Source organism: Rhipicephalus microplus, chromosome 6, assembly GCF_043290135.1.
Source record: "Rhipicephalus microplus isolate Deutch F79 chromosome 6, USDA_Rmic, whole genome shotgun sequence".
Taxonomy (NCBI): domain Eukaryota; kingdom Metazoa; phylum Arthropoda; class Arachnida; order Ixodida; family Ixodidae; genus Rhipicephalus; species Rhipicephalus microplus.
The window spans coordinates 38,476,755-38,543,270 of record NC_134705.1 but is presented as its reverse complement, the minus strand read 5'-3'; the positions used below and the strand labels follow the sequence as shown (position 1 = coordinate 38,543,270).

Genomic DNA, 66,516 nt, shown 5'->3' with positions numbered 1-66,516 from the left:
CGCTTCCATCATTTCACGAGCCAGAGCATCTGGGCTTTTGGCGAGGACACAAACGCTAGAAAACCCCGCCTCACAAGAACAGCAACGGCAATGCGCAGTTGCCGTGTGCTGGGCATATCATCCACGTTCGCACAAAGAGTTTTTACCTTTTGATGCAGCTCATTCTAAACTTGTAAAAAGAGCCATTGCAACCATGTGTCTCGAGGGAGTGCTAGTGAAATCTTGCCATCACAGGATGCAAAATAGCTACTCTAATCAGGTTAGGCGGCTGCATTCAGCTGGCTATCCTAACTCTGTCATTGTATGTGTTTCGGAAACCCTCCTTCAAAATTCAAGGGCAAACGAAAATACAGGTAGCCGAGGGATAAACAATCTATGGTTGTTCCATACGTTCATAAGGTAGCGCACAACCTTAAGAACGTAGCGAGCAGGCACAATGTGTCCGTTATTTTTCTGCGCCACGAAAGCTGGCTGACTTATGCCCAAGTATTTCTAAAACACCGAGCGTCTCCACCTGTTGAAAAATACACGCTTCGATGTATGTGGTTTGCGTAGTGAGTGTGGTGTACCTAATCCCACTTAGTTGTGGCCGGATTTACATCGGCCAAACTGGGTGGTGTTCGAACATGAGAATTAGGGAACATGAGCTTTCATTTCGAAATAATTCCGGAGCACATTTGCCTGCGCATTGCCGTTCCTGTTCTTGTGAGGCGAGCTTTTCAAGCGTTTCTGTCCTCGCCAAAAGCCCAGACGCTCTGGCCCGTGAAATGATGGAAGCGTTCTGGATAAAGAAAAAAGGTGACGTGTGTATAAGTGACACGTCACTCGTCTTGCGCAAGTCTGAGTTTAATTTTTGCACATCGTTGCTTGATTAGATATGCCAGTTGAAGGTCTTTAGTTTATGTCTGTGGTCATGTGACTAGGTGAAGTATTGTGCTCTGCGCATACGTGTGGGGCTATATATTTCCTGCGTTGTTCCTGCAAATAAATCAGTTGCGAGTTGACGCTCTTTCTCTGTGATTATTTCTTCCTGAGGTGCTTTGGGTGACTAGAATTACTCCTCAGTATGACTAACCAACTAGCCCAACAACAAAAACGTCTAAGTTACATTTCTTCTATAGTGGGCCCTGCTTTCTGTTCTAATCTTTCTAACATGGAGCCGCTACTACTAATCGCACATATTGCCTCTGCTACGTGTCACGCAAGATATTTGGCTTTCTGCATCAACAGTAGAATAGTTTCTCTTGAAGTGCAAGCCTTGTTCGGAACAGTCAAGCCTGCAATGGGCCATTCGAAGAGGGTAGGCCGGATCTGGAAATCTGAAGTTTGGAGGCAAATCAGGTTTCTGCAAGACTGTCTACGAGCAAAGTGCTTCGAGGTGGACACGGGCTGGTACGCTCATCATAAGTTAAACAAGATATCATCGAGTAATCGCCCAGGCAACGGAGTTTTGGTGGCGATGCACCCTAAACTTTTTGCCGAAGAAACCCAGGAGGGTACCTGCCGATCCAGCTGAGCTTCATTTGCCAGACAACGTGGAGCTACCTGAACGAATTTCTAGCCTGTTGAAGAAAGAAACGAAGTTCTCGGTACCACCGAACCCCCGGGTTGACGAACTACTGGCTACTAATAGCAGGATAGCCAAGTGTGCGCCCGGAGAGGACGGAGAAAGGTGCCTACTGGATGGGGTGGACGTTCTTGTGAAGAACGTTCAGCGAACGCATCTTCATCCTAAAGACCATACTAAGGCTGTTGTCACGCACTTTCGGAGGAACAATCTACAGCTCATGCAAGCCGACAAGAAAGGTGGTTTCGTGGTACTGACAGCCAGTGCCTTTGGTGAAAAGGCTATTGAAGCTCTACAGAAGAACTTCGTACCAATGAAGTCACAAGCAAGCAAGGTGAAGGCTAAGGCTATTCTGCTATGTAAACATCTTGAACTTTTAAAAATTTTAACGGCTATTAGCACAACCAGGCAAGCAATCCTGTCAGTGTTCTTCAGTGTAAAAACACACAAGGTTGACATGCCTTTCAGGTGCATTATGAGTGAACGTGAGTCGTGGCGGTTGCATGTCAGTAAATTTTTACTCGAGCACCTTAGCACGGTTGAAGTCAGAGACCTGTTTGCAGTGAAGAACTCGACTGACGTTACGCAGACTCTGCACTGCCTCCAGGGTGGTGCGTATGGCTTTTCAGTCGATGTTTAACACCTTTTCTATTCTGTGCCGCACTCGGAGCTATTCAAAATTGTTAGAACCTGTATTGAAACGAACGGAGTTCTAGCGTTTGAGAGGGCCGCAGGCGTATCTTTAGATAACTTTATGACGTTGGTGGAATTTTATCTTACCTGAACCTTTGTATCACATGATGGCAATCTTTACGTTCAGTGACAAGGAATCTGCATTGGCTCTTGTGTCACTCCAGTGCTGTGTAACATGTTCTTATCAACCTTAGACGCTGCTTTAGCTCAAGCAATTGACGATGCAAAGATGCGAAAATCTTTCGGTACGTGGACGCCTTTTTAGTCATTTTAAACGCTAACCCTCAGAAGACCACCACTAGTTCAGTGGATATTTTAGCACTTTTAAGCAACATGCTAACGACCTTTCGTTTACGCATGAGCTTCCCACTGACAATAAATTGGAGTTTTTAGACTTGAGCGTCATGTTCTCGGAGCGACACGTGTGCTGAGCGTATCATCCACGTTCGCGCAAAGAGATTTTCCCTTTTGATGCAGCTCATTGTAAACTTGTAAAAAGAGCCATTGCAACCATGTGTCTCGAGGGAGCGCTAGTGAAATCTTGCCATCACAGGATGCAGAATAGCTACTTGAATCAGGTTAGGCGGCTGCGTTCAGCTGGCTATCCTAACTCTGTCATTGTATCCGTTTCGGAAATCCTGCTTGAAAAGTTCAAGGGCAAACGAAAATGCAGGCAGCCGAGGAATAAACGACCTATGGTTGTTCCATATGTTCATAAGGTAGCGCAAAACCTTAAGAACGTAGCGAGCAGGTACAATGTGTCTGTTGCTTTTTCTGCGCCACGAAAGCTGGCTGGCCTATGCCCACGTATTTCTAAAACACCCAGCGCCTCCACCTGTGGAAAAATACACGCTTCGATGTATGTGGTTTGCGTAGTGGGTGTGGTGTACTTAATCCCACTTAGTTGTGGCCGGGTTTACATCGGCCAAACTGGACGGTGTTTGAACGTGAGAATTAGGAAACATGAGTTTTCATTCCGAAATAATTCCGAAGCATATTTGCCTGTGCATCGCTGTTCCTGTTCTTGTGAGGCAAAGTTTTCACGCGTTTCTGTCCTCGCCAAAAGCCCAGGTGCTCTGGCCCGTGAAATGAGTGACACGTCAGTCGTCTTGCGCAAGTCTGAGTTTGATTTTTGCGCTTTGTTGCTTGGTTAGATATGCCGGTTGAACGTCCTCAGTTTATGTCTGTGGTCATGTGGCTAAGTGAAGTAGTGTGCTCTGCACATGCGTGTGCGGCTATATATTTCCTGCGTTTCTCCTGCAAATAAATCAGTTGCGAGTTCTCCCTCTTTCTCTGTGATTATTTCTTCCTGTGGTGCTTTAGGCGTCTAGAATTACCCCTCAATATATATATATATATACATACATATATATATATATATATATATATATATATATATATATAAGTGGAGAGAAGTGTTTACCTAAGGGCTCGTTTTTTCGTGTTTTTGACACAATATTATTGAGACCTAACAGACAGTAATGCGAAGGAATGTATAGGAAAAGTTATTAGAACAAGTCGAATGTATATAAGAAGAAAGAAAAGTGGGTAAAAAATTAGTCTTTCACCCACTTTTCTTTTTTCTTATTTACATTCCACTTGTTCTAATAACTTCCCCTATACATTCCTTGGCATTACTGCCTGTTAGATCTCATATATATATATATATATATATGTATAAATATATATATATATATATATACATATATATATATATATATATATATATATATAAATATATATATATATATATATATATATATATATATATATATATATATATATATATATATATATATTACCGTACACGTCGATAATCACGTCGTCACTGCCCTCGTCGACACGGGCGCCGATTATTCGGTTATGAGCAGCGCCCTAGCATCCCAACTGAGGAAGGTAACTACTACCCCTTGGCAAGGACCACCGTTGCGCACGGCAGGGGGCCACCTCGTCACGCCAACTGGAATGTGCACAGCCCGTGTTCGAGTCCGTGCTTCAATGTTCACAGGGTCTTTCCTCGTATTACCTGTGTGCTCCCGTCCACTTATCCTTGGGCTGGACTTTCTTCGCGAACACGGCGCAATTATTGACTTGCGAGACTTGCAGGTGTCGTTCGAGGACCCGTTTCATCCCGAACCGGAAAACTCCCGCTCATCGAAGGCTGCCCTACGTGTATCCTCCGAATCTGTTACTCTGCTTCCTCGCAGCAGCCTTTTTATCAACGTTGAATGTGACCAAGACGTCCCCGATGCTGTTTTGCAGAAGGAAATTTGTCTCTACTTTTTGCACAACAAATCTGCGTTGCCCGAGGTATTGTTCAGCCCAGTAGAAAGCAGGCTTGCCTATTAGTCACGAATTTCAGCGAGGAGTATCGCCATCTTACCAAACACACTGCGATTGCATACCTTGAGGATATTGCCGACGTCCCTGGTCCCTCAACATTATCTGCTCTTTCGTCGTGCAACTATTCCGCCATAACATTTGCAAGCACTCTCGACGTAAACCAGGGTCTACCGTCTGCACAACGGGAACGTCTTTTGAAGCTACTTGGCTCATTTCGAGACTGCTTCGCTACGACTTCGAAAGAACCAAACACCGCTTGCCAAGCATCGTATCATCACCGAGTCTACCGAGATACCCATTCGACAGCATGCCTACAGAGTCTCGCAAAAAGAACAAGACGTTATACGCCAACAGGTCCAGCAGATGCTCAAGGACGATGTCATCCAGCCATCGACCAGTCCCTGGGCGTCCCCTGTTGTGTTAGTAAAGAAAAAAGATGGTACTCTCCGATTTTGCGTCGACTACTGAAAGTTGAATAACATCACGAAGAAAGACGTGTATCCTTTACCACGAATAGACGACTCACTGGACCGTATTCGCAATGCTCGTTACTTTTCTTCCATGGATCTACGCAGCGGCTATTGGCAAATATCTGTTGATGAGCGCGACCGCGAAAAGACCGCCTTCATTACTCCTGACGGACTCTACGAGTTCAAGGTCCTTCCATTCGGCTTATGCTCGGCACCAGCTACTTTTGAAAGAATGATGGACACGGTTCTTTCTGGGCTAAAATGGCAATCGTGTCTTGTCTACCTTGACGATGTGGTCGTCTTCTCGGACACGTTTGAGCAGCACGTTCAGCGCTTACAGACAGTTCTTCAGGCAATTCGAACAGCTGGACTTTCTCTCAAACCTGAGAAATGCCACTTTGCATTCGAGAAACTGAAATTGCTTGGTCACGTCGTCAGCCACGCCGGCATATACCCAACACCTCCACCAGTGCCGCGAACGTAATAACAGGCAGCGACGAAACGACGTCTTGCTTGCCCTCAGACCAGGACGCAAAAGCCCTATTCTTTCTTCACTTCGAAGGGATTCCACCTACAGTTGATGACTCATACCCATTACCTGTGACTATATATATATATATATATATATATATATATATATATATATATATATATATATATAGCCACGAACGAGTTCACGTATTAACACTTGTTATTATTGAAGAAGCGTCAGCCGCAACAAGCTGGTTCAGACAGGAACCCGGCAAGCACGATCTACACGGATGTCAAGAGAGAGAGAGAGATTGAATTTAATTCAACATATCCTGAGGAAGCTGAGAATGGGTCATTCCGACCCTTAATTCAACCTGGATGCTCCGCCCAGGATGGCGCTGGCAGCCGAAGGCTTGTAGCGATGTCCCGGGCTTTCTGGACAGCCTGTAGTTGCTCTTGAGGGCTTCCTGCCAAGCCTCTTAGGTATTCAGTTGTGCGGCGCTGAGGGCAGGCCACAGCCCAAACATGTGTTCGAAATTGCAATGGGGATGGTTGCAAAGGGACCATGTGGGTGGTGTGTTGGGGTCGACTTTTTGTAAGGTTGATGGTGTTATGTACGTACGTGTTTGCAATCTTCTTAGAGTTAGAGCTTGTGCTTTGTTAAGTTTTGGGTGCGGTGCTGGGAAGGCACGTCTTTGTCCCCGGTAACGTGAAGTGGTCTCGTGGTATGTGAGTGCTTTGTCTTGGCTGCAGAGATTCTCGTACCGCTCACTCGTTGAGGGGTCGTTGTCCGCGGCGTGGCGTGTGAGCTCACGTGCCAGGCGGTTGAGCTCTTCGTTGGCATTGCAGTGGTCGAGTACCGGTAACTGTCCCATGCGGGCTGGGAACCAGGATACGTGGATTTCAGCTTTCTCTTCTTTATTAAGGGTTTCTTTGCTCTCGCAGTCTCTTATTGCGCTGACGGTGAGTTTTCCAGTGCTTCTAGCTACTAGGCCAGCTGCGAACGTTCGTGCCGCCGTCTTAGAGTCTGTGTATATTGTGGAGTAGGCTTGGCCGCTCTGAAATGCTAGCGCGATCAACATTTCCTCTACTTTGTGGATATGGCTTGTTTGGAGGGTCGCCGCATTTATAATTTTTTCGTCTATATTATTACAGGAAGGAGACTGACTCTGAGGGGTAGTCATCGATCACCGATGTATTTACAGCCGGTTAGGCGAGCAGCGCCAGCCACACAGATTAGCTCGTGCCAGTCTATCTGCTTCGTCTTCTTCAGCTCCATGCACTGGCACGTAGCATGACCCCCGGCGGCGGAGGGACCATCCCGGTGCTTTAAAGGTCGTTATCTGACGCATTATAAGCAGGGCTAGATCCGCGAGACGTGTACGATATCACTGGGCCGCATAGTAGATGATGATGGACAGATGGGGCTGATCTCGTAGGTGACAGGTGTTACTTGACGCAATATACGGTAGGGTCCCGCGTAATGAGACAGAAGTTTTTCGGATAGGCCCAGCCGACGATGAGGGGACCAGAGTAAAGCGAGGGTACCGGGAGCGAAATGTACGTCTCTATGTTCCGCATCGTACCGACGGCATTGGTTGGTTTGCGACGCCATCAGCCGAGCGCGAGCGAGCTGACGGGCATGATCGGCTCGCGCAATCGCATCGCGGGCATACTCGCTGGTGGACGAGGTGTGAGCTGAGATGACTGTGTCCAGTGGTAAAGCCGGGTCTCCTCCGAACAATAAGTAGAACGGCGAAAAGCCCGCTGTGTCGTGACGGGATGAATTATACGCGAAAGTTGCGTAGGGTAAGGCAAGGTCCCAGTCTCGGTGGTCGGGCGACACGTACATAGCGAGCATATTTATTAAAGTGCGGTTAAATCGTTCCGTGAGGCCGTTTGTTTGAGGGTGGTAAGCGGTTGTCAGTGTGTGTTGCGTGGAACAAGAACGCAGAATGTCGGCGATGACTTGGGATAGAAATGTACGGCCACGGTCTGTGAGAAGCTGTCTCGGCGCACCGTGAATCAATATAACGTCCCGTAACAAGAAGTCAGCGACGTCGGTTGCACAGCTGGTCGGTAGAGCTCGCGTAATAGCGTAGCGTGTAGCGTAGTCTGTGATAACGGCTATCCATTTTTTTTCCAATGTTGATGTGGGAAAAGGACCAAGCAGGTCTAACCCAACACGGTAAAATGGTTCCGCGGGTATGTCAATTGGTTGAAGATGGCCAGCGGGTAGCAGTGACGGTGTATTACGACGTTGGCATAGGTCACATGTGGCGACGTATCGGCGTACCGAACGAGCAAGGCCTGGCCAGAAAAAACGGCGCCGGACGCGCTTGTACGTGCGGGATACGCCAAGGTGTCCAGCCGTGGGAGCGTCGTGATGTTCGGTGAGAACACAGCGGCGCAAATGCTTAGGCACAACAATGACAAGGTCGGGCCCGTCTTGTCGGAAATTGCGACGGTATAGCACACCCTTTTGAATGACAAAGTAGCGGACGGAAGCATCATTTGTGGAGAATTCCATACGGCTGATGATGTCAAGCAGCTCTGGATCACGCTTCTGTTCTTCCCCAATATTAAGGAAGTCGGACACTGACAAGATAGAGTTCTCCGTGGGCTCGTCAGTGTCCTCAGGATCGGCGACAGGGTACCGGGAGAGGCAATCGGCATCACGGTGTCGGTGGCCAGATTTGTAGACCACCGAATAGGAAAACTCTTGCAGGCGCAAAGCCCAGTGACCAAGGCGGCCTGATGGATCTTTCAGGGAGTTCTGCCAGCAGAGTGCGTGGTTGTCGGTAACTACCGAAAATGGGCGTCCGTATAGATAAGGTCGAAATTTCGCCACCGCCCATACAAGAGCCAAGCACTCACGCTCTGTTATCGAATAGTTACGTTCAGGGGCGGATAGGAGGCGGCTGGCATATGCAATAACGCAATCATGTCCATGTTGTTTCTGAGCCAGCACTGCACCAATGCAATGCCCACTTGCGTCTGTACGGATTTCCGTAAGGGCACCAGGGTTGAAGTGTGCCAGAATCGGAGTGGTAGTGAGAAGAGTGACGAGAGTCGAGAACGCAAAAGCCTCTTCGGAGCCCCATGAAAACGGGACATCTTTCTTGAGGAGCTGCGTAAGCGGCCTAGCTATGTGCGCAAAATTTTTCACGAAGCGTCGGAAGTAGGAGCATAGTCCGATAAAGCTGCGTACATCCTTCGCAGATCGTGGTACAGGAAAGTTTTGGACGGCGCTGATTTTTGCCGGGTCTGGTTGTACACCGTTGGCGTCTACTAAATGGCCAAGCACTGTGATTTGATGGCATCCAAAGTGTCATTTGGACAAGTTGAGCTGCAGGCCAGCGCGACGGAAGATTCTCAGGATGGCTGAGAGGCGCTCTATGGGAGTTTCAAATGTTGGTGAAAAGACGATGACGTCGTCCAAGCAGCACAAACAGGTGGCTCATTTGAATCCTCTGAGCAGGGAGTCCATCATTCGTTCGAAGGTGGCTGGAGCATTACAAAGGCCAAAGGGCATGACCTTGAACTGATATAGGCCATCGGGGGTGATGAATGCCGTCTTTTCACGGTCCATTTCATCTACCTCTATCTGCCAGTAGCCGGAACGAAGGTCTATGCAGGAAAAATAGTGGGACCCATAGAGGCAATCAAGCGCATCATCTATTCGTGGCAGAGGGTAGCCGTCTTTTTTGGTAATTTTGTTTAGGTGTCGATAATCCTCACAGAAACGCCATGCACCGTCTTTCTTGCAGACTACAGGAGAAGCCCAAGGACTGCAAGATGGCTCAATGATGTCCTTGGCGAGCATTTTGTCGACCTCACTTTGGATGATGTGACGCTCGGCCGCCGACACCCGATATGGACGCCTATGAATAGGATGCTCATTACCAGTGTTTATCGGTGGCTCATACCGGTAGCTTTCCCCAACGGACAGCCGCTGATGTCAAAAACGTCGATGTAGGACAGCAGAACCCGGTGGAGCTCATCAGCCTGCTGCGGTGTTAAGTTGGAAGCGATCATCGAAGTATTAGCGCTGTCGGTTCAAGTGGCAGACTGATGTTGAGCGTTGGGGTCAGAAGGGGCGGCCATCGCGAAAACATCTACCGCATTGTCTTCTAAGGTGCAGAGCAACGCCAAAGAGATCCCTTGTGGCAAAACTTGTGGTGTCAAGCTGAATTTGACAACTGGGAGGCACGTAGAATTTTCTGCGACGGACAGAATGGTGTGCGGTAATGTAATGCCACGGCTTATGAGAACATCGGTGATAGGGGTCAGAACATAGTCACCGTAGGAAACTGGTGGTATTGAGGCGAGCTCTATGTAGGTCAGTGTCTGTGGAGGGAGGCGCGCGTGTCCCGTTGTGCAGAGGCGACTCGGCCGTTGTGTAAGAGGTTCTGTTGCGGGCAAGTGTAGACGGAGCGTACTGGTCGAACAGTCTATGAGGGAAGAATACGCGGATAGGAAGTCGAGGCCTAAGATTACGTCGTGGGGGCATTTATCAAGGACGGCGAAGAGAACAACTGTGTGTCGATCCGCAATGCTCACACGAGCGGAGCACATTCCAACGATAGATGCTATTCCACCATCCGCAACACGGACGAACTGAGTGGTCGCAGGTGTGAGAACGTTCTTGAGCTTGCAGCAAAAATCACTCGTCATCACGGAAAGTTGGACGCCGGTGTCGACAAGAGCAGTGACATATACGCCGTCTACTTGTACGTCTATGAGGTTCCGTTATGTCGGTATTTCCAAAGAGGATTTTCGGTCAGTCCGAGCGATCCTGCCCTCAGGGGGCTGCAACGCTTAGTTTTCCGTCGGAGAACCCCGTGGGAAGGCGGGGGAAGGTGGTCGGCGGGGCTGTGGAGAACGAGACTGGCGACGTTGGGGGGATGGAGAGCGGGAGTAGCGGTGTTCACAAGCAGGTTCCTGGGCAAAATGTTCGCGGCTGGTCTCATGGCGATAGGCAGGACGTGCATAGAAAGGACGAGAGGACGGTTGTGCAGGAGGACCCCAGCGACTTCTGCAAAGGCGAGAAATGTGCCCGATTCTTTGACACGAGAAGCATATCGGCTTGTCATCGTGTGTTCGCCATGCGGACGGATTACGGAACGTTGAGGGAGAGCCGGTCGGGAAGGGACGTGCAGGCGTGTATCGGGGCTAGTAGTCGGTGCGGGGAGGCGGTGAGATAGAGTGAATTCCCAAGCTGGCGATTTCCTGCCGGACGACTGCTTGAATGAGAGGCAACGTAATTGGTGGAGAGGGGTCAGGGGACGTTGTTCCCACCTTAGCTGGAGCAGCCGCTTCAAGCTCCCGCCTGACAATTCGCGTCAAGTTGTCACAGGTGTCTGGTGGATGATATGTGTCGAGACACGATGACGTCGCAGTGGTGTTCGGGAGGCGCTGGAACTGATGGGAGATGCGTCTGTTTTTAGCTTGTTGGAACCAGTGGCATTCTTGAATGATCGCATCAACAGATGACACATTGTTGAATACCAACAAGTTGAACGCATCGTCGGCGATACCCTTTAGGATATGGGCAACTTTTTCAGGTTCAGACATATTTTGTCAGCTTGGCGGCATAGTGAAAGGACAGCTTGAATATAACCGATGTAGGGCTCCGTGGAAGATTGTGCGCGAGTCGACAACTCAATTTTCGCAGCTTCACGACGACCAGAGATGTTGCCAAAAAGCTCACGGATCTTTGCCTTGAAGCTGTCCCAGCTTGTTATGTCATGCTCGTGGTTATCAAACTAAACACGAGGGGTTCCGTCGAGATAAAAGATGACGTTTGCGAGCGTAAGATTGGATCCCACCTGTAAGTGGCACTGACACGTTCGTAGAGGCGTAGCCACTGGTCGACGTCGGAACCCTCGCTGCCCGAGAACACGCCTGGGTCTTTGAGTGCGGGAAGCGTCCCGAAAGTTGTTGCGGGCGCTGGGTTGACAAGTCGGGCAGAAGGGGGAGCGACCGGAGAGGATGTAGCCGAGTCTTGAGTGGTCATGTTGTTAGCCGCGAGGGATCGTCCGCTTCGGAGTTTTCTGGGACGGGGATCGCACAACTCCACCAAATATGTTACGGGAAGGAGACTGACTCAGAGGGGTAGTCACCGATCACCGATGTATTTACAGCCGGTTAGGCGAGCAGCGCCAGCCACACAGATTAGCTCGTGCAGTCTATCTGCTTCGTCTTTTTCAGCTCCATGCACTGGCACGTAGCAATATGATGACCGCTATGGCAAAAGCCTCCCTGCTGTAGTAGCGGGCGGCATCTACGAATAGAGCGTGCGTGTTGTTTTTTGCCTTGTTTATGAGTGCCCTCGCTCTGTCCTTCCTTCGCCCTTTGTTGAACGTTGGGTGAGCATTGCGGGGGATTGGCTCTACCCTAATGTGTTTTCACGCGTCATTACCAAGTTGGGTTCTTTTCTCTGGTTGAAAAATTGGGCCAATGCCTGCGTCTCGTAGGATGAGATGGCCTGCCTGCGTCAATGACAGGCGTGTGATCTGTGCCACTCTCTCAGCCTGTTGTGCAGACCGAGTTGCTCGAGTTTCTCGTTGCTCGTGCTATTGGGCAAGCCAAGTGCCGTTTTCACTCCCTTGCGGACCACGGAGTCAACCTTTTTCATTTCAGCCTTCGTAAGTTTCAGGAAAGGGAACGCGTATGCTACGTGACTTACGAGAAAGGCGTGATACGCCTTCATGATGTTGCCTTCTAGGAGGCCTGCTCTCTTCTTGGTGATTTTAGCAATGCCTCTTGCAAAATTGTTCGTGCTTTTTTCAAGGCGCTTGAGTGCTTCCTTGTTGTGGCCCTCCTTGGCGCTTAACGTTAGCCCTAGTGCCTTAATCGTATATACTTGCGGTATCTTTTGGTAGTTCTCAGCTTTGAGCAATACTTGCTGCTCTTAGTCGTCTGAATTTCGTCGAGGGTGAAAGAGCGTTAGAGTAGATTTAGTGGGGGAGAGTGCCCCTCCAGTTGGCTTAATGAAGAAATTCTTAGGTTGTAGTCAGTGCTTGTTGAAGGATTCTTTCCAAGGCACCATATCAGTAGCCACATGGGACCCATATGGTTATATAATCCGCGTATATGGCATGGTGCACGGATGGGATTTGAGCGAGTTTTTCTGACAACCTGTGCACTGCCACATTAAAGCTCAATGGCGAGAGCACTGACCCTTGTGGAGTGCCGATATTTCCGATTCTTTCGGTTTCGCCGCATTGCTCTCTTATGCGTACGGTGGTGGTCCGGTTCGCCAGAAGGGCTTTAATGTAGTTCTAGAATTTCTCACCTAAGTTCATGTGCGATATTTCACCCAGTATGTAATCATGTTTTACGGTGTCAAAGGCCTTGGTGAGGTCCAGGGCTAATATGGATTTTGCGTGTGGAGGAGCCCGTAACATATGCGTTCTCTTAACATCAACATGGCGTTCTGTGTGGACAGTGCCCTGCGGAAGCCAATAATGTTGTGTCGAAAGAGCCCATTGCTCTCAATGTGGTCCGTGATACGGTTGAGTATTGCATGCTCAGCTACTTTTCCAACGCAAGATGTGAGTGATATGGGCCTTAGGTCATCGATGCTCAGCGGTTTTCCAGGATTCGGGTTGAGCGAAACCTTGGCGCTATGCCATTCTTGTGGCACGGTACCATTTCCCATGCCTCATTTATCTTCTTATTAATAATTACAATTGCTTTATCGTCTTAATTCCGTAGCAGTTTATTGTCGATGGCATCTGGCCCTGGCCCCGATCTGCCACTGAGTTCCTGTAGAGCGTACCGTATTTCAGCTTCGCTGAACGGTTAATCTAGCTTTTCTTGTGATTGACCTCGATAAGAGGGATTTTTGTTTTCCCAGGCTACTGGTTTGCTTTCTAGTGGGAGATATTTTTTGCGTAGCGTTTTGAGGAGAGCTTGGGATTCCCCACTTTCCTGTGGGTGCTTGTGCACCAATCGTTCAATTTGCAGCTGGGTGCCGCATCTGGTGGATGCGCCTCTGGCGCTGTCCGCCATAAGGTGTTTTAGCAGCCCCCAATCGCTTCCCCTCCGCATTTCGCCATTTGCTTCGTCACATGTGTTGTTCCACTGCTGGGCGCAGAGCGTTTCTGCGTGAGATTTGATTTCGCGGTCAAGGTCCGCGATTTTCGTGCGTGTCTGTTGAGCTTGTTTTTACGCCACACTTCTTTCAAGTCATGCTTTTTCTGTAGCAAATTGGCCAGGTGAGAGTCTATGGCCTGGATAGCTTCAGAAGTCTCTACTTCTTTAGTGGCCCCATTTGCTGTCTTTTTTAATTCATTTAAAAGGGCTTCTTATTATAGTTCCGTACTGCCCTTCTGCTTTCTTATTTTACGAAACTGGTCGCAGTCTGTGATTTTAAATTTTCTTGGCGCTTTCGCCTCGTTCTCAACGGTAAATTCTGGGATGCAGTGGTCGCTACCTAGGTCCTCGGCGAGGTTATCCCAGTTAGCTTTGACGTTCCTTGTGAAGGTTAAGTCAGGCATAGTGTCCCGCTGTACTGAATTACCTCTTCTTGGAGGGAGGGCAAGGTTGTTTATAAGCTGCAGGTCCAGCGCATTCGTGCTTTCTGCTAACTTGGTGTCCTTGCCTTCGCTTTTAATGTATCTCCACTCAATGCTCGTGGCATTAAAATCACCCATTACTATGATCGGATTGTCACCCGCCATTTTTACAGCCGAGGTAAGCAGTCTGTTGAAATCTTTTTTTTTATTGATGGAGGACTGTAAACATCGAGCACAAAGATGTTTCTTTTAAAAGCCCTGTGTGGTAAGAGTTCCACCAGGACCGTTTCCAGACCTTTTTTGTATAAGTTTTGTTTTGTTTTTGAACAATATGTCCTTCCGGATGAAGGTAGCCACTCCTCGCGTCTTGTTCTGCTCGGGGCGCACGGTCGCCCTAGCTACCCTGTACCCCCGTATGCCAATGCTTTTAGCAGTTTTGCTTTCTCCACATTCCTGTAGCAATATTAAATGCGGCGTTTTTACAGGCTAGCAGCAGTTGTGTTAGTGGTGCTTTGAGTCTCTGAAGGTAGTTACAGTTCCACTGCCAGATCTTAATCTCTTTACGGTCAGCAGCGTTTTGGCTTCGTAGCTTGTGTGCGTCGCGGCACGTTCCCTCCGCGAGATTGCGTGCTTTGACTGGTCGGACCTAAGCTCTAGAAGTTATGCTCGGCACGCGTGCCGTAACCACTGGTTCATCCTCGCTTAGGTTCTAAGGAGCAGCCGCCACAGGTGGGTTGGCTACCATCTTCTCCAGGCTCACGAACCTCTGGTTAGCTTTGTCAGTGTAATTCCTAAAGGTTTCCATAATTTGGCTAGCGTGTTCGCCAACGTCGCCAACGTCCGCCATATGATGTAGTGCCAATTGACTCTTTTTGAAGCTCCAGGGGTGCTTCGGTTGGTTGTTGTGCTCGACCGTCCCAGTGGCCAGCTCCTCGTTCGGTGGAGTCGTTTGTCTTAGGCGTCCCATGGCGGTCGCCCATCCTGGTACGTCGAAGATTTCCGCACTTACTTCAATTCCCTCCACGGTTATGGTGGAAGGCGTTTTCAGTGCCTGGTTGTCAGCTGCAACGTACGGAGGATGATCCAGTAGCTGCCGCGTCTGGCCGAGCCCTTGGCTACGTCTAACGACCGTACTCCTCGCCAACCTCAGGTGTGGTTAGGGTTAGCAGAGACGCTCGCCACGTCGCAACTTTAAAGTTCAAAAACATGTCTAACAGTTCACTCACCGCTAAAAGTGGTGTCTCTATTGAAACCGCAGAGCTTGCTTGTTCGAATAAGCACAAAGCAAGGTGATCTTGGAGCAAAAAAAAAAAGATCGAAAACATTCAGATAAGCGGGAGCTGACGTTTTCACGTCCGCGCTCCTCGACGCCACCTAGTGATCCCCACCTGTACCTGACGGCCACAGGGACGTCGACGTCTTCCTTTACGCTGGCACAGAGCTGTCGCCACTATGCTCCGGTACACTTATTCCCCGTGCAGAAAGGACCCAACCAGGTGACCTAAGGAAACAACACGAGAGGAGGATTAAATCACGGTTAGAGACGAGATACGTGAACTGTTTCGCGCCCACGGAAGCGTTGGTCCGAAGGTAGACCAATGGGCTAAACTTCATAGTTGACGGGAGATGTTTGCCGCACCACAAGGTAGGGGTCATGGTATTTCGAGGAAAACTTTTGGGAAGGACGAGAGGGGTAGACGGGACGCATAGCCAAACCAACCTTCCTGGGTTATAGTGGGCATGATAGAAGCAGAGTCATCGTGGTAAGTTTTCTGGCGCCATTGGTCTTGCGCGGTAAACGAGCGAGCGAGTTGACGACACTCTTCGGCATAAGCAGCTGCTTCGAAACAAGCGTCGCTGCGGAACTGTGAGGTCTGTGAGGTCTGTAAGAGAGAATGTTGTCCATGGAGCATGATGGTTCACGTCCGTACAGGAAGAAGAAAGGAGTGAAGCGGATGGTTGTTTGTGGCGCAGAGTTGTACGCGTATGTGGCAAAAGCTAGCACTTGGTCCCAATAAGTGTGGTGGTCACACACGTACATGGCAAGCATATCTCCAAGGGTACGATTAAACCTTCTGTCATGCCATTGGTTTGAGGTTGGTATACGAAGGCTTTCCAATGAACAATGTGACATTCCATGAGCAGTTTGTCGACGGTGTTTGAGAGAAACACGCGGCCACGGTCACTCAGCAATTAACGGGTTGCACCATGTCGCAAAATCAGATCGTGAAGAAGGAAAAAAGCGATGTCCTCCCCAGTGGTAGCAGGCAGCGCAGATGTTTCAGCGTAGCGCGTCAAATGATCGATAGCGACGATAACCAACCGGTTGCCTGGAAGAGTGTTGGGTAGAGGACCATACATATCAGCTCCAACGCGGCCGAATGGTCTCACTTGGCAGGTCAAGGGTTGCAAAGGGCCAGCAGTGTTGTGAGAAAACGTCTTGTGGCGTTGACACGTGGCACATGACTGAACGTGCTGGCGAACGTGCCGATACATGCCACGTCAGCAGTATCTTAGACGAAGGCGAGAGTAAGTCTTGAATACTACAGCGTGTCCACACTGGGGGTCATCGTGAAAGGCAGCGCAGGTGTCCGAGCGCAAATGCTGGGAGATGACAAGGAGCCACTCACAGCCATTCGTTAGGTAATTCCGGCGATACATTAAGTCTTCACGAACAGCAAAGTGGCTTGCTTGACGAGAAAGAGAGAGCGTGAATTCGATTCTGATGAACTGTGAGAGAGGATGTCGAGCAGAGAATTGATTCAGAGATCCTTGCACTGCTCGGCTGGCATGTCGGTGATGCTCAACGATGACGAATCGCAGATGGCAGTTGGTAAGCAGGCAATGACAGGAGGCAGCGGAGAACAGGATAGTGCATCGACGTCTGAATGTCTGCGTCCTGAGCGATAAACAACACGGATGTTGTATTCCCGAAGGCGTAAAGCCCAACCAGCTAGGTGACGAGTAGGGTCTTTCATGGACGCTAGCCAGCATAAGGCATGGTGATCTGTGACAACATCAAACTGGCGTCCGTAAAGGTAAGTGCAAAATTTTCTTAAAGCCCAAATGATAGCCAAGCACTCCTTTCCTGCGACGGAATAGTTGGGCTCTGCCTTCGTTGGGTATGGCTAGCATAGGCGACAACGTACTCGTCGCAGCCATCCTTGCGTTGAGCGAGAATGGCACCGAGGCCGACATCGCTAGCAACCATGTGAATTTCAGTAGGTGCATTAGAATCGAACTGCCGGAGACGTGAGTAGGCGGTGCAGCGTCGTGAATGCGTCATCGCAATGAGAATCCCAGCCCGAGAGGTCCTCGCAACTGGAAAGAAGCTGACTCAGGAAGGTGATTATAGAGATAAAATTGCGTATGAAACGCCGAAAACACGAGTAAAATCCTACGAAGCTACGGAGCTCCTCTAGGGTAGTGGGCTTGAGGTACTCGGCAACGGCACGCAGTTTGGCAGGGTCTGGCAATATTCCATTTTTCTCAGACGACGTGGCCAAAATTGCGAGTTTGCGGGCGCCAAATTGACATTTCTTGAAGTTCAGTTGCAACCTGGCTGCCGTAAGACTCTGGAGAACTTGTTGCAGACAGGAAAGATGAGTTTCAAAATTTGCAGAAAATACAACTAGGTCATCCAAACTTCAAAGGAAGATTTGCCATTTAAGTACCCTCAGAACACTGTTCATCACCCTTTTAAAGTCGCCGGCGCATTGCAAGGACATTATAAGGCATTATATTAAATTCATATAAGCCGTCACTGGTCACAAACCTTGTTTTTGGACGGTCTGCTTTGGCCATTGGCACTTGCCAATATTCAGAGCGCAGATCCAGTGAAGAGAAAAAAAAAATCTGCCCCGCCGTGGTGGTCTAGTGGCTAAGGTACTCGGCTGCTGACCCACAGGTCGCGGGCTCGAATTCTGGCTGCGGCGCCTGCATTTCCGATGTAGGCGGAAACGTTGTAGACCCGTGTGCTCAGTATTGGGTGCACGTTAAAGAACCTCAGGTGGTCGAAATTTCCGGAGCCCTCCACTACGGTGTCTCTCATAATCATATGGTGGTTTTGGGACCTTAAACTCCACCAATCAATCAATCATCAAGAGAAAAAATCTGCACCATGAAGGCAATCTAAGGCGTCATCAATGCGTGGCAGGGGATATACATCTTTGCGTGTGATTTAGTCGCGAAAATCCACGCAAAACGTAATGGAGTCATTCTTTTTCCGCACGAGGACCATTGGCGAAGCCCAATGACTGTGGGAGTGTTAAATGACGCCACGTTGCAGCATCTCATCGACGTGTTGAGTGATGACGTCACGCTCAGCCTGCGAGACTTGGTAGAGGCGCTGACGAAGCGGATTATGATGACCAGTGTCGGTGAGCAAAAACTGACGTGCGTCCCAAGGGAGGTTGTCCGCGGTCAAAGGAGACGCGGAAATCGTCAAGTAGTTGAACGAGCTAATTTCACTGGTCTTGCGTAAGCCCGGTGTCCACGCTGCGGAACGGAATGCCTTCATGAGGTATTGAGGGTGCGGTGGCAGCCGTGACAGCATCCACGGTCATCGGCGTCGTATCGGAAGAGGCATCGAAAGGAAAGATGGCATCATAAGCGTATAGACGCACAATACATCCGCCAAGGAATAAGGTAGCGGGAGAAAGGAACAGATTGCACACGTACACGGCACTGGAACCATCGAGAAGCGTTATTATGGCAAACGGGACGACAAGATTCCTGCGACGAGCGCATTCTTGAGACGGCATGAAAGGAGCAGTTGAATAAGGAACGGAGTTGCACAAAATACACACCACGGTGACCGAAAAAGTAGAGATGACGACGTCAGTGGCGACGATCACCTTTTTGAGTGAGCAGAAGAGATCTATGAATTTCGTGCTGAACGGATACAAAACAAGTTGTACATGAGCGCAGTCGACAACCGCAGGAGTAGAGGAAAAATGTTCTATTCCAGGATGATTTTATGAGACGCATGCGGACGGACGACAAATTCAGCGATGTATAGCATTCCTTGAATCATAACATGAGCATTGCATGTGGCAGAAGGGTGGACGTGCTGCAAACTCGTGCGTAAAGAAATGTCAACCAGTGGAATCGTCACTTTGTTCACTTTGCGGCATAGCACTTCACTGATTACACAAATAGCGGCACCTGGGTCGGCTAGAGCGGTTGTGGCGATCCTGTCCACAAACACGGCAATCTCGTTAGGGTGCGAATGTTGAGGCCTTTGAAATTTCGTTGGTGGCCCAGCTCTTGCCTCAGGAACTGCGACTGTTAGTTTTGCTCCTGGGCGTGGTTGAAACGGCGAATCATGCGGGAACGAGACCGAAGACGGGTGAAGGAGATCGACGTGGACTGAAGTCTGGTCGATGTGAGCGGGACTCAGGTGCATCAGGTGTCACATGCGATTCTGATTACCGAGGTACATTGCCGGAATGCTGAACATCATTAAAATAGAATCCACGGCGACGACAGTAGCGCGCGACATGTCCTGGAATACCGCAGTTGTAGCAGACGGGCCGGTTATCCGGAGTACGCCAAGAGTTTACAGGTGCTCGAGGTGGTAGAAAGGGACGATTTACCGGATGAACCGAAACTGGCGACCTGCAGTATTTGGTAACTGGACTGTATGAATGGAGCGACGGTTGGGCAGGAGGTTTCCGGGCAGCTTTTGCATAAGTCAGTGGTGCAGTAAGTGATATTGCGGACGTGGGTGAAGGGAGAGCCTCAGCAACTTGCATCTGAAGAGCACGGCGAAATGAGTGGTCCAGTGTCTTGGGTGCCTCATTTATGGTGTCCACAAGAGAGAGCTGTCGAGCAACTGCTTCCCGGATGTACTGTTGAGTTTGAGGCATCAATACGGTGTAGTCGGGGCCACTTCTTTTGCAGTGCTAAGCCGAAATATCCACTGTTTGCGTATTAGCACAACGTGTAGAAATTCGCTGTTCGCACAGCTCATCAAAACCTTAACAGAGCTGAATCGCAGTTATGACGGTCAGTGGGTCTTTAGCCACAAGCATAAGAAAAGCATCGTCGCCAATGCCTTTCATTATATGCTCTACTCTGTCAGCCTCCATCATCCTCGCATCCATTCGCCTACGGAGGCCGATCACATCCTCAATGTAGCTCGTGAAGCTTCCACCAGTTCGCTCAAGTCGTCCCCGCAGGCCAAGTTGAGCGCAAAGCTTGAGCATAGCTGGACAACCGAAAAACGAGCTCACGGTTTGGTTGAAAACCGACCAGGTGGGGATTTCGGCTTGGTGTTTGGTGAACCATGGGTTGGCCAAGTCTGTCAGGTAAAAGATGATGTAAGTCAACTTGACAGGGTCATCCCACTTGTTGATCGCACTGACACGCTCGTACTCTGCTAGCCAGTCCTCGACATAGTGATCGCCAGGGCCAATGTAGACTGGTGGGTCAAGCAGACAAAGTACACCAAGGCACATGACAGGTGGTGGCGTGAAAGAGGCTTGTGGGGATCGATGAGCTCGGTCATTGCGGAATCAGATGGTAGCTTACGGCTGCAGAACTCCAAGACGTTAGCCAGCACGCTTCCACCAAATGCAACGAGTGAGTTCACGTATAAACAATTGTTAATATTGAAGCAGCGTTACCCGCAACAAGATGGCTCTGGCAGGAACCCGGCAAGCACGAGCCACACGAACGTCAACGTCTTCTTTCACGCGGGCTTTCAGCTGGCGCGACCATGTTCTGGTACAATATATATATATATATATATATATATATATATATATATATATATATATATATATATATAAGATATAACAGACAGTAATGCCAAGGAATGTACAGGGGAAGTTATTAAAACCAATGGAATGTAAATAAGAAGAAAGAAAAGTGGATGAAAAAATTACCAACTGTGAGCAGGAATCGAACCTATAAGAGGGACAATTATTCAGCTGCCCGCTCATAATAAGTTCACGTGCTACGTGACGCCAAACATGCGCATAAGAGTGTTTTCACACTCGTTGTTTGGCTTGTAGATGGCGCTGACTGTCGCTCCTACTTCTAAATTCACAGATAAAACCCAAAAAAGTGGATGGAGGGAGGGCCGCTGTGATAGCTCAGTGGTTAGAGCATCGAACGCGTAATTCGAAGGTCGTAGGTTCGATTCCTGCTCACAGTTGGTAATTTTTTCATCCACTTTTCTTTCTTCTTATTTACATTCCATTGGTTTTAATAACTTCCCCTGTACATTCCTTGGCATTACTGTCTGTTATATCTCATTAATATTGTGTTAAAAACACGGAAAAACGAGCCCTTAGGTATACACTTCTTTCCCTTATATATATATATATATATAGGCACGGTGGTTGAGTGACCGTAGCGTTGCGAATAGTCAAGTAGATCCTCCGTGAGCCGTCACAACGTGGTTTATTTCGACGTTTCAGTCAGAGTCTGGCCTTTATCACGATTTTGGGTACAGTTTGTTGGTGCTCAGCTTTATACAATCTTAAATTATAGTGGGAGAGAGAGAAAGAGAAATAAAGGAGAAAAAGGAAAAAAAAGAGGATAAAAGGTTTACTCCCCCGGGCACCTCCTTTCACTCCTCCTTCCCCTTCCCCTCCCTTTCTTTCCCTTTTCTCCTTTTCAGCTTTAGGATGTCTGCGGTCTGTGTCTGATGGATGTCTGATGTCTGCGGCCTCGTCGACATCTAGTAGTTGAAAGAGGGGCGCCGCGTATTGCAGCAGAGGCTGGAAAGCGGGTGAAATGTCAATTCTTGCCTGTTTCTGGATTACGCGCGCAGTAGGGGCCTCTTGATTGTGCACAAGGTTGCTGTTGGGCATGTCATGCTTAGCACAATTGATTAGACAGTAAGGTAGAAACAGAAACAGACGACAGCTGTACTTAGGAAGAGTAGTTACAATTGGAAATATTTGAGTTGTCCAGAGCCATGAACTTAGTTATTATTTTCATTATTGCCGTTATTGATTTCTGATGCTTTATTGCTGCAAGTATACCGGCATTCTCATTTATTCCTCTATCGAGGGTGTTAAATCAGTGGATAAGGTATGACTCTCGTAGTTCATGTTCCCGATTTGATTTAAATCCCGACTTTAAGAGTGTTACTGATAGTTTTGTCAAATGCATGGTCGGGAAGATTGAGATGTTTTAATAGAGGGAGACTTAATTGTGGCTGATTTCGCATGGGCTCTTGGGTATTGAAGCGAATCCTGAATGTTTGAAATACGTGGCGCAAGGTTGCCAATGAGAAGAACGAGAAGAGACAGAAAGAGCGCCAACTCACAACTAAGTTTATTTTCATGAAGCATTCACAATATATAGGCATAGGCTCTTGGAGAACATGCGCAAAACATTTAATTCACCGCACGTGCAGACATGAACATTTTGACGATGTAATGAACGATTATTGCAATCATTATATCTTAGATCCAGCTACAAGCAGATATGCCTGGTGTAAAGACGTGGAAAAAGAACAAACACACCCAAGCCTGCAAAAAAACAAAGAAATGCGAGGAAAAAACAGCAAAAAGGACTGACAGACACTTCGTAGCAACCATCTAAATTGCATCTAGATCCAACAGCTGGAATTCACTACTATGCAGCAAAGCTGAAGGCACGCTGACGCATGAGTCACCTTTCTTCCTTATGTGAAAGGCTTTGAGTAACTCCCGCGCCATCGCATTCCGGCTCCATCCAAGCAGACGCGTATTTCAACTTAATATGTACCAACTAGCCCAACATAACGTACGGTTAAAATCCTAAATGGTGTTTCTGTTTTTCCGATGTACAGCATACTGCACACGTTGCATTCGAGTAAGTATTTTTCTCGTATGTTAATCGAAAACTTGGATTGTGCGCTGGTTGTTTTGTGTGTTTTCGCATCGCTTTACATACAAGACATCGTGACTTTAAACAAGTTCGGCATGAATTATAAGGGGGTCAGGTAATGATTTAGGAAAGAACAAGTGTATCTTTGAGGTTGCGTGGTCGTCGGTAAATGACACCAGGAGGGGATGGGAATGCGCGTTTCAGACGTTCACTTTGTTCCAGAATGTTGTAATGTCGTTTACATCAGGGAAGTTTGTGCTGTGAGCAAAGCAGAGGTTTGTTCGTTGTGGGTATTCTTGCGGGGGTCGCTTCATAAGTAAGTCATCACGCCTCAGTTTTCTCGCTTTTTGAACGACATTATCAGTTACATGGAGTGGGGGGGGGGGGTATTTTTGTTTATCGAGCATAAGTTTTGGCCTCCATGAACTTGCGTCAAAACCAGCGTCTCTTGAGCAGATTCGCTTAAACCGGTGAGTCTGGCTGTATGAAATACTGTTTTTACAGTGGCGCGAGTGATCGCTTGGGTAATCGAGGTATAGTTGTCGATCCGTTTGTTTGCCATACAGTGTTGTAAAAAGCTTGTCTTCTTCTATCGTTATGGTAACATCAGGAAAATTTAAGGTTGCTTGCGAGTAGGTGTGTGTGCAGTGTAAGTTGGGATGTACAGCATTGTAAGTGTTGATAAATCTGAGAAGTTCATCCTTGCTGTGGGTTCAATAAGAAACATGTCGTCTATGTATTTTCTGTATAACAGTCGCTTCAAGAAACTTTGTGCAAGAAATTCCGATTCTAGCTTTCCCATAAATATGTTGGCATAATTGGGTGCCATTTCGGTGCCCATAGCGGTCCCGCTGATTTGTCGCAAATACTCTTGGTTAAATTCGAATGAATTTAATTCGAGGACCATCCTTGTTAAAATGACGACGGCAGAGAATTCTCGGCTGTTAGATTGTCTATGGTTTGTGTACATGTTTTGTAAAGCAGCTATGCCGTCATCGTGGCAAAATTTGTATACAATGAAGAGACATCAAGAGTAACCAAGTACGAGTTTTTCGGCACACACAGACCTGCAATGTTTCAAAGAAAATGGGTGGTGTCTATTATGTACGACGCGAGGGTGCATGGAATGTTACTTATTAGTTTGTCTACGTACCCTGATATGGGTTCAGTTATTGTACCGATGCCTGATATGTTTGGTCGACCTAGCTTACCGGGTTGATGAATTTTTTTGAGGATGTAGAAGTGACCGGGACGAGGGTACGCTGCTCGAAAGCAGAGACACGCCTCGCCTGAGGGCAGAAGTAGCGCAGGATCTGCGTGAAGTCGTCTATTCTCGCCCCTCCATAAATCACAACCATCGCCGACAAGCCGAAGACGCGACTCCTGCTACTCTCGACAGTTATTTTTTCTCTCATTGTTCACCCTCGTCATGGACTGGATGAAACATGCAAGGAAAGTTGGTATGAGTACGGAGATGTTTGCAAAGGCGACGATGGCAATTACTATTTTGTAGCTATAACGAGCCGTGTCACAGAAGAGGAAGATGTAGCCCCAACTAAGCGAAGGCGTGCAGTGGCTCAAGCGATAAATCACATGATCCTAGCAGTTTAGTTTCGTACAATGCAGCTTTCTTGATTGTTTCTCTCAGATCAGACTAATAACATGTGGCTCTTCATATTTATTGTTTCTGGAAACTATAAGAAAACCTGTCCTACTATTCACAGGATATTTATATAACAGCCAATAGGCAAGGACAATTCAAAACTTTTTAAAAATTCTAATTGATATGGCAGATACACAGCAAAATCCAGTCAAAATCAAGCATGTTTTAAAGATAATTTTAACTACTCTTCTTACCGTAAAAATTGTTAGTCATATAGTACTAGATTTCGATTATTACATCTCAGAGAAACACCAGCTCCCAGTCTACATTTTCTATGCTAATTCCTCGCCACCAACCCGAATTTTTATATTTATTTGCTTATTTCAATATTCATTGCCTCCTCTTTCTGTGTTACTCACCCTATACGTTGCACCCATCACTCCTCTTCCTCAGAACCCGTCGGCACGTTGGCGCTGTCCATATATTTACATTTAACTAGATGATGGAGTACGAAACATGCACATACACGTGCTAAGGCGGTTGGGAACTTGCAGCTGTGAAGAACACAAGTTGGTTTGTCAAGATGTTCAATTCAACGAAACACGGTAATCAAGAATTTTTCATTTTACCAAAACAGTCCTGCCACTGTAGGAAATTTCATATGGCAGAAATATTCGCACATATTGTGGAAATAGCAACACAATCACATTTAATCGAAAGAATGCCGTAGCTCTAAAAGCCTTATATGCTCGTATTTACCAGTGAATTGGGCATTCCAGATGTTTAGTTACTCTGGGTAGGAACGCGGCAATAATTCAAGGCGGTACTTCGTTACCGCCTTAAATAGCTAAGTGTGGGCATCGACTGGTACCAGGTTAAGATTGTGGCTATTTCTTGTGGCTTTAGGTTTATTGTGAGACAGATATTTCTTAGATAAAGTGTACTGTGGTGTAACAAAAGTATGCTGCAACCTCAGGTTTTCGAGATTGCGCCACTCGGCCAGGATTTGCAGACCTACAGTAGCCACGTAAGAGGAGGGTGAGAAATTTCTGTTGTAACGGTCAAAAATAAAATGGATGGTTTTATTTTTACAGATTCTACTGTGTTGTTGTCCTATACTTTATGAGGGTTCTAATCGAGTCAGGCATATTCGAGAATAGAATGGAGGAGCGATTTATATGTCAGCAATTTCATTTCAGTTGAAGCGTCTTTTATTGTACGAGTGAAATATCTAAATTTCTTCAGAGCTTTATTGCAAGTCAATTCGATGTGTTTTGATCAAAACCTGTTGGCTGTGAGGATAAGGGCTACGCACTTATGATAGGACACACGCTTCAGGGAGGAGCCATCGAAACAGTAATCAAACTGAGAAACAGAGGTGCGTTTACAGAAGGAAAGAGTGTCCATTTTAACAAAGATTACGTTCATTTGCTGAGAGTCGCACCTTGTACAAAATGGTCATTAAGCAAAATGTGGCCAACGTTGGTATTATTTACACTATACAGTACACATTCACCAGTGTAAAATCAAATTTTGGCATAAAAATGTTTGGAGAAATCATTTGTGCACATCAAGAACAAAAGTGGCCTCAGGACTGAACCCTGGGGGACTTCAGATCATACGTTAATAACAGCTCGACAACTTTGAGTTATTGAAAAATTCTGGGAACGGTTATTTCAAAGCTAACGATTCAGACAACAAAGGAAAAGTCGTTAACAATAGCGTGATGTTTATGTGGACGTTTAGAATGCGTAACTGACAAATGCCCTTGAAATGTTGATGAAAACTTCGTCAAACAAATTCACAGCATATTCACCGGTTCAATATTATTGAGTGGGGCGAAGCGTTCGCTCGTTCGTGTGTCCTCTCACTCCGTTCGTCTGTCCATCCTTGTTGTCTGCCCGTTCGTTCATCTGCTTCTATCACACTAGAGCACGTATGCTATCACACTAGGGCACGCACCTTTTTATTTTCAACTATACAGAAACCACTAACGCCATCAAGTGATATTATTGCCAAGGACATATAGGCACATCACGATCAAGCGAGAAATTGTGAAAACTAACCAGAAGTGGCTACTAAAACATACTACGTCTGTCTGTCTGTCTGTCTGTCTGTCTGTCTGTCTGTCTGTCTGTCTGTTCGTATGTCTGTACAATTGTCTGCTTGTCTGCCCTTAACGATACCTCAAACGGCCGACCCTATCCGCAGCACTCACCAATATTGCTCAAGACCGAGCGTTCATACTTGTGCGATTGTCAATTAAACAGCAATCGTCGCGCATATCTGTGACACCACAACATGTCAATGTTTTGTATGTGTGCCTTTATACTAGAGAAGGCACACACAAGTAATTCGGAGGACTCTAGCAATGAACACGCTGCGCTGACAGTGCAACGTGGTGCTCGTGTTACCAACGCTCTGCTAAAACGACATGGTGGCGGCACCTGCCCATCGCTTTGCGTTTTACACCTTATCGCCTCCGAGAATGGCACGCATCCTTCTCCGCAGGCACGCCCGCCTTCGTACTTTTTCGAAGATAACTGCCAGATGGCGCTCGTGTCTAACATGTTTTGGGGCGCTCGTTTGCCTCCGCTGCACGCTCGAGGCATTCTAACGCAGCGCCTCCAGAATACGATTCACCAATTTTCTGGCGCAGAACATCAAATAAATGTTTCGTTCACTCTCTTCAGACGCAAGATCGTCTTTTGGCAGCATTTGCAATGTTACATGCAGATCTGGGGCCAATTTTGTTAATCTTAAAGGTGAGTGCCTAACTTCTCATTTACTTGACGTTTGGGTTACAACTCGTTCACTAAGGATCTGTGTCGTATAGTACATGCGCAATATCTCAGATTAGGCCGCTTCGAGCAAAGTCGAGGCCATAAACCTCTGTCAATGTCGGTTTCATGTGGCTTGTAATATACATACTTTTTCTGAGAAGGAGTGCGTACTGAAAGCAGAAAATACAACATTTGCGGAAATCGCGGATTGATTGTGTTGGTCGTGTTCACACTTGGAGCGTGACATTTCAAGTTGCATTACTCTATGCCAACAGTGTGCGGGTTTGTCAGCACCGAAGTGCAGCCGTGTAATGTGTACGCCTCCCTTTATGCTGGTGGCGTTAGGTGCGGCTCTGTTTACGGTGCCGGTACACCACTGTACCGTAAGACGACACGATATCTTCTGTGAAATCTTGGTGCGCTGCAGCCTAACGATGTGTTCTCCCCGTCGGGCCGAAATTCATCTTCGCTGGCGGCAGGTAGCACCGAGGCGCGAGCAGCCAGAGAGAACATTTAACTCAAGAAATCTGAAACAGCATGCGAATTATTCCCGAAAGCTAGAAACCACGACTCGTAAAACGCGTTTTAAAAAATAATAAAAAGAACCTGTGTTTCATCTGCCGCGGTGGTTTAGATCTTACGGTGGCCGGCTACTGACCCAAAGGCCACGTGTTCGATGCCGGCCGTGGTTGTCGTGTTGTGATGGACAGGTAGTAGTTGAGGCCCGTGTACTGTGCAATGTCAGTGCACTATAAAGATGACCACATGGTAAAAATTTCCGGGCCCCTCCACCACGGCGTCCTTCATAATGATATCGTAACTTTGGGACGTAAAACCCAAGGAATTATTTTTAAAAATCTCTTAATCTTCAACTTGGTTAGTAAATAAAATTTTTGTGTAGAACAATTGTAGAGTTTTCAGTACAATAAGCATATGGCCCATATCGGGGATTTTTTTCATACATAGATAACGTTTAGTGAATTTTGATAGTTCGTATTAGCTGCTTATCAGAGTTTACTTTCTGCAGGCAAAGAGTAATTCGATGTGTGTGCAGCGTGAAATAATTTTTATAGCTGGTGAAAAAGTTAGACAGTTGTGGGTTTTTATACATGTTTGGTTGTAAATTTATGGTCCTATAACGAACTATGGTAAATAACACACTTGGTATTAACCTTCATTTGTTACTGTCATAGGAGATTCATCAAATCGCTTTTTCTTTTAAGAGATAAAAACTTTTTTGATGTAGTCGCTGGGCTCTATGCTTGTCCCTGTTTATACCTCGAAGCAATGCGTTCTAGTGGTGAGTACTAGCTGCACAGGCATGAGGAACGTTTAGACAACATACCAATTTCGTTCATGCTTATTTTAATAGTGAACTATCTAATACTAGCTCGCATGAGTAAACGAGATATCCAAACCATACTAGGGTGCAATAAACCACATGCAGTTAATTTCTGACAGTTTGAATAGTGTATTTATGCAACACTGCTAAGTGACACCGATACATTCAAGAACTTATTACCTGTGCGATAAGATTTGGAAGTGGGAAGAACACCACAAGTAAGAAAAGGATCTATTGCAATTAAAAGTAGGATATAATTTTGTCATGAATCAATGCAGCTGTAATAAAATCACAATGCCTGCTATTAAGGTGACAATGCGGTGCTACCTGCCGTTGAGTATTTGCAGCAAAGTCTAGACGCAAGGATGAAAAAAAGAATATGAAGGAACTGCTAACTACTGGCGTTTATTAAAGCCCCTGCTGAATATATGGCTGCTGTTATCGACAGTTAAAGACAGCTGTTCAAAGATTGGAAAGGTGAAAAAAAAAACATTTAAACCACAGGGGGGCACTTCTCATGAAGGCAGTTGATTCTTTTAAGGTGAAGCTTCATAAGAAGTTGTGTTCTTTCTCTTCAGTTCTGTTTGAACTTTGCAGGGTGAAAGCTACTTATATCTTTGATGTGACTGCTACCTTAACAGGAACAGAGTTGATACCTTAATGTTGTTAATGAAATATAATTATTTCATTCTTTCACTTGGAAACAAAGTTGATACCTTAATATTGTGACTGAAATAAAATGAATTACTTTTTTTAAATTGGAGATAAACCTTACAATTTATTTCAACAGAAGCTTTTACATTCACAAAAAAGTATACCTTTTTTGCACGCTCTCAAGTCTATGTGCTTTGGTCATCACTTGTTTATTAATAGTAAAATGGTTTACGTGATCAGTTGCAAAAGTGCCAACTTTTGTATGCTTAATTGAAAAGCCTTTATTCGTTTTAGAGAGAACTGAAATATAACAGGGCAAGTTTTTGACTCAGGTGATTAGTGTCGGGATGTTCTTGAAGCCCACATACCTTACTTTTATACTTTGTTGCATATATTTAATACACTTGTAGTGGAGCATACGCACTAACGTGTATGCGCCTTCCAAAGAGAAGGAAAAACCCCGTGCTCTGATTGCACGAGAACCTGGGCCGCCTTTTGCCAGACTTGTCGTACGGCCATTTTTCGTTGCGACATCATTGCGACTTCTCCGGTTCAATAAACGCCATCACATTTGGTGGAGGCTGCTGAGATCCCCAAGCAGACCTGGAGCTCCGCTCTCGCAAGTTGCCCGAGAGACCACTGCAAAACATGACTGACGCAGTCGCCAACCAGCCCATCCCAGCCCAGCCAGCACCACCGGCTGTCCCGTCTACCTGCCCCGGCGCTACTCGCCAACGGGACCCACTAATCTTCAGCGGCAGTGGCGAGCAAGACGTCGAGGACTGGCTCCCCTTGTACGAACGCGTAAGCGCCAGTAACAAGTGGGACAACGACTCTAAGCTCGCCTACGTTATATTTTACTTGGCAGACGTAGCTAAACTTTGGTTTACGAACCGCGAAACCGCCATCGCCAACTGGTCTTCCTTTAAGACACTCGTCACTGAAGCGTTCGGCCGACCAGAGGTCCGCAAGCTCCGCGCTGACCAGCGCCTGCGCCACCGAGCCCAGCAGCCTGGCGAGACGTTTACTAGTTACATAGAGGACGTGCTCGACCTCTGCAAGCGTGTGAATCCATCTATGCCCGAAGAAGAAAAAATTCGGCAGATTCTCAAGGGCATCGAGGATGGCGCATTCCAGATGTTGCTAGCGAAAAGCCCGAACACGGTGGCAATCCTCGTAAGCCTCTGCCAGAGCTTTGATGAATTGCGCCGTCAGCGTTCCATCGCCCGACAGAGTGTCCTACCGCCGGATTCGATCTCGGCCGTCACACTCACAAATGCCAACGTTTGCAAAGAAAGTCTGTCCAACCAGATCAAAGACTTCATCAGGGAGGAAGTCGCCCGACAGCTCTCCCTGCTGCCGCATAGCGACGCGCCCACCGCAAGCCTGCCTACGACACTGCAGCAGGCCATACGCACGGAAATTTGTGATGTCCTCCCTACAGTGCAGGCCCCTTACCCGTGCACTTCAGTAGCGCCTAATCTCTCAGCTGTCGGCTACGCACCACCTGCACCACCTTCACCTCTCAGCTACGCAGCTGTGGTCGCGCGGCCCCCACCGCATCCAGTCGCCTTATCAGCTCCACCTCCTCCGGCATCGCCTCCAGTTTACAGGCCCTCACCTCGCTTTTTCCATCGATCTAATGAGTGGCGCACTCAAGACAATCGTCCTATCTGCTTCGCCTGTGGCATCGCTGGCCACATTGCACGCTTCTGCCGCCGTCGCCCCACACCTGCAAACGCATACTTCGGAACTCCTACCTACGCGCCGCAGCAGGCCACCGCATCTGCATATGAACAGAGGCACTCAGACTCGGATCGCCGCCCATCGACTGCTCGTTTCCCATCCCCTCGTCGCCGGTCGCCATCGCCTATGCGTCGCCGACCACCTCCTGAGGAGGGAAACTAATCAGTGCAGTTCCGGAGGCAAGAACTGCAACTTGTGCGCAATTCCCAAGGCCTCCGTTTTCGCCGAAAAATGTTGTTGATGTCGATGTTGAGGGAGTCGCCACATTAGCGTTAATTGATACCGGGGCCGCCGTTTCTGTGATGGACGTCAAATTTTGTCGGAAACTGAAGAAAGTGACCACATCTCTCTGTGGCATGGTGCTGTCCACGGCTAGCGCGCAACGCATTCATCCCTCGGCTCTGTGTACGGCGCGCGTCGTCATCCAAGATGTTTTGTACGTCGTACAGTTTTTTGTTCTGCCATCTTGCTCTCATGACCTTATCCTCGGTTGGGATTTCTTATCAGGTCATGAAGCTATCATCGATTGTTCCCGTGCCGAAGTGTCCCTTGTGCCAACATATGAATTTCCACCACCCGACCGGTCTCCTCGGCTCTGCAAACTCATCGCTGACGACGACATCACCTTGCCCCCGGAAGCTTCGGTCCCTGTAAGCCTTTCATGTGTGGCGCAACCTGACGCCACGGTGGTGTTTATGCCATCTCCTGTTTTTACTGAACGCAAGGGCATCGTTCTCCCATTTGCCGTTCTTACAATTGCATCTGGTTTAACCGTAATGCTGGTTACCAACCACTGCAACTACCCCATCAGCTTACTTCGTGGTGAAACGTTGGGATATGTGCAACCTGTCGACCATATCGATGATATTATTCTTCCCGACGAAACGCCATGTCACATTGCCGCAATAACTCATGCGTCTGAGCCATCAAGTTTGTCAGCCTTCGACAATGCTATTGACGCAGACCTTCCCCTCTCGCATCGCCGCCAACTTGTTGCTCTCCTTAACAAGTTTCGCTCTTCTTTCGACTTTCAAGAACCTGCTTTGGGCCGCACCACGACTATCACTCATACTATTGACACCGGCTCACATTTGCATCTGCGACAGCGTCCTTACCGCGTTTGCGCCGAAGAGCGCCGCGTCATTACGGAGCAAGTAGACGACATGCTTAAACGTGGAGTGATACAGCCTTCTCAAAGCGCTTGGTCATCACCTGTCGTTCTGGTCAAGAAAAAAGATGGCACCGTTCGATTTTGCGTGGACTATCGCCGCTTAAACAAGATTACGAAGAAAGATGTCTACCCGCTACCACGAATAGACGATGCTCTTGATTGTTTACAAGGCGCCGAGTACTTTACATCCTTGGATCTGCGTTCTGGGTATTGGCAGGTGCCAATGGCTGAATGTGATCGCCCTAAAACAGCCTTTGTAACGCCAGATGGTCTATATGAGTTCAAAGTGATGCCATTTGGGCTCTGCAACGCACCTGCCACATTTGAGCGCATGATCGATACCATCTTGCGTGCCCATAAGTGGAAAACTTGCTTGTGTTACCTGGACGACATCGTAGTCTTTTCGTCTGATTTCCCGACACATCTTGTTCGCCTCCACGAGATTCTGACGTGTCTAACTTCTGCGGGCCTACAACTTAACTCCAAAAAGTGCCACTTCGCAGCACGAAAACTAACCATCTTGGGACATGTCATCACAAGAGACGGTGTTCTTCCGGATCCCGATAAGCTTCGGGCTGTCGCTGACTTCCCGTTGCCCACATCACTGAAAGCTCTAAAAAGTTTCGTCGGTCTCTGCTCGTACTTTCGTCGCTTTGTGCCCAACTTCGCGTCCATCATCGCACCTCTAACAAGTCTGCTCTCCAACAGCAAAGGTATATCTGCATGGTCACCTGCATGTGACGACGCATTTCGCCAGCTGCGCCGCCTGCTGACCTCACCACCCATTCTTCGTCACTACGACCCCGCTGCTGCCACAGAAATTCACACCGATGCAAGTGGCATCGGTCTTGGTGCAGTTTTGGCACAACGGAAAGGCACCCAAGCCGAATACGTAGTCGCCTATGCAAGTCGCGCTCTCAAGAAGGCTGAATTGAATTACTCCGTGACAGAGAAGGAGTGTTTGGCCATAATCTGGGCCTTGACGAAGTTTCGCCCGTACCTTTACGGCCGCCCTTTCGACGTGGTCACAGACCACCACGCTCTATGTTGGCTGTCCACATTGAAAGACCCGTCCGGACGCCTGGGACGTTGGGCACTTCGATTGCAAGAATACGACATCCGTGTAGTATATCGTTCCGGTCGCAAGCATGCAGATGCCGATGCACTTTCGCGATCGCCTTTGACCCCAGATGTGGCTTCTCTGTCACCACTTTTTACCACCTTGTCACCAATAGACACCACTGACATGCTTTCGGAGCAGCGTAAAGATCCATACCTTGCATTGTTACTCAACTACCTTACCGATCCGTCTGCTGTCCCTTCCACGAGAGCGCTACGCCGACAAGCAGCCCACTTTTCCGTGCGAGACAGCATTCTGTACCGCCGCAACTACATGCCTGGTGGTCGGAAGTGGCTCCTTGCTGTCCCAACTCATATGCGCTCTGACATCTGCATGAATTTCCATGCAGACCCTCAAAGTGCTCACGCAGGTGTCCTGAAAACCTACGAAAGGCTGCGCCAACGATATTACTGGCGAGGAATGTATCGCTTTGTGCAGAAATACGTTCAGTCTTGCACCACTTGCCAACAGAACAAGACACCTCCGCGGCACCTTACTGGCATGTTACAGCCGCTCCCATGCCCGGCTCGCCCATTCGACCGCGTGGGTATCGATCTCTATGGCCCCCTCCCATATAGTCGCTCTGGAAACCGGTGGATTATTGTCGGCGTCGATCATCTGACACGCTACGCTGAGACTGCAGCTCTACCAGCAGCGACCGCCCACGAAGTTGCACTCTTCATTCTCCGCAGCTTCATTCTCCGCCATGGGGCTCCACGGGAATTACTCAGTGATAGGGGTCGAGTGTTCCTGTCGGAGGTCATCCAAGCTATTCTCGCTGAATGCAACATCATCCACCGGAAATCTACCTCATACCATCCACAGACGAATGGTCTCACTGAACGGTTCAACCGCACACTTGGCGACATGCTGAGGATGTACACCTCCTCCGACCACACTAACTGGGACGCCGTCTTGCCTTTTGTTACCTTCGCTTACAACACCGCGACGCAAGCGACTACCGGTTTTTCCCCGTTCTTTCTGTTGTACGGCCGCGAACCATCCCACCCACTCGACACCATACTCCCGTACCGCCCTGATGTATCGGAGTGCTCCCCGCTTTCGGAAGTCACCAGATACGCTGAAGACTGCCGTCAGTTGGCTCGGTCTATGACAAGTGAGGCTCAAGGTCTACAAAAAACCCGGCATGATGACGCTCATCACATAGCGCCTACGTTTCGTACTGGCTCCCTCGTGTGGCTTTGGGTGCCCCCGCACGTTCCTGGCCTGTCTTCTAAACTTCTGGCCCGGTACCATGGTCCATACCGTGTCATTGACGCAACCTCACCAGTGAATTACATCGTCGAGCCCCTAACACAATCGCCAGATTTGCGCCGTCGAGGACGCGAGACCGTACACGTCGACCGTCTCAAGCCCTACTACGACCCCCTCATTGTGCCTACTCCCTGAGTCGCCAGGATGGCTACTCTTCAACCCGGGGGGTATTGTAGTGGAGCATACGCACTAACGTGTATGCGCCTTCCAAAGAGAAGGAAAAACCCCGTGCTCTGATTGCACGAGAACCTGGGCCGCCTTTTGCCAGACTTGTCGTACGGCCATTTTTCGTTGCGACATCGTTGCGACTTCTCCGGTTCAATAAACGTCATCACACACTCATTATAGATATACTGTTTTTTAGTTTTGTTAGTGTTATACCTGAGATATAAGTACTATTCACAGTGCAGCAGAGGGCACAAAACTTACTTTAAAAATTGTGGTTTTTACACATTCTCATAGAATAAATTCACATAAAATAAATGAATCTCATGATTTGTGGAGATCAATTCATGTAGAAGATTCAATGGCAAGCTGTCTTGGCTGCCTTTTTTTTACTCCTTGAGTCTGTTCCAGAAATATATTACCTCTAATAAACGAACGCGGCTTCAGCTTGAAACACCTCACTCTTTTTCACGCAGATTGCATAATCAGTTCCGCTTCATGCGCATATACGGGTCAACTAATGCATTCAATTCATCACCACTGCCTCGGGCCGTTCGTCTTTGGAATGACCTCCCTGATTGCATAGCCTCCATATCTATTCCCGATACATTTCGCCGTCAGCTACTCACTCTGTTCACCATGTGACCCTGTTTTTGTATTCTGAGTGCATTGCGTAACAGTGATTTATATTCCCCTTGTCTTTTATTTTAATATGTATCCCTCTGTCGCCATGTTCATATCAACAAGTGCTGTATTCCCTCAAATTTACCTCGCCCTGCATAGCCTAAAATTTGATCTCATTTATATATATATACATATATATATATATATACATATATATATATATATATATATATATATATATATATATATATATATATATATATATATATATATATATATATATATATATATATATATATATATATATATATATAGTTTTTCATTATTCTTGCACTGATCCTGCCTGTAAACTGTTCGTTACCTGACTGGAACATTCCGATTCCTCCCCCCCTTACCCAATGCCCTGTTCTGGGGCTTGTAAGGTTTTTTTGGATAAAAGAATAAAGATTGTTACTAGGTTGATATATTTTTTTGTGTAAAGTTTGGAGCTGTCAGCATATCAAGGGCTTACCAGATTGCCGATCGCACTGACGCTTCAGGAATAGCTGATGCTACAATATTTTGCCTACACTGACATCTGCGCTTTTAAGAGCAAAGACTGTAGGTTTATCAAAATCAGGTGCATGCCATGGTGCCATGATGCGCATATCATAATTTCTGCTAGGTAAAACAGTGCTTCATTGTTGTTTGTGGAGTCATATATGAGTACATATATATTGTTTTTACATTGTTTTAAACAAGAATAGCCACCATTACAAACACACTCGACATTGCTTTAATACGATGCCTGATTAGTCTGTTCTGGAGCATTTACAACCGCTAGTGTGGCTATGTACACCACCTAGGATTCTAAGGCCCAAATGCAGCCTCAACTAAAATTTATTGTATCTTTTTTTTGAAAAATTTTCCTCGTTGTGAATATGCTATTATAAGCAACAGATGTACTGTGGTACTGTCTCCTTAATGCTTACTCAAAGATTTTCAGAGTGCATTCTTGCTGTTCCTGAGTTAACATAGGCAGTGAATCACATGTGGGTCATACCCACATCCCTAAGACAGTAGTGCGAAGGTATGCACACACGTGACTGATGAAAAAGGTTTGACATCAAGTTAGACAAGCATGTCACACTATTCATGTCACGGGGTTATGACACAGCAGTCACAATGCCACGCTCACTAATTATTTTCTTCAAGGGGCTGTTCTATTGTTCTTGGGCCAGCTGTGGTCGCTCATGACAGCGCCACTATGACTGTTCATGCCACAAGCACCTTGGTGACCTGGTGTTGCAGGAATGTGTCACCGCAACACCAGCAAATTATCAAGCGCCATCGTTTTCACTGCATTCTCCACTGTCAATTCTGGATGGCTCAGCGTTCAGTCTAGCAGCATGGAACAGTGACAGGTGATCAAGCAGCTCATGAGCACATCCATATCTTCGTGGCCAGAAGCTATAGCACTACAGTCAAGATTTCATACTCATTGTTAATGTTGCTTCACGTTAGTGAGTGTGAAACAAACCTGTACCATGTAGATGACGTTTACTTTGTTGTCATTATCCAGTTTGAAATTTTCTTTTGACATCGCACATTCAAAACATAGTCTTTGAAAGTTGACCTTCAAGACCCGCAGTTTTAATTTCTTCGTTGAATTTTACACTGACAACTTCGAGCCGTAATGAGTGCAAGCATTTAGTGCTGGCAACCTAGCAGGAGTATTGCAAACATCGCTGGTACATTGTTACTGTGTTTAACAGCATACGAAATTTGTCAGCTGAAGCACAAAAAGTCAAAACAGCACTCACAAAGGCATCGAAAGTTTCATTCGTATATTTACATTACTTCAGTGGAAGGAGTGGCGGTGCCATGAAGGATTTTGTATAAAAAGTCAGCAACTATGCCTTGACTTTGAGAGCACATGCTTAGGCTACTTCTCAGCTAGTGATATCAATCCCATCATAGCCAACTTGTATAAGAAGTAAGCAATTTAATCTGCGATGAGTAGCAGCTTTCCTGTTGCTAGGCAAGTCCTCTAGCTGGAAGTTCGTAACATCATTTCAAATATCAGCGCGGATTTCAAAAATCTTCTCTTATGACACTGGACTTGCTGGCCTTTTTTACTTTACACATTTGTTACTTGACATGGGCTCTCAGGTTGATGCATTGCTTCCATATTTTTCTACAGCTCTTGATAGGGTTTCTCGCAGCATAATTTACTAACATAGCAAAACATTCCTATGAATGTGCTCACTTAGGTTAAATACTTTCTTTTGTGCAGACCTCTATTTACACCTCCTAATAATGACAACTTCTCTTCTGCCTATGTGACATTTGCTATATTCCAAGGAAGTGTGCTCAGCGGAGGCCTGTAGGCAGAGTGGTGCCCCAGGAGTCAGCGCCATACTACAGACTCTCATAACTAGGGAGCAAAATTTTTGGCAACAAAATTCCATCACCAGGACGAGTTTTAAACTTCGAGAAACGTTAAAAATATTCCGCCTTATTCGTTATGGTCAAAAAAACGCTTGGAGATTTTGCATGACATAACCCTAGTTTGTTGTAATGTTTAATACATTCAATTACTCCTTCGCTCCTTTTGCCTCAACTAATATTGTTAGCGAATATTTTGGTGTGTTTTTGAGGTTGTTTGTGCTTTCAGCCATTTCATTCTGTATGATATGTATTATTTATTATGTGCGATCATTATTTTTTTTTGCTGCAAGCCAGTGCCTCTAACAAGGTCTATTAGATGTATTGAAATGAATAAATTATTTATGCTCACACAGTTTTTTGCTCTGTAGTGGCCTGGTGTGGTTGTGCTGACAAAATGTTTTTCCTCTTTTTCAGAAAAGAAGTCTGCACAATACCGTTACGATAAGAAAGAAACACGGGCGCTTTTGGAATGTGGAAGTTATGACCTTCCTTCTTCGTATTTTAATACGAAGATACAAAGCTGCCAAAATAAAATGAACTTTTGACATTTTCTGTTCGCACAATTCGTAGCATGTGTGTGCTGTATTTCGTTTTATGATCAGGGGGAAATAAAATTCGATTTCAGTGGGAAGAAAAAGTGTCCTTGTTGGTTTTCAAACATTTGAATTCATTTCATAAATTTTTGAGCATGTGCAGGTGCAGTCAAAAGTTCCCACGTGACGCTGCCACAAGATTACTTGGAATAGTGGCCTGGGAAATTTTTAATGACCTTGTACTTGCAGAAGAAAAATCTGCTGAATACGTATGCCTCATGTTGATTTTAATGGAAACACGTTTGTTATTTACGGACATGTAAAAGTATTATTATAAATAGCGTGTGAGAAAGGGCCCTGTGGAGCAGGTGTTTTTCCGTAGCAGCCGTTACTTTATTTCTTCATTGCGGAGATTTCTGTGAAAATTGAACAGGCTGTACGTTCTATGTGTTCTACGTGATCTCTGGTGCACTGTTCATTCTTACGGAAGTGGTTGGCAGCATGTTACCTACGCCTTTTTACGTAATCAATATAAATATTTTTTGCAGAGCAGCTTGACTTTGCACCTAATATTCACCACTACTGAAGCCCGAAGGGCAGTGTTTGCTTTTTTCTTTGTGATAGACTGTTATACAAAATAAATTACTCGCCATGTAGTGCGTGGTATTTTCTACTTATTCCAGAAAGTGTGCGATGCGACGCCCTTTTTGTGATGCATAATGACTCGATGTCTGGCCACCTTAGATTCACAGCACTTCACATAGAATGCAGGCGCACTTCTACTGGCTTAAAATGCGACAGTGTACGGAGCAATACGCATCCAGTAAAACAGATAGCGGTGCAAGTTGGTACGTATATGTATTGTAATTTTTTTTGCAAGCATAAAAACAGGGCAATAAAAGACATACGAGTGCAAGCTCTCAACTAATTAATTTTTGAAACGAGGAAAACACATAAGGACCTAAATACTATATCAGCGCAAGTGCAAGTCTTGTGACGAGCAAACATACATAGAGATGCTAAGTAGAATTAAAAAAATACTATACACCCTATTTGTTAGAGCGACCGATGGTTGACAAATACATTTGTTTGTGCACTTATTTATACAGAAGACTTACGTTAGTTTACGTGTTAGTTGATCCCTATGTGAGAACAAAATATGTGTATCCTGAAACACGGTATCACACATTTTACAATGATCTGACATGTGTTAAAATGTTTCTTTTTCTAGTGAGTTAGCATGCTCTTTTAGTTGTCTATTGATGCATCGGCCAGTCACTATGCGTACATTTCGACAGGTCACTGTTATCAGATATACCACCCCTTTTCAGCGTTTTATGAACTTAGGTTGCTTTCTTAGGTGACAGCTACATATTCTTTCCCCTGTTTCGAACATTTTGCCAACGACCTGGCATGAATGTTGTGCCCTCATAGGGGAGCTCAAAGCAACATCGATGCTATATCTTTCAGCAGCTTTTTTTAATACGTGGGAAAACTTGTGACTGTATACCAGAACCCCATAATGCTTTTTACTTTTACTGAAATGGTTCTTTCAAGGTGAAGGCCACAAGTTTTTTACTTTTCTTGTGACTTTATCAATAGTTCTGGTGATAGTCTGTTACGGGAAACCCACTGAGGGTAGCCGTGATACTTGTTTAGAAAAGCTTTCTTTCATTGTGTGTTATCAAGACTTTACCATAACCCCACGAACACAATACTCTGCTATTTTATCCTTAACAATCTGCAATGACCTGACCTGTACCTTATTGGGTTTTTCTAATCTAGGACTGTAATCCAGCAAATGTGGTTAGGAAACTATGTAATTGATGGTTCTAAAAAGGATAGCCTGTTGTCTTTGGCTAACTCATGGCTAAACGCGAGCACCAGGCCACATTCATGAAACATTTTCAGCACATTCACAGAATTAAACCCATAATCACCTCCATCAAATATAATAAAAATCATCAAGAAAGCGGAAAATTTGACAAAAGAACTAGCATCTAGGGGGTTGCATGTTCTAACCACTGATAGAAAAGGCTGCTTAGTTTTTCACCTGATAAGATGTTTGTACAGAAATCCTCTGGAGCCATTGAAAAAAATTTCGGAAACAATAACGTAAAGCCTTGGAAAGAAAAAATGCGTGCCTTTGAGCTATTTTCTTTCCTTGATTTGGAAAAGCTTTGCAATTCTGTCAAAAAATTGAAGAGCCTTCATCTTGAAGTGTTTTTTTTTTGTAAAACACACAATCCTGGTGAGCCGTTCCGAGCCATTGTCACTTCAAGGAGTACTTGGCAGCTGAAGGTAGCTTGTTTTATCCATAAACAGTTTTCCACATTAAAATTTCTAACCCGCTCATAACCCGTAATTCTGAGGTGGTCGTCCAATTTTTCATAGGGGAAATTCCAGAGGGATGTGGAGCCTTCAGTTCGACGTACAAGATTTCTTTTACCCCGTTTTGCACTTAGAGTTGTTGATTAGAGTAAAACAGTGAATTTGTGAAGAAAATGAATAACTCAAGTTTAGAAAAAATAATGCGGAATTTAGGTAGAAAGTTTCAGCGAAATACTGCTTTTTTATTTGAAATCTATTTCTGTCAGATGGGATAAAGAAATGTGTGTACGCAAATCTGGCATATGTATAGGTGCTAAGGTAGCCCCTATACTCAGCGATATGTTTCTTCCAAGAGTGGCCCGAAAAGTTCAGCATGCAGTTCAAGGCACCACTAAACGAGTTTTGTGCTTTGTTGATGATTTTTTTATTATATTGCATGGGGCTGACTATGGCTTGAATGCTGTGAATGTACTCAAAGTATTTCGTGAATGTGGCGTGGGACTCGCGTTTACCCTTGAGTTAGCGGAAGACGTCAGCCTAATGTTTTTAGACCTATAAATAACGTTTTTGCCTAACCACATGTGCCGGATATACAGGCCTCGATGAGAAAAATCTCTGCTCCAGTACAGGTCAGGTCACTCCGAAATGGTTAAAATGGAATAGCAGTGCCTTGTTTTCCAGGGGCTATAGTAATTATTGGATAATCAAGTAATTATTCCAAGGATTATCCAAGTAATTATTGGATAATCAAAAAGATGAGATTGGGTAGATTAATTATAAAAGGTCGGTGTGACATTTAGTGCCCTGCAGCCCACCTTAAGTTTACGCTTGCACATTCAACCGTTGTTGTCAATCGATGCAAAAAAAGAGCTCTCCAACCGGTACTACACGGCCGGTCGGATTATCGATGTGTAGTCGAGCAACGTGTGCAGTCTGTTCGAGTGGTGTTTTATTCTGCGTTTGTTGTGTGCGCGTGTTTGACTGTGTGTGAATCAATGTGTCACCAATTCTGCCGTTTAATAAATGCAATCAATTCTGCTATTTATTAAATCTGTAGACTCTGGGCGAATGCATCCGTGAATTTTTATTTTTTTACCACTAGAAATAACTCCCAGAAATCACCTGAAAAACCTTGTGAAGGCAGTAAAAATTTACTCTCTCTATACTCGCTCGAAACCTCACTGGGGTAAATAATTACTACTCTCCCTACGTTCAAAAACTCAGTTAGCACGAGAGTAAATTTTTTACCTAAATAGTAGGTGGTAAAAAAACCCAGGAAAGATAGTGCGCTAGAGAACAAATGGTTTACCCAGTGTTTGAGGTTATTTTAGGTCATTTTCGTTTAGTGTGTGGGGCACGCCAGCTAGGCCAAAAAACGGCTGTCACTCGGCATCGCCACTCCGTAAATGCATTTCTGGCATTGATTGAGCTTTGAATTATTTCAGGTACAGTTTAGATAACAGTTGGAAATGTTGCAAAGCTCAAATGCAGAAACTTCAAGCATCGCAACTCAGCTGCTTCTAGAGCAGCCTTACACAGTGCCCCGTCCCAGCGAGGACTATCGTGCTGGCCGCGTCGGTGTACATACTTCCGGCTCTTTTTACTTGAAGTAGGCACAATTCTAAAGTGTAAGAAGAACTGTAAAGTACAATTTAGACATCTGTGAGCCTGAATCGACTATTTATCCACGTGTGCGGTGCCCGCACAAGGAGCGGCGACGATCGATGTGTCGTGCTTTCAGCAACGTAGGCTGTCACCGAAAGCTTGGTTCTGAGCGCAGGAGCCGGTACTTCTCTGACTCGTATGTAAGAACACACAATTTCGAGTTGGTAATTTGGTACGCGTTAGTGGGCTAACGCACTAGCATGCTTTTACACCAGATTTTATTATTAATTTCTTCGGCGGTTTCTTAGTTGCAGGTATCAATATAACTGCAAATATGTAATCTGACTCGCCGGATGTGTACTGCTACATCGTCACTTGCGCGAAAAAAATACTCAATATTCACTCTTGTGCGCGGATATCTACCCAACAAGACATTTAAATTATCTGTACATGTTGATCAGTAGCAAGTGCGAGAAACGACTATCAAAGAAAAAAAAAAAACTATCGGCAGCAACAGCTGACAATTTGTGGCTGCTCCTCCAGTCAATTTGACATTTTTCATAGTTAAGATGTGGATGCTTCGAAAAGCTTTGCGGTCTTGCTAATATCTGCACGTCATTCGGTGCCTGGAAGCCGTTGGTCACTGTCGAATTAAGACGCAATTGTTATTTGCAAAGGAATGTTGTTTCAGTCTTGACTGTGCGACTTGTAAAAAAGAAATTGAACGGCGCGTTCTTTGGATAAATAGTCATTTTACAACCCCGTATGTATGTTTGGCGTGGCGTAGTGGGTAGCGTACTCAGTTCAAAATCAGGATGTGGTGCGTTCAAATCCCGTCAGGAGGCGTTTTATGTTTTATTTAATCTTTAAATTTTTTCAATTTCAATGTGAATGCGCGCAATTTTACTTTCATATTTATTTATTTACGGCGAATGGGCACCCCCGTTTTTATCCTGTGAAGCCATTTTGCGCAGAGGACTGGGACGCTGCCGCTCCAGCGTCTCAGTAACTGCGCTGGGAAGTGCTGGTACCAGTGCCCTACTGAGCCCATAATCAGGCATGACGCTGGACGCTGGCACCCAGTGGCGCTGGTTCTTGCAATAGGCGCTTTCGGCATAACGGCGAAGAAAGGCATTTGAAATATTGTCTTGGCCACAAGATTATTTAGTATTCAACTTCAAAATAATTTGGCCCCACCACGGTGGTCTAGTGGCTAAGGTACTCGGCTGCTGACCCGCAGGTCGCGGGATCAAATCCCGGCTGTGGCGGCTGCATTTCCGATGGAGGCGGAAATGTTGTAGGCCCGTGTGCTCAGATTTGGGTGCGCGTTAAAGAACCCCAGGTGGTCGAAATTTCCGGAGCCCTCCACTACGGCGTGTCTCATAATCATATGGTGGTTTTGGGACGTTCAACCCCACATATCAATCATTTCAAAATCATTTGAAGAACACCCATATTAGATCTAAGGTCCACTTCATTAGACTGAAATACCCTTTTCTGAGGCGAATGAAGACTCGCCCCAGAAAACACGCTTACAAAAACTATGTTCAAATGTTCCACAATAAGCTTCAGATCTGCAATTGTGTTTTGATTGACAAATATATGTGATAACTGTTTCTTAATATCACTCAGAAAGTTTTAGAACATAGGATCGTTTTTCAAAAAGTTTGGCGGTGTTGTCTTAAAGTGAAAATCCTTTGAATCACGCCAAGCACTTGCCAAATTTGTTTTGAGTTCTTGAATATTGGCTGACTGGGAATTACTCTTTTGCAGCTGTTTTATTTGTGCTTTAGGTGAATAACTTTACGCGTAATTCATGGGGCACTTTTGACAAGCTTTTCAGATTAGGCATGTACAAATGATGTTATGCGGGGATGATACATCCTAGTAAATTGGTCCCTTAGCTCATCAATATTGCCCTGATTTTCAATACACTTATTGTAGCAGCTTTCCATGTACTGCACAATATACGCATCATCAGATCTTGCATAATCGTTGAAGGTTCGCGTAGTTGTGCGTTTGTGACCGGATGAGTTGGATAAAGGAATAGTAACACTTACAAGATGATGATCAGACAGGCTACTTTCAAATAAAACAGCATATTCATTAAAATCGCAGCTTAGGAACGCTAATTCTCATATTGCACTAGACAGACATTGTCCTCTAGTAGGCTGCCTAACCACTTGAACTAGGTCATAAGTAAGCATGATGTCAAAAATTATGTTGGCATTTTTGTTCGATTTTTGGCTTGCCTGGAGGAGTTCCCAATAAACACTTGGTAGGTGTGAATTCCCGTTAAAAAGACTTTTTACTCTGGAATTGTGTCATATGCTCTTGCAATTTCAGCAAATATTCAGGAGCGGTGTCTGGTGGTCTGTAACACGCTTATAGCACAAAGCATTGATTCGACCAATTTATTTTGATAAACAAACACTCAAGATCAGTGACATCTGCTAAAACAATCTCTTGTATTGAAGGCTTGACAAGGACAGTAACGCCTTCCCCCTTATTTGACCGGTGCTTACGAAAGACAGTGTAACGCGGGGGAAAAACTATATCATCACTTATTTCGTTCAGTAACCACGTTTCGGTCAGTACAGTAATGTGCGAGTCATCTTTTAGTAGTGTGGCCTCAATAGAATCTTTTTTTCACAATGCCTCGTGCGTTTATATTTAAAATTTGCAAGTTTTTTTTTTCTTCGGTGTCGTAGGATTGCGGGTACTCTTAGATGCTTGACCAGACACAAGAATGCGCTTAATGCATGTAGAAGGGCCCTGAATATCTCCCTTCAATCTCAACTCTTGCTTTGCTTCTACGTGTAGTCTCTGGTATTCGGGCGGTGCATGTTCATGTGGTCGTTTTTTCACATCGTAATTTTATCATTCCAATCTTGATCTCCAACGTAAGGCACATTCTTTATGTACAGTTTATCAAGTGCTAGTGAAACCTTGTCTCTTTTGTCATGGTTTGGCTTTCCACTAGCCCACAATTTCCTTCGAATGTCATGCACTCTTTGAGAAAAATCTTCACTCATAAAATAATTCGTGCCCTTCATTTTACAGCCATTTCTTAGTGTTTATTATTTACTTCTTGAATCTAACAGTTTGAGAATGAATGGCCTCGTCGAGTCAAGTCGCCGTTTGCCTAGTCTGTGTATACGCTCGATTTGTGTGTTTTTAACCTCAAGAATGTCCTGAAAAATGCCTTTATTTCGACTTCATTCCTGTTACGCTTCGTAGTTCGTTGCCGTGGCCCGCCTCGTGTCATCATAAGTGAACGTAGTCGACAATTTGTCTCCGACATTGTGGAAGAATCGCTTTGTCTCTGCACATCGCAGTTTTGTAATTCAAAGCCATATCACCCCCTGACGAATAGCCTTGTCGAACGTACAAGCCGTGCGCTTACCAATATGCTGGCTATGTATGTATCGTCTATAGATGATACATACATAGCCAGCATATTGGTAAGCGCACGGCTTGTACGTTCGTAGTCACAAGAACTGCGATGAAATCTCGCCGTTTATAACTTATTTTATAAAGCAGTGAAGCACAAAGCTATAGACTTCACTCCATTGCACTTTCTGCACACTCGACATTTTCGCAGCTGCCTCGATAGAATGCTTCTACTTGCGCTCCATACGGACGGATCGCTGCTCAAACATTGGGCCATGCTGGAGAATCCCATCAGATTGCTCATCTGCGCTGTTACGACCGACGCCTGGGCCGACAAGGGAGCGGCGTTCTTTCTTCGTCAAGGAAGTCGCCGAAGAGCTGCCGGCCTATGTCCGCCATGTATTGTCCTGCCTAGCTGGAATTTGAGGCGCCGTTCCGCCCCACGCCGTAAGCTGTTCTGTGAGCTGATTACAACGGTGTCCACGGTCTCAGCATGTTCCTCGTAGAAACAGCAGCGTCAGCCGCGACTTCAACTTGTCCCGATAAAATTGAGCGAGCAGTTAAGCAGACCCTTTTGAACTTTGTTGCGGCGGCTCCTTTTGATGATTTTTATTGTCTGTGCGGGGAACTACTCACCCAGCGGTACTCACACTAGGAGGAAGAGTAACGCTGGTGCCACGTTGCAGTGCAGTAACCACGCCCCAATAGGGGACGCTTACCTGGGCAGGTGTGGGCGTCACCCTCGCGAATTGTTTTTGACATGTGATTGGACAATGCACTCTGCATCCATTTCCTGATCTAGGGGTTTGCGTAAGCGTACCCTTTATAATGAAGCAACCAGCTCATTCAGAGAGCTCACTATGTACCGAATGGAAATAAACCCTTCGTTAAGTTTCTCTTACTCTAGCCTCTACATGGTCCCTCTGGAGTCGCCGGTCCCCAAAAGGCCAGTCGCTGCGATTCGATGGCAGACGGTGGGCTGAGATTTAGTGAGGAAAAGTGACATAGAACGGTGGTCAGCCGAAAGCCCTAGACCTGGAATTTGGTGGAATTGACGAAGCGTATTAAGACCGCACGTAATGGGGTGAGTGCCTGGATTTGTGATTGAGATATATCGAGTAATTTAGCCTAGAGCCGTCAAAAATATATATAACTGTAAGAAAAAGCTTAGACACGTTCTCGGTAGCACATACTGTAATAACAGACAGTCTACGGTCATAGGCCTAGCAAGCGCGAAGAGCAAAAACGTTCAGCACAAGCCGCTTCTGTGTAGCGCTGACGATACGGCTGCGGAGCTCTGCAGGGTGCACATCTCCTTCATTACATCTTTCCTCCTCTATGAAGCTAAAGCCAGTTAGGTGTTGTAAGGGGTGGTAAAAGCAAGGGGTTTGTGGTACGGTTTTAGGTCATCCACGAGAACAGTTTCATGGCCTTGGCGACGCGATTCCGCAAAGGTGTTGGGGGCTCCATAATGTAAATGACGGGCGAAGTTTTCCGTAGGACGTTATACAGTCCATGGCACTTGCTGACGAACTTCGATGAGACACCAGGGACTTAAGTGGGAGGCACCCAGAGCCAAATAAGAGAGTTAGGTGAAAATCGGAATAGGGACAAACGAGAATTTGACAAGACGATGAATGTTCCGTAGATTCGTCGTGTCGAAATTTCTGTTGTCCCAGTTCTTGACATGTAAAGGAGCGCGCTGGTTGCCGACATTCTTTTGTATATCGAGCAGCTTCGGAAACTTATGTGCCCTCTGATGAGTCGGGTTGGTAGGGAAGAACGGTGTTGATCGGCGACGACGTTTGTCGGCCATATAGTAAAAAGTAAGGAGAAAAGACTGTCGTCGCTTCAAGTGCTGTTTTGCAGGCGTATGTAACGTGGGGAAGGATGAGTTCCCAGTTGGTGTGGTTATAGGCAAGATATATAAAAAGCATTTCACCAAAAGTTCGGTTGAAACGCTTCATAATATGCGGTATTACAGTGGTGAATCCCGGGGCATTCAGCGAGAAGTTCCTGAAAACATTCGCGTGAAAGACGTGGCTTCGGTCACTTAGGAATTCACAAGGAGCGCCATGCCGTAGGGTAAAGCACTGGAGCAAGAAAAAGCAATTTCACGTGCTGTCGCGGCAGGTAGAGCCACTTTTTCTGCATATCTGCTGAGATGGGCTATCGCACAATAACCCCAAAGTTTCGGCGGATGTGTAGGGTAGAGAGCCGTAAAGGTCAATTCCATCGCAGTCAAGTGGTCGCATGGGGCATGGCAATAGCTGCATTGGTGCAGAAAAGAGCAAATGCACTTTTGTGCGAATGTGTACATGCCACGCCAATAGTACCAAAGGCGTAATTTGTACTTGGTTTTAAGCAAACCAGCGTGTACACTTCGCGTATCGGCGTGCAAAGCTGCACATACGCTAGCGCGGACTTGCTTGGGTATGACAAGCAGCCACTTGCGGCCGTCCGGTTGGTAGTTGCGGCGATAACAAATTCCGTCGAAGAAGGCAAAGTGGGAAACTTGTTGGCGTGTAGGACTCGAGATGGCGGGTGTGCTAGTGAGCTAAAGAGGGAAGCCATCAGAGAGGCAATCCACGAATCTTTTCGTTGCTCCAAATACATGTCAATGGATACTAATAGCGAAAGTGAGTTTTCAAGATGGGAAACACTCACTGTGTCAGTGGGAATGGGTGAACACAAAAGAGCATCACAATAGGCATGCGTCTGGCCTAAGCAGTAGATAACCCAAAGGGTGAACCATTGGAGCCGAGGAGCCCATTATGCTAAGTGGCCGAAGTACGTGATTGTCGGTAGTGACATCAAAGGGTCGGCCGTAAAGGTAAGGTCGAAATTTCTTAATAGTCCACATGACCGCGAGACATTTTTTAAGTAAATGAATGATCTGCTTCAGCTTTTGGGAGCGTGCGACTTGAGTACGCAACAACATATTCTTTGTAGCCAGGCTTTCGTTGTGTGAGGACAGCGCGAAGACTGACACCGCTAGCACTTGTGCTGATGTCTGTAGGAGGGCTTGCACTGAAATGGCGCATTACAAGAGGTCTTGTCAGTAGCTGACATAACTTCGTGAACTCAGGGTCACACGCCAGGGACCAGGAGGATAGATAGGGGTCTCCCTGAAGCAGGTCCGTCAATGATGCCACAATTAAGGCAAAACTGCGAATGAAGCAATGAAAGTACGATGAAAGCCGGATGAAACTTCAAAGCTCTTTTAAGCACGTGGGTCTTCGGAAATCTTTACCAGGTCGTAGCTTATTGGGATCAGAGAGTACGCCATCTTCCGAAACGACATAGCCTAGTATAGTCAACTTGCGTGCCCCGAAGTGGCACTTTAGGTTTAGTTGGAGACCCGCCTCAGCGAGACATCGTAAAACTTGTTCTAAGCAACGTAGGTGCGTGGGGAAGTCTGGCGAAAATACCACCACATCATTCAAATAGCACAAGCAAGTATTCTATTTAAGACCTCGTAGAATGAATGTCCACAATGTATTCAAATGTTGCCGGAGCATTGCAGTAGTCGAATAACATCACATAAAATATGTACAGGCCCTTGGGTGTGATAAGTACAGTTTTCGGATTGTCTTCTGTATGCATAGGCACTTGCCAATAACCAGACAATATTTTGAGGGAGAAAATAACTAAGGACCTTGCAAGCTACCTAACCCCCGTGTTCACAAACGCTCCTCGACTCGACTCTTCACTCAAAACGCTCCTTCAGGGGCGTTTTCTCATTCACAAACCCGCAATCGCTTGAAACACTACCTTCAATTGAGAAAATCTCCAGCGTTTTCTCGAAATTGTCAAGGAAGTGGCTGAGCTACCTTGAATCGTCCCTTGAGTGGAGTTCATGTGCCAACATCGCGTCTGTGGCGGAGTCTGTCTCACTTTGACGGCGTTTGTCGATCAATTAGGCTGCCACCGTCGCGTTATTTCGACAGTGATGGTACGCATTTACTACGGAGCTGTCTTCGAATGGTTCAGCAACGACTACTGTGGGGCTCTGACAGGCGTGCGTGGTGTCAAGAGGAGCGCTCGCCAGTGCCGTGATGTGTTGTGTTGTGATGAACCAGTGGATTACCTTCCTTCGGGTGTGCGTATAGTCGTCGTTGTAGTGCTGCAAGACCTACTGCGGACGCCATTGCTTTCATGCGTTTCGATGAAGCTTGCACACGAGATCAGGTTAAGCGTGGCGCGAAAGCTTGACAAACAAGTGGAGAGGACACGTAATAGCAAGCTTTTTATGCACCTCCTTGGTAGGAAGCGCAGCCACTATTACACAGAAGACACAAAACAAGCGCTTAACTTCAGCTAAAAGTTAATTGCAAACGCCAGAGTTTATAAAGGGGGGGGAGAGAAAGAAAAAATAATAATAATAAAAGGCAGACCAAAAAAACTACACATGCCAATCCCGTACATTACTTATCCGTCATTATCCATCAACCCATTCAAAAAACAACACAGTTTTTTCTGCGTGAGCGGGATAGAGGGTGCACTAACACACTCAAAATAGTCACGTGTCATTTCCGCAGCTTCTACTATCAAACGGGTTAAATAAATCTCTGTCCCGATATAACACGCCAGTGTTATCGAAATACTGCACACAACCACACTCCTTTCAGTAGACCGCCAAGTGACTATCGGTACCCTTTTGAATTTTATTTTGGTGCTCTTTTAACCTCTCATTTATGCATCTTTTAGTTGCTCCCACATAAACAAGACCACATGACAAGGGCACTCTGTAAACAACTGACAGTGCACACTCAACATATTTATTGCGATGCTTAATTTGGCATCCTTTCTTTTCTTTCGAAACAGGACAAGTTTTGTAACATATTCTTGACAATTTCTCCGGAGCAGACATGACCACTCGGACGCCCAACTTATTTGCAACAGTTTCAAAATTGTGTGCCACACCATGAATAAAGGGGACAACAGTCGTTTTACGCTGCTGCAGGGAAGTGTTAATAAGCTGCCTATTTTGTTTCTTTAGGTCCGTATGCAGCGATTCAGTGACACCTATAACCATTCGTTGCGGGTAACCTGCTGCCTGCAGTCGCAAAACCTGTTGCTCAAAGCTCTTCTTCATGAGGTGAAAATAAGACTTCTTCAAGGAATTAAAAAGGCAATTTGTGTGACAGACCTCTTCGCTACTTTGTTATGGGCAGATAAAAAGGCAACAATGGCTTTTTGCTCCTGGGCTCACACAGCAACAAACGTGGTCATCCTGAAATTGCAACGAAAGATCTAGGAACCTGAGCGTATTCCCATATGGCATTTCATGTGTTAGCTTCAGAGGCTGACAAACTGTCTCAAATACTCCTAGTGTAAAAACAGCTACTCTTTGAAACTCTTTGGCATCACATTAAAAAAAACCAAATAATCGTGCACCACCCTGAAGATCTTTAAAACCTTATTTCCTGACAACCTCTAGTCTAGTATTCGATCTAAGTGGGCCATAAAAATATCACTAAGGATGGGTGCAACAGCCGCACCAATACAAATACCATGTTTTTGGATATAAGTTTTCCCATTCGAATCGACGAATGTGGACGTTAAGTACAAAGCCAGAAAATCTAAAATACACCGCACTGACATACCACAAGTATTCTGAAAGATCACTGCACCATGCTCAAAGAAAGGATGCAAAATTAAGCATCGCAATAAATATGTTGAGTGCACACCGTCGGTTGTTCACGGAGGGCCCTTGTCATGTGGTCTTGTTTATGTGGGAACATTTGAAAGATGCATAAATGAGAGGTTAAAAGAGCACCACAATGAAGTGAAAAAGGGTACCAATGGTCACTTGGCGATCCACTGTAAGGAGTGCGGTTGTGTGCCGTGTTTGTTATATCGGGACAGAGATTTATTGACCCATTTGATAGTAGAAGCTGCGGAAACGACAAGTGATGATTTTGAGTGTGTTAGTGCACCCTCTATCTCGCTCACGCGTAAAGAACTTCGTTTTTTGGATGGGGTGATAGATAATAACGGATAAGTAATGTACAGGACTGTCACGTGTGATTTTTGTTGGTCTGCCTTTTAATATTACTTTTTTATTTCTTTTTCACCCACTTTTTAAACTCTAACGTTCGCAATAAACGTTTAGTTGAAGTTGAGCGCTTGTGCTGTGTCTTATGTGTAATAGTGGCTGCGCTTCCTACCAAGATTAATTCATACCAACTGATCCAATACAATTGTTTATTCAGTTACATTTCTATGAACTACAATATCCGTACTCCTGAGCGGCTTCCTCTCCGGTGAATCTTTGCTACCCTAGCTGAAATATACGGTGAAGCTTACATTCGTTAGATGATAGTCTGTATCAGCGAGAAGGTGAGTTATCCTGTTTTATTTTTTTGTTGTTATTCATTTCCCCCTGCTTAGGTCAGATCACTATTTGAGACAGTTTCGGAAAAACAAAACAATGCAATAGTACCCAATGATTGTGCTGTTGTTGCTAGTACGCGTGAAACATAGCTTCAATATACCGTGTCTATGCAGCTCACAACATCAATGATCAACCAAACCCAACTTTAGAGAGTCAAGCAGAGGTTTATGCACTGTGAAACGTTTATGTACGCAACAATGCGTGGAGTGTGGTATGAAAAGGCAAACATATGAAACAGAAATACACCAGATACATTATAAGGTTGTTTTGTATAATCGAACCCCCCCCCCCCCCTATATAGATAATGGACTTACAGCTAGCAATTAGATAATAGAATACACAACCTTATGTCTAGTCAGCTGCCCAAGTTCCTGAGCCAAACTTTTGTAAAAACAGTCACAGCTCAATAACTCCACCATCTCTGTTCTTAAATGCAAGAAATATTAACAAATGTATGCACCACGAGAAGTACAGAAAAATGCGGCAATGAACGCGCGCAGCTGCACTGCATTAGACACGCTATGGTGTCTACTACCTCGACCTTATTTATGATGTCCTATGAGCTCGAACTTTGTCTTGATAGTGTGTCAGCTGCCTATGCTGATTGATTGACACTTTGCAGTTTCACTCTCGTGTTTGCCACATTTCTCTTCATCAGCCACAAATACCAAATGTTTATTTTGCCATTCGCAATTTCTGCTTTGTTCTTTCAATAATACATAATTATATTCATGCTTGTCTTTTCAGGATAAGACAGAATTACAAAAACCACTGCTCCGATTCTACAGCAAAGCAGTTTTACAAAAATTAAACTTGTTTTACACACAGCAGCACCATTCTCCTTCCGCGAAAGTGAGATGGCTTGGTTCCAACGTGCAGGCATGCTAATGTTGCAGCAATAGCGGATAGTTTCTATGCAGGGTTCTGACCAGATGTATCCGCGATGACTGCAATACTTTTCAGCATATTTTACCACTTTGTTGCACTTGTCTTGTTTAAATCAGCAGAGTAAAATACTATGCTTCTTAACGGCACTTTCTACAAGGTTCAGAGAACGCACATGGTCGTTTTTAAGACAGAACAGCGCCAAAAGTCAGAAGTGGCTTCGATTTTTTCATTATCAAAAGAATAAAACATCTATAAATTAGGTCTATTCGCCTATTGAAATCTATCATATTAGCGCATCTACAAATGTATGGCGAATAGAAGAAAGATAAAAAAATAACTGCTTACTCAGGCATCCTTGGAAGTTTAAAATTTTAAAATGGCAACACACATACAAACACACAGTGTTAACTGACTATATATGTTGCTATTTGAAGAAAACAACAACCTTAAAATGCAGTTTTCACCATTACATGAAGAAAACCCCACGATCACTTTTCTTAGTTTGCGTAGAAGTCCAATTCAAATGCTCAGGCATGAGTATACCATGGCTACTTTTTAACGCTACCCTGGTATAACCTTGAATAGCAGTTGCCAGCATTGTTTCTTTTTTAAATTTCCTATTACACGCAGAGGAACAACTTCGAAGGTGCCACGTTGAAATTAGCAAAAAATTAGAAAAATAAACATAGCACGATCCCTTGAATTTATCCCTTGAACGTACTCCTAATTTATGTTCAAGTAATCATCGTACACAATGCGATGGTGAATTCTAAACGCACGCCAACGCAATGTGATATATAGCCAAATTTACTCACGCCACCGCGTTATCTGTTCGGTGGCTACACTAGTGATCAGAAGGCTCTCAGCAAAGCGAAAAGAAACAAAGCCGTAAACCGTCTGTTGTGCTTCCTGTCATCACTAACTGCAATTATTAGGCGGACACGAGACGAAATAAACTGAACACGTAGAAACATTCAGCAGCAGACGAAACGCCGTCAGCGGTTCGTTAAGCTGCCTGGGTGCGACTGTTGCCAGATTTGTAGCGATGGTTTCGCTAACTCTACCGGCTCAAGGCTTACAAAAACCACGGGACCACTCTAAATGCACGTATTTTGCTGTAGTGTCAATAAAAAATATTAAGAAACTGAGCGTTCATTTCTTGTACAGAGATAGACATTCCTTGATCACAATTGCGAATACTCTCGTTATCAGGCGTTTTTCTCGGCCCATGTAGTTTACTCAAGTGAAGGCCTCCCTTGGCGAAGGATGTGGGGAGGAGCGTTCATGAAACGCAGCGGCTCATTGAGTGAAGGAGTACGCTCCGTCTTGACTTCGTCAAGTTGAGGGGGGCCCTTGAACGAAGAAGCGTTTGTGAATACGGGGGTAAGGCGTTGTCGATTTGGGGTAAGGAATAAACATCATTTCGCGTTATCTTCTTCAGACGAAAATAATCTACGCAAAAGTGTATTTTGCTATCCATTTACTTAACCAAAACAACTGGGGATGCCCACTTGATGGTTGAACGACGCCCCGCTTAAGCATGTCATCTACGTGTTCACCCATGACGCGGCGTTCAGTCGACAATACACAATTAGGTCGCTATCGTTGTGGTGGGCGATTACTTTTGTCCTTGCGATAGCATACTGTCGACGTCTGGCTTATAGACGGGTGCTGTGGCTTCGAAAGCTGGGTGAAATTTGTCAAGAAGGTCTAGAACCTCACGGGGCTGCTGTGAGTGTAGACCATCGTCGCCAGCCGACTTGTCAGTCAGGGGGGTACAAAAGTGGGCACTTAGCTTTGTTAAACAATCAGGACCGTTTAATGTGATTGTCTCGCAAAGATTCATGGTGGCGATACATGTACCCCGAAGCAACGTACTCGGAATCGCGAACGAGTGCCCACAGGTGCATCGGTCCCACCATCTTGTAGCGTCAGGAGAGTGGTTGGAAGTGGTGAGAGGTGGTGATGAACGAAGGCAGCGGAAGGCGTGAAGACCGCGGTAGCATCGGAGGGAGCGGGACATGCTACAGTTGCCAAGATATTAGCGTGCGGAATTACGTGGGTGTCGTCATTGATAACCAACTTCGCGTCGTAGAGGGAACAGTCACAATTACGTCAACAAGTAAGGAAAAGACGGCTTCAGCATGTGCGCATTCAATGATAGCTTGGTGACTAGACAGAAAATCACAGCCTAAAACATTATCGTGCGAACACTGCGGAAGTGCGATGAGCTCGACTGTATAAGACCCTCCTTGAAAAAGAAGTCTCGCAGTACACTCCACAAAAGGCTGGATGGGTTGCACCGTGGCAGTGCGAAGAAACGGACCGAAGAACGGTGTCGTCACAATACGAATTGAGTGGCAGTTTTCCGGCGATGACAGATATTGCAGCACCCATATTAAATGAAGCAAGAGCAGATACACTTTTATTAGCAACACGAATAACGATCGTTGGTGAAAGAAAAGGGCTTGCACTTCGTGACGATCACGCACTTCTTGCATTGAGAACTGCGCCAAATAGTTTTCTGATTCACTTGCAGGTGGACGTGGACGCATCCGCGACAGCGATTGACGACAAGCAGAAGAAGAAGGGTTGTGACGAGCTCGTCGAAGACTTCGGTGCGGAAGTGGCGACTCATGGTCTGAATTGTAGGGTAACGTGTGGCCGTAATCAGATATGCAGGGGGGGACTCGAAAATGCAGTGGCTGGCGGTGGCACAGGCGTGCGACATGTCCAGGTAGACCACACAACACTCAGAATGGCTGATGGTTGGGTGTGCGCCAAAGACTGACAGCTCGATGGACTGAAGGCGTGGAGGCACGATGGTGTAAGCAGGAGAAGTCAGCGGAGATAGGGCTGGGAGCGTCTTCAGTCGTGAGCACGCTGGGGCCTCCACATACATCAGGGGTGCGGTTACTGGTTTCGCCAGTTCTGGTGGATGAATCCGAGACACGTTGTCCTGTATGATGCGTTTAATTGTGGGGCTGAGTGGCGTACTGCACCCCGGCAAGCTGGCGATGAGCAAGAGCTGACGAGCAACTTCTACACGCAAAAAGCTTTATTCTGCGAGAGAAGGGCAGGATCCTGCGATAGTAGCCTATAGCCGGACAACGACGGCCGGTGAGAAACAGGGTTGCAAGTGACAAGGTGCTGCTGGCGAAATTCGTCATACGTCTGGCATAGATCAATAACCTGAGCGACAGTACCCGGGTTCATCATGAACTTGTTTATAGCGCAACACCAGAAACACACACATGGAAAGAGCAAAAGAGAACTGACTTGGATTGAAAATTAAATTGTGATATATATATATATATATATATATATATATATATATATATATATATATATATATATATATATATATATATATATATATATATATATATATGATGCTATGATGAATGGGAGACGTGGCCTGGCTCATACGCCATGTTCATTTCATACTGCACTTCTTTCTTCCCTGCTTCTACCAACCATCGCTTCATACGTCACATGACTCCCCTCCCCCCGAAAGAATGCGCGAGCTACAAACTATGAAGCATGAACAAGTGGTGTCTCATCATGGGAAAAAATATCACAAAATAGAGTAGTTCCATGTAACACGGAAGTTCCATGCACTTGCACAAACACATTCACAGGACACAGGAAAGGCAGTCCAGTGACATCTAGGAGACCTCAGATGGGCGAGGTTGGCTGCTGCGTTCTGGAGAACTTGACCATGCATTCGACTTAGAAAATGATGATGACACAGCCTGGATAGTAGCGAAAAACGAACAAGGTTGGGAGTCCTTGTAGCGTTGGAAGGTTGGAAGCCTAATGCGTTGGATTCTGAGTCGTGGCTGCGACAGATGCATTGTATCTAGTATGCGTGCTTTTTGAGAGGTGGTGATGACTAAATGCATGTGTGCTGCCGGCGTGCAAGAAGTTGCTCCGCGTATTAATGGGCGTTTTCCGTGGTGTTGTCACCTGGGTAACCGCTGGCGCAGACAGCGTCTGTGGCGATGTTCCTTCATCCGGAAACGTCTTTTTTCTTGAAATGGCCCTTGGATCAAAGTTCTTAATTTTTTAAGTCGTTCAAGTTGGGAGCGTGTTTCCGTTGAAGTTTTCATTCGTTGTCGTCTTTTCTTGATTTGGTAATGGTGTTGAGAAAATTGCGTGTGGTCATCGTCGTTGAATAAGGAGACGCTGTCGATAGTACCAGCATTATTTACGAGTGGGATGCAAGCATGATTTGTGTCAAGGAAAGCAGTAGATACAATTTCGTTTTTATCGGCGAGACTTGCATACAATAGTGACTCCGTACTGCTTCGACTTTCGGTTGTTCTGGTTCCTGAGGATGGCATCACCGCAAACATGGCTTGACGTGGTTCCAATTCCGTATGTTTGTCTCTTTGCGGGAAAATTGAGCCAAGCGTTCTTGAAGTACAACCGCTTTCGGTATGGCAGTGGCTTGAAAAGTTATTTGGCCGATATTTCAGGTGGTCTGTTGCGTATGTGGCGATATCTTGAGGGGTGCGATGACAGTGACGAGCACAAGATGAGCTACTTGGCACAGAACCAAATGATGGCTTACGCAAGCAAGATGAAGAGTCAAGTAAAGTACATTGGGTGCTTGAATATTGTCTTGATTTGTGTATTGCATGGAAGAGGTTAGCGTTGGCGATATTCGTGCAGATGCGAAACCAGGTGGACGGTTGGGCCTTGCAGAAAAACGGCTCGGATGTCTTTCTATGAGCAGATGACTGACTTCGCCTGACGAAAATTGTAAACTTCTGGTCTGTGCTCGAATGCGTGAATGCGGTTTATGACTGCGATGACTGAGTTCGAATGCACTGAGAGTGTGTATTCTAATCGAATCTTCATTATTGTCTAGAAACCAGACGATCATTTCTTCTTTTATCTTTTGCCAAGACTCGTCGTTGTCGAATATGTGGGTGAGGTAAAATTTAAATGCCTCACCAGTGACGTAGTCGCTGAAGTTCGTAACCATCTCCCGTTCCGACCAGGATGCAGCGGCGGCGTGGACCTCGAATACGTTGAACCAGTCCTGTACGGGTCCGTCGTCCGCTGATCCGGTGTACTTGGGGATGTCGAGGTCAGCCGATGGTTCTGTCATGAGGCTGGTCGTTGTCCTTCTAGGCGATGATTCGGTAGTCATTGTATGGTCAGGGTGTCTTCTGGGGAACTGCGTCGATGATGAGTGACTGATGAAGGGGCAGGCAGGTCTCCATCCTGCCGACTCGTGTGTGACGCTATGATGAATGGGAGACCTGGCTTATACGCCATGTTTATTTCATACTGCACTTCTTTCTTTCCTGCTTCTACCAACCATCGCTTCATACGTCATATATATATATATATATATATATAGTGTACAAAAAACGTGACATGCGCAAGACATAGATAAAATTCTGGCAGCGTCATACATACAGATCAGCGAGATCGACACAGCATAATCAAATTCCTTCTCATGCAGAAAAACGGATGCTTCACTGCTGGGGCTCTTGCCTTTAATTGATATGATTTAAGCCTCTGCAGTTTCGCTTGTCAAATGATCTGCGTGTTAAAAAATGGCAGCGGTTTTGTTCAACATAGGACGACACCCACATAACCTGCACTAAACCGAGAGATGAAGTTGCGCAACCCCCTTAAGCGATAGTTCAAATTATCTCAGCCAAAAATTGACACATCGCTTTGTTTTCCCCCACGTACTCCCCACCACATGATAAAGAAGTGACATACACAACTCCCTTAACCCAACCGCTTTACTTGTTCCTATGATTAACGGTGCACTATCCTTTAGCCTGCTTGTCCTTCAAGGCATTGCCTATCATCGGGCAGATGCAACGTATCTTCTGTTTCACAGAGAAAAAAAATTCCGCCATATGCACGAAGTGAATGATGATGAGTGGGCGAAGCTCCGGAGGTAAACCTGGTAAACCATGAATCCTCGGTACATTTTGCCCACTCGATTTTATTACATCGCTCCCCCTAGCGTACGTCGCCGCACTAAATCGAACGATTGCCTTCAACCAATGACACGCGCCATATGTGACATCATTCCTATTTTATAAGATCTCGCGTCTTTCATCAACTACAAGTACCGCTTTCTAGTTTATAACATCTTGCATCTTTTCATCATCAGCTACAAGTACCACCATCTAGTAAACACTACAAGAACTAAACGAGAGGTGGCTACATACAGGAGACAGTACCGCCATCTAGTGAACACTGCAAGAACTAAACTAGAGGTGGCTACATACAGGGGACGGTACCGCCATCTAGTGAACACTGCAAGAACTAAACTAGAGGTGGCTACATACAGGCTACAGGGGACGCACAGCCCACGCCCTAAGGAGCTTCGCCCCTAAAAAAGCGATGCCATACCTAGAACCTACTTTCTTAAGCCCGTGCGCTAGTCTATCTATGTAAGGAAACACTGCACCTTTTTCTCTTTTCATCAAAGTTAGTATTATAACCTTTAATTTTCATATATTTCACGTCACGAATGATACGCTCACATAATGAGGAAACTTCAGCGTCAGGACAACCTGCTTCCATTCCACGATTTACCTGATGATGACTATTGAATCAAGCCACGTGTACGCACGATTTATTAAAAGACGCATTAAGGATGGTCTTCGAAATGGCTCTTTAAACAACTTTAGGATTTCCAAATTTGAAATATAGGATGGGTTTAACAGACCTGGGGTCATACTTCCAGCACACATAATTGAATCCCGGTGGCAGCAGCTGCATTTCTGATGAAGGCGGAAATGTTGTACACTCTAAGGCAAAATTACCCGAAAAGGAGTAACGGAGCCCAATAGGCGCGTGCGATTAACGAATAGACCGTTGAGGAGCAACCACAGAGGGAAGCGGGCCGCGCGAAACCACTTACTATCCAAACACGCTCCAAATGGATAAACCACCCGGGTATTGCAGGCAGCGCCACAAACGTTGCCAAGGTGACCAGCCCTCTTTCTCCTCCTCTGCTGGCTCAGCCTTTCCCCGTATTTTGCCGGCAACGGTTCGCGTTGCGCCGCACTCGGAGTGCTCGACCACGGCCGCCTGGATTCGACGATCTAAAACTACGACGTGGTGCTGTGTGTACGTTTGGATGAGTGTGGGCTGCTGCTTTTGCGTTTCGCTGCATCCATGAAGTCTGGAGCAAGTCTCGACACGTCACCTCGCCGCGCTGTATATCTCTGGCTTCAAGATAGTCACGACCAACACACAACAGCAAGAGTTGGGAAGGCCAACATGGCGGACGAGAAGACAACAGGCCTATCGGTATATACTTCAGTCGCACTCAGGGCAGAAAACAGCGCTGGAGTCTAAGGCAAGTAGGTTATCAGTCTTTATTCTACTCTACCTATCGCGTGTGCGATACGGATCGCGCTTGCCGGCAACGGGCTTGGTCGTGTTGTATATCGCACGCACGAAATGCATCGCGAAGGTCGGCTTCGGCGTCTGCAGTACGCCTGTGCTTTGTGACCGCCTGGAATTGTCCGCCATTGCCGTCGGCCGCTCGTACCCTCACTCATCGATTGTTCGCCTGTCTTTGCCGCCGCGATGAGCTCCGGGTTGACGATATTGGGCTGAGTCCTCGTCGCTGTGTTGGGAGTCATCAAAAACACGTTACTGGTTCTCGTAAAGAGCTTGATTGTGTATGTGGCACGCTGTAAGTGCACCAGTACGGGCTGGCGGGGCCTTCGTTAGCGTCGGAACTCACTGAAAATTGGCCGCCACCACAGTTGGCTTCCCCGTCAGTCGGTCGCAAGCAGCTCGGCGCAGTCCGTTGGCGGCGGACGCGCGTGTGCGCGCTGCACTTGCTCGAATTGGTGGAAAAGGGCCGCATTACCGTCGATTTCTTTGGCGCTAGCTCCAAACCAGCTCGGTGCTGTTCGTGGCGGCGGCCAAGCATACGCTCGCTCTCCTGTTCGAAATTCGCTGGTAGCAGATACTCCGTGTGCAGTGCCGTGTTTGGTCTTGCGTTCGCTTGCTCGAGCTGAACGACGTCACTCGCTTAGGACTCGCCGACTTGTTAGCGGAACGGTGGTTCGCGGAGTCGTGACTGCGGCCGCCGCTCCTAAGCTGTGGCGCTACGGGGTCGAAAGGAGACTTTGACGATGTGTAACATCACTGTGAATTTATTAACATGTCATATCTCACATATGTTTTCATTTCACCTTGCACGTAGTTTTCATATGCATTTGTATTCATCCTTTGTCACGTGTGACTCACTATTTTAAATACTTATTGTGCAGCCGTGGGCACACACCGTGCTGAAGACTGTGTGCACTGACGTCTGCGATGCCCGTCATCCATCTCTTTCGTCAGAGAAGCTTCAGAAGGAGTGTGCGAGATGTGAAGGTAAAGTTATTTCTGTGTCATCTTTTAACGCTTGTTTATATATGAACGTGCACGTACTTGTAATATGCGTGCATCTTCATCTTCTGTGACGTGTGCCTAGCCATTTTTACTATATAATTGTACGTGCAGCCGTGGGAACACAACAGGCAGACGGCTGCGTGCGCTGGCGTCTGCAATGCCTGTCATCTATCGCTTCTGTCGGAGGAGCTCCCCAAGGATTGAACAAGATGTGACAACGAGACTGGACTTGTACACTTCACCATGAATTCACTTAGCAGAACGGAGAAACTTCATGTGTATGTAGAAAAATAAAAGATTTCGATGTCTCACTTTTGTTTTTCGTTTCTGGCATGACTGCGAAAGCAGTTACACATAGGTGGCTAACTACTTTTTCGCGTGTTCTTTTCTGCGCAATTTGTTGCTCACTGCGCAGAAAAACAGGCGAAAAAAGTATTGGGCCTGGCGGAAAATATAAAAAAACAATGTTTGAACTGGGGACATATAGTTCATCCGATTGGAGTATTTGAGTGGATCACCTGTTCGTCTGGCAAGGTGCAACTGTGAGGACTAACTGTTGTTTGTTAAGGTGTAAATGTGAGGATTAACAGTTGCTCTAAAGGTGCAAATCTGTGGACTAAATGTTAGTCCTTTGAGGTGAATTGTGGGACGAATGGTTACTCACTAATTTGTAAATGTGAGGAATAAATGTTAGTTTCTTGAGCTCGTCTGTGCGGACTAACTGTTAGACCCAGTGCCGTTAGTCCTAAAAGGGATCAATGGTTGTGTCAGCCCCATTATTTCCAAAAAGGACGATCCACACACCCTTTCAACAAACTTTTGCCTTGGTGTGTAGGCCCATGTGCTCAGATTTGTGTTCACGATAATGAACCCCAAGCGGTCGAAATTTCTGTAGCCCTACACTACGGCACCTCTCATAATCACATGGTGGTTTGGGGATGTTAAACACCACATATCAATCAATCGTGTGTTAAGAGAGTTCTGTATGCCATGGCATTATCAATCGGTGGGGGGTGCGTGGGGCAAACGAAGCGATGTGTCAATTTTCGGCTGAGAGCATGAGCTATCACTCCAAGGGGTTGTGCAACTTCATTTGCCTGTTCGTTGAAGGTGATATGGGTGTGGCTGTTATCTTTAACAAAACCGTTGTCATTTTTAAACACGCGATATCAATATACTAGTGAAATTTCTGAGGCTTCTAATATATTGGTAAGAAGCAAGAGCTGTATCAGTGGAGCATCCGTTTTCTGCATGAGAAGAAATCTGATTATTTGTGGTCCATCTTTGTTGTCTGCATGTATGACGCTGTCGGAATGTTTTCTGTGTTTGCGCATGTCGTGATTTTTTGTACACTTACTATATATATATATATATATATATATATATATATATATATATATATATATATATATATATATATATGTATGTATATTTATATGCACAGAACTTAGGCAAGCCAAGTGCCCACAGCAGATAAAGATGACGACCACTCATGATGATGAGAACCTGAAAAAAGCTGATTAGAAAGGTGTTTTTGTAGTCTTACCCAACGATGTTTTGGCCCCGCCGCGGTGGTCTAGTGGCTAAGGTACTCGGCTGATGACCTGCAGGTCGCGGAATCGAATCCCGGCTGCGGTGGCTGCCTTTGCGATGGAGGCGGAAATGTTGTAGGCCCGCGTGCTCAGATTTGGGTGCACGTTACAGAACCCCAGGTGGTCAAAATTACCGGAGCTCTCCACTACGGTGTTTCTCATAATCATATGGTGGTTTCGGAACGTTAAACCCCACATATCAATCAATCAATCAATCAATCAACGATGTCTTTCTACAGAAATTGTCACAGGCTGTAGAAGAACACTTTGCACAAATTTGAGCAAAAAGTTCAGAAATTAAGAAAGATGGCATAGCTAGTCTTCAGGCTAGGAATTCGCTAGGTTTAGCATGTAGCGTACAGAAAGAAACTTCACAGTAATTGTCAATTTTTATCACTACAGAGAGCCATAAGCTGGAACAACCACTCCGTGCAATTTTTCGGAAAGAAAAACCTGGCAGAGGCTTCTGGGAGGTTACCTGCAGAAACATCTATCAAGTCTAGTAATCAAAGATCCCTACCACACGCACAATTCACAATGGGTCGTCAGATACCTCAAGGATCAAAACCATATTGAGTGCGCTGATTTGAGTATTGGGGTTGTTAATTTGTAATACCCTTATATTTCAGAGCGCCTTATTATCGTATGTTAGAGAATGTAAAATCAAGAATAACCGCAAACAAATTTTCATCAATGGAAATGGCATCAGTGTAGGTTGTTTCATGAAATTTTGCTTTTCTACTCGAATTCCACTTTTGTATTGTGGGGTGGGTCTCCTTACAGACAGCGCAAGGGAGTCTGCTTAGGTTCAACGTTTGTCAAGTGAAATTTCTCTTTCTAAGATTGACACAATACCTAAATAAACTCGTAGATTTGGTACAAACTGCCTTCAGATATGTGAACGACTATTTAATTTTTTCTGCAGCTTTCAGTGCTTTCAAAATACACGGGTGCGGGCTAGACTTCACCTGCAAAGTTCCCTTACAGGGATCATTGAGGTTATTTGATATTATTATCACAATATTTTCAGACACGTTTGCTGATAATACCAACCACAAAGTGTTAAGGCCTTGTTAAACTATGCCTCCTGCGACAAAAAAACTGGTAAAGTGAGTGATACCTTCGCCAGCTATAAGTGCTAGCTTATCTATGTCATGCCTACATAAGATGACTGACATTGTAAAAACGCAGATAAGCAGACTCAGTTCAGCGAGATTTCCGAAAACTGTCATTTCTTCAGTGTGCGAAACATTGCTTCAGAAAACCAAACAAATGCAAGAGAAGTTAGGAAGAACGAAAAAGCAAGAAAGAGTGGCTGTCATTCTCTACTTCCACAATATATCTCATGATATGAAAAAGAAAATGGGTTGAGATATGGTGTGAATGTGGCATTATTAGCCCGGTGCAAATTAGGCTAGTTTGCAGGTTTTTAGAAGAACGCCTTGGTGAAATTACCATGAAGAGTTGTACATGCACCGTAACACACGTAAATATAAGTACATAATGCGCAGTGGGTGCAGTTTACATGCTTCCTTCAGCGTGCGGCTGTTGCCACACTGGTCAAACTGGATGTTGCAGAAATAAAAGGTTGGAAGAGTTAATGAACGATTTATGCAGTGTCTGTGTATGGAATGAGCTTGACAGCAAAATTATTGAAACAGACAGTATCGAGGCATTTGAAAAATTTATATCTGACTAGTGTTTTTTTTTCTTCGTGAAACATTTTTTATGTTGTTTGAAGTGCTTTGTTCTGTGTTGACTGTAGTATTGTACTGTTGATTTTGTTGTACTATGTACACCCACTCTGCTATGGCCCCAAGTTGGGGCTAGCAGTATTGCTAAATAAAAATAAATAAAAATAAGCTCCAACCTTGTAATGCAGCTGTAAAAGTTACGGGTACCAGCCTCGATTTCAAGCTGTGCGTGAGCTGGAACGCCATATGGACAAATGAACATGTGAAATTACCGAGGCGTATCATATTAGGAAATTTGGTGAGAAACGCGTGAGCCAGCCTTCGGTGGCTTTGCATGAAAAAGAGATTGCACTTTTAGATATAGGGGTTGACCGTTTTATCATTGTGCCTTCGTTTTTATCGGGAACTCTCCCAGAACTATGTCACGTTGCTCAAGTTTGCTTGTTGAAGGATTTTGCCTGTTTGTATATATTAACATGTGCGCTGCGAAAAATAGAGTCAGTAGGTAGTCAGCGCTCGTGTTGTCCCTCTTTGCCTCCCGTTCGCTTTTCTTCCAGCACTCACATGACTGCACTGTAACCGTTATTATATTAGAACGCAAGCATGAAAGATAAAGAGCAGAATGAAGATTTGAGATGTATATTCAATGAAAGCAAATTTAGCATGTGATTATCCCGTGATTACGGCCCAAGCTACGCACGTACAGAGTGGGCGAAAACAGCGAATGTTTTGTCGAGTTTGTCTAGTGTGTTTGCGCAAAGGTAGGGTTAGGCCGTGACTTTTGGTCTGTTGGTTTGTTATGCGTTCTTTTGAACGACGTAGTCTGTGTACTGGCTCGTCTTTCTAATGAGGAGTTCGAGACATACAAAGTCGCTAAGGGAATGTTATTCAGGTCCTTCAGGAATTCAATTAGGAGAAAGAATATAACCGTCAGAAAACACAAGAAGGTGATGCGAAAAACGGACGAAGAGATTGAAAGGTAAGGTTGCAAGTTAGATATAAAAAGCAGAGTGGTCAATTTCGAGACGTAGTGCACGAGAGGTGCGAGAAACAATAGAGTGTGGTGCAATCACGTGCCGTAGCAAAGTATGCCACATATGAGGTAGCAGCAGGATCAAGAATGAACTGTGGTTGACAGCTGCAAAAGAGGCTGTATTTAGAGGAGAGATCGCCCATTTAATGGGGCATGGAAATGCAAGGTCGCTGGCTCGCAGGAAGTAGCTGAGCGACAAGTTTAGTGCGATTTGGAGGTGAAGCGAATAGGTTTCGCCGATGTTGGATCCCCGTTCGCTGGGAAAGGCCCTCAGGACGTGATCACCAAGCGTTCGTTTCAAAAAACGAGTGAGCCGTAAGCTTTCGTAATTGTCGATAGCAGATTTTTTAATGCGAATGCATTTTTAGTCGATCCAAGTCAGGCGTCCATCGTTATCTGTCCACTGCCCTCTCCCTTAGCAACAGCTGCAGGCGCGCGCGTCTCTAGCAACCAGAGGCACCACCATGTCAGAGTTTGGCGTCGGCAGCTGCGAGCAACAACTGCGAGCAAACGCGCCTATCCTTGCCCCTAGCAACTAGAGCCCCCATCTTCTCGACTTGAACGTGGCTTGCCACCCCCTATACTCGGCGACCACCTTTAGGGGTGAAGCTCCTTAAGGCGTGGGTCTGTCCATCCTCCGTCGTTGTCATAAGTAGCTACCGAAAAGCAAGATGGGAGATGGCGGTACCTGGAGTGTTCACTAGATGGACGCACGGACGGATGCATGGACGAACGGACAGACAGACTAGCTGACGAACGCACAGATGGACGAACGCACGGAGTGGGCAAGTGCCACAGGGCATGCGAGATGGCAGTACTTGGAGTGTTCACTAGATAGG

At 45.9% G+C, this 66,516-nt stretch overlaps 1 non-coding gene across 1 annotated transcript; it reads left to right on the top strand.

Annotated features, from left to right (window-relative positions):
- The first annotated feature begins 21,158 nt into the window (after nucleotides 1-21,158).
- On the top strand, nucleotides 21,159-21,231 carry TRNAT-CGU (transfer RNA threonine (anticodon CGU)). Its single transcript has one exon. It is a non-coding gene; the product is annotated as a tRNA-Thr (tRNA).
- Nucleotides 21,232-66,516: the final 45,285 nt, after the last annotated feature.